General features: G+C 40.0%; 1 protein-coding gene and 1 pseudogene across 2 annotated transcripts; both read left to right on the forward strand.

The window, feature by feature from the left end:
- The first annotated feature begins 18,283 nt into the window (after positions 1–18,283).
- Positions 18,284–22,202, forward strand: LOC311601864 (claudin-34-like). Its single transcript, XM_084789568.1, has 2 exons — positions 18,284–18,386; positions 21,355–22,202. The coding sequence occupies exon 2, from the start codon at positions 21,366–21,368 to the stop codon at positions 22,002–22,004; it is 639 nt and encodes a 212-aa protein (XP_084645694.1). The 5' UTR covers positions 18,284–18,386; positions 21,355–21,365; the 3' UTR covers positions 22,005–22,202.
- A 31,707-nt stretch (positions 22,203–53,909) lies between these two features.
- Positions 53,910–55,277, forward strand: LOC311601284 (microfibrillar-associated protein 1-like; annotated as a pseudogene). The gene has a single exon. The product of its transcript is annotated as a microfibrillar-associated protein 1-like (transcript).
- The last annotated feature ends 16,812 nt before the right edge of the window (positions 55,278–72,089 follow it).

The raw sequence follows: 72,089 nt of genomic DNA on the forward strand, positions 1-72,089 counted from the left end.
GCATGGGAGTATGGGGAAGAAGGATCTGAAATGTCTTGGAAACCTACAAGAAGAACATTATGATGGACGGATCTGGGTCATGGAGTCCTGTTCAAAGTAAGGCACCAGCCAAGGAAAATATAGGCAATAAAATTCGAACCACTACCCAGACCTAACCGTTGGACAAGAAATTCTCCACTGTTGAGTGGAGAGGGCTGTCTGACTTTCCTACAAACTCTGGTGCCCCATTTTTTACCATATCCCCTTGATGGGGAGGCCTTGTGGCACTCAGAGAAATGATAACAGGTCACCAAGAAGAGACTCAACACCCTAGGAGCATATACATGGGGAGGAGGTCACCCTCAGTCACAGACATAGGGAGAGGAGGGAAATAGAGGGAAGCAGGAGGGAGAGAGGAAAGGGAGGATACAAGGGATGGGCTAACAACTGAGATGTAATATGAATAAATTAATAAAATATTAAAAAAATAATTATCATAACATTGGGCATTGTGGTCCACACTTTTGGTAGCAGTACTTAGTAGACAGGGGCAGAAGTAAGTACATCAAGGCCTTCCTTGTTTGCACCTTGACTTCCATTACTGCCAAGGCAATCTCAACGATAACCCCCCAACGAAAATCTCAGTAGTTAGGTATATGTCCACCCTCTATCATTTTCTATGTTTTGGTGTCTCTGTTTGTCTCTGTATATGTCTCTGTCTCAGTCTTTCTCTCTCTCTCTCTCTCTCTCTCTCTCTCTCTCTCTCTCTCTCTCTCTCTCTCTCACTCTCTCTCTGTGTGTGTGTGTGTGTTTATGTGTGTTTGTGTGTGTGTAAAAGAACAATAAAGAAGAGAGCATGACTTGGCAGGGAGAGTTAGAGGGAGAAGTGCAAGTTCCCTAAGTGATGTATCCTGTATTAAATTGTCAAGAAAAAATGAAATTATATTTTTAAAAAAACAAAGTGTATCAGGGTGTGGTGGAGCACACTATTTACCGCAGCATGTGAGAGGAAGAAGCAGGTGGATGTCTTCAAATTTGAGGCCAGCCTGTATTCCATAATGAGTTCCAGACCAGCGAGGACTTCGGAGAGACCTTTTCTCAAAAGTAATAGAGTTTATGAGACTGTAGAGATGGCTCAGCTATTAAAAACTTTCATCATTGCCAGGAGCTCTGGCAAATGCCTGTATTTCTAGCATTCAGGGAGGCAGAGGCAGATGGATTTTTGTGAGTTTGAGGCCAGTGTGTTCTATAAATTGAGTCCAGGACAGCAGGACAGCTAAGGATACACAGCAAGACTCTGTCTCGAAAAAAACAAAACCAAAAGAAGGTGGTGGAGGAGGAGGGGGAGAAAAAGAAGAAGAAGGAGGAGGAAGAGGAGGAGGAGGAGGAGGAGGAGAAGGTCATTGTTCTTGCCAAAGACACAGGTTCTATTCCCAGCACACACATATTTGCTTCCAACTGTTCCTAATTCCAATTCCAGGTGGTCCAATGCCTTAGTCTGACATCCCTGGTGTTAGAACACACAAACTTGTCTATTTTAAGTTGCTCCATGTTGTTGCCTTCAGGTGCAGGCTTCTCCTTTTTGTTCCTGTAAGTGTGTCTTTCCTGAACACTTAAATTCCTCACACCTGTAATGAGACTAGTCCTCTCCTCCTAGTTAGAGTAAAGTCATCTTGTATTTTAGGGGAGAAGGGAGCTGTGTTTTATATTTTGGAGACAGGGCTTCTCTGTGTAACCGTGGCTATACTGGAACAAAATCTGTAGACCAGTCCGGATTCCCATGAACATATTCCTCTGCCAACAGAGTGCTGAGATTAAAGACTTGTGCAAGTACCACCTAGCAGGTAACTCCATGCTGCAGCAAGTCACCAGGCAGCCATCATATGTGCCAGACAGTGTGAGTACAACTGCTCACAGTCAGACAGTGTTTGCTGAATCTAGAGATGTGCCCCATCAGGACAAAAAATAGAGGGTGGGGATGGACAGAGAACGTAACTGTTGTAGTGCGTTTCAAGCATCGCAAGGCCCTAGGTTAGCCCCAAAGCAGAAGAGTTTATTAGAAAGTCTTAGAGATGGAAGTACAAATAAACTGAATGTGTTGGAGGGGCCCTTTAATCCTAGCACTTGGGAGGCAGACACAGGCAGATCTCTATGAGTTTATCCAGGAATCCAAAGATATAAAGAAAAACCCTGTCTTGAAACAACAAAACAAAACAAAAAGACAATTACAAACCATTCATAGAACAGAAGTAGGTTATAAAAAACCCAAAACTTTCACTACATTTACCCCTTTTAGTTAAAAACACCACCACCAAAAACTGGCTTTTTCTCTAATATTAATAAACTGTATACCCTCTGTCATTGCAGCTCTTGTAGCTTGTGTGGGCTGGAGTCCACAGCCTAGCATGTGAGCCCCAAGGGCCATGAGTCCTCCTTACAGGCCTCTGCCTTCTGTGCAGAGGGTGCACAGGCCTCAGAAGGCAATGGAGATGTGGGAGGGACAGAGACTATCACTCCGGTGATGACAGGGAGTGAGCATAGTGGATATATGAGAAAGTGTGGAGAATAGTGCCCAGTATAGGCATAAAATAGCAGGGTTTAATTTCATTTAATCAAAGGAAGATCCAGTTTATATTCATGTAGTTAGTATGAAAAGTATGGAGCAGTAGAGGAATATGCCCTTTGAAGCGATGGCACTTCAGATTGAGGTGGAATGGGCAGGATTCGCTCTTGACTCTAAACCTTTATGTTTAACTTTTAAGGGTGTGTGTGTGTGTGTGTGTGTGTGTGTGTGTGTGTGTGTAAACTGGTGTGGAGGCTAGAGGATAACATCAGATGTCTTTACTTAATAAGGCTCCACCATATGTTTTTTGAGGAAAGGTGCCTCAATGAACTGGAGGCTCACTGATTTGGCTAGAGAAGCTGTCAAGAAACTTCAGAGATCTTCCTGTTTCTACCCAAGTCTCCACCATGACCCCAGTTAAAGGTACACACCACAATGCCTGGATATTCACATGGGTTCTGGGGCCAGCCAGATGGTCAGAGGGTAAAAGTGCTTGCTGCTAAGCCTGAAGACATAAATTCAATCTCTGAAACCCACATGGTAGGAGAAAAAGACTCCCTGAAGTTGTCTCTGACCTCCACATGCATTGTGACACACATGGTAATTCACACATCAGCAAGAACAAACACCAGTGAGATAAACATGGGTTATAGCCATCCACACTCAGGTCCTCATGATTAGAATGTAGATAAGTAACTGCCAGAGCTATCTCCCCTGCACTGTTCTGTCTGTTTTATAAGATAAATTTTACTGGCTAACTTAGGCTGCGTCAAACTTGCCTTGTAGTCCAGATTAGTCTGTTTTTGTTTTGTGTGGCCCTTTGCTGGCCTGAGGTCCAGAGGCACTTCCTTGAAAAGCCAGTATCCTGAGCTCAGAAAAATGAAAAAATGTCTCCCTCCTTCTGGCTTCATATTACAAACACCATTGTTTGAAAAGGTGTCATCAACCTGGCTCCATTCAGAAAAAAAACACTTCTAAGCTGACCTGAATTAACAAAAGGATCCATTCCGGAAGCAGGCCCTGAGATATATCCTGGGTATGTCTCTTGCAATTTACACCTCAAGACTTTAAACACCTTGGGTCCTCAAGTGTTACGCACCATCTAGCCTTTTCCTTTGGTTCTTGGCTCCTTGTCCATGTCCCCTTTTGTTCCCTTTTATCTTTAGTTTAAGTCAGATTCTTGTTTTTAGATGGCACACACGGAACTTAGTATGTGAATTAAAACCTAGTTCTTTGTTTCTCCTCTTTCTCATTTTTGACCAAAGGTGCTTGCTACCTAGTACTGTGTTAAGTCTGATGCTCTCTTCCCCTGCTGTTAGGTGGGGAGAGAAGCAGACCCTACTTGGAGTGATTCAGATACTCACTGCCACAGAGGAGCATGGCAACATGGCTCCCCTCTTCTCCAGGACTGAATGCTCATGGGCTCATATTCACCCCCATGAACTCTCAAATATTATTGACGAGATTTCAGAACAAGTCTTTGTCCATTCAGTTTAGCCTGAGGTTGGAGCAGAGGCTGAGGGAAAGCACCACTAGGGAGTTAGGGGGTGTGATATAAAAGTTTTGTTCTTGTTTTGTAGTTGTTGGCTTGTGTGTGTGTGTGTGTGTGTGTGTGTGTGTGTGTGTGTGTGTCTGTGTCTGTGTCTGTGTCTGTGTCTATGTCTCTGTGTTTTGGAGAGTGTTTCTCTGTATAGCTCTGGAACTTAAAAATCCTGGAACTTGTTCTGTAGACAAAAGTAGTTTTGAACTCATATCTACCTGTCTCTGGCATGCTGCGATAAAGTACCTTTTCTCCACACTTGGACTGTGTGTGTGTGTTTGTGTGTGTGTGTGTGTGTGTGTGTGTGTGTGTGTGTGTGATGTTTCTATGTATGAGCACAAGCATACAATACCTGTGTGAAGATCAGAAGACAACTTTGTGAAGGTAGTTGTGTCTCTGCTACCTTGATGTGGGTTCTGGAGAAGAACTCAGTTTGTCTGGCATGCTAATTAACCCTTTTAGGACTTGAGACATCTTTCCATCTTACTGGTTTTCTTGTTGCTATTTTCCTAATGGTTCCCAAGGATGAGCAGGAGGGAGAGTTGGCTAGAGCTCCATCAAAGAGGTACGTGCATTAACTTTACAAGAGAAGTACAGTTTCATTTTAGTGTCTTTGGGTTTGAGAAGAGATACGAACTGTGTTTATGGTCCTTGGCTACCCTGGAATACACTAAGTATCAAAGGCTGGCCTAATACCCTCAATGACCCTCCTGCCCCCACATTCCTAAGTGCTAGAATTACAGATGTTTGCCATCAGGGTCATATCAGTGTTCATTTAAAATCGTACTAATTTATTTGTGTATTTTTTCTCTACAGAGATTCTTAGCGATACAGTTGTTGTTATCATATAGAAGGAGAAAATACATTTTGTGACAGGCTAAGTGGCATTCTTGAGCTTAGGACCCAAAAGCCCCAGGGCCTGAGGGCAGGGTATTCAAAGCCCAGCCAAAGATAGGAAAATTGGATCTACATACGCTACCTAAAACCAATACTGGAGATGCAGAGGATCAGAAGCTACCTTGGCTGACCTAGTGGGGAGTCCAGGGTGTGCAGCAAAGTCTTCAGGAGTGAAAACCAGGGTGTCTACCCATCTTAAGGAAGAGTTCCCTGACCACCACGTGCAAAGAACCTTGACCTACAATCACTCACCAACAAACTGTTCTCAATGGCAAGTGAAGGACTCCAGAAGATACCTCCCAACATCAGAAAAAGCAAGATGACTAAAATCCAGCTTAAAAACATGAGTAACAAAAATCAAAACAATATGGCATCTCCAGTACCCAACTATCACAAAGAAAGCAACCCGGCAACTCAAGTACAATGGAAATACAAGAAAATGACATCAAATCCCTAGTAAAGAAGATGATAATGGAGGAAACAAATAAAGTACATAAACATATGTAGGAAGACATAGCCAAACAGGTAGAAGACATAATAGAGGCCTATAGAGAGGCAATTGAAGGAAACCAGGAAAATTCACCCAGTCACTTGAATGAAATCTATAAAATAGTTTGAGATCTGAAGAAGAACATGGAAACAATGATATATACCTGAACAGATGAAAAACAGGAAGAAGAAAGTTTAAAGAGGAAGCAAACAACAGAGAGGTGAGTTTTTCTAACAGATTCCAAGAGATGTAGGAACGAAACTCGGCAGTAGAAGATATTATGGTAGTATTTGAAACAACCATTAAAGATAGTGCTAAAACTGAAAAAGTCCTGACACAAAACACCCAGGAAATCAAGGACACTATGAATAGACGAAACCTAAGGATAATAAGCATTAAGGAAAGAAAAGCTGCCTGAAAATATTTTCAACAAAATCCTAGAAGAAAATTTCCCCAATTTAAAGGAGATGTTTATAAACATACAAGGAGCCGACAGAATGCCAAATAGAGTAGATCAGAAAAGGAAAACCTCCCACCACATAATACTCAAAACACAAAATGCACAGAACACAGAAAAAATATTGAAAGCAGCAAAAGAAAAGAGCCAACTAACGTTTAATGGCAAACCTATCAGTATTACACCCAACTTCTCACCAGAGACCATAAAGTCCAGGAGGGCCTGGACAGAGATCCTTAAGACCCTAAGAGACCACAGATGCCAGGCCAGACCACTATACCCAGTAAAACTTTCAATACCATTGATGGAGAAAACAAGATATTCCATGAAAAAATCAAATTCAAACAGTACATATCCACATATCTGGCTTGATGGAAAAAAACTGGAAGGAAAATTCTACCACACAGAACAAGCTACAACCAAAATACACAAGAAATAAATAACTACACCACTACAAAAGCACAACCACACGTACGCTACTGTAACCAACATCAAAATTAAGGGACTTAACAGTCACTGATCATAAATATCTCTCAACATCAACATCCTCCACTCCTAATTAAAAAAAGAAATAGTAACTGAATGGATCCATAAACAAGATCCATCTTTCTACTGCATTCAAGAAACACATCTCAGATACAAGGACAAACATTGCCTGAGGGTGAAAGGTTGGAAAAACTATTCCAAACAAAAGGTCACAAGAAGCAAGCTTGTGTCAACATTTTAATATCCAATAAAATAGACTTTCAACCAAAATTATTCAAAAGGGACGAGGAAAGACACTTCATACTCATCAAAGGTAAAGTCAACCAAGATGACATCACAATTCTGAACATCTATGCTCCCAATACAAGGGCACCCACATTTGTAAAAGAACCTTTATGAAAGCTTAAAACATGCACTGATCCTCATACATTAATAGGGGGAATCTTCAACATTTCACTTGCACTGAATGATAGGTAATTGAAACAGAAACTTAGGCAAGAAATAACTCCAAACAACCTCATGAATCAAATGGATCGAACAGATATCTACAGAACATTTCACCCAAACAAAAAGGATTATACCTTCTTCACACCACCCCACTGAACCTTCTCTAAAATTGAACACATAGTAGGACACAAAGCAAGTCTCAATAAATATAAGAAGATTGAAATAATACCTTGTATCCTATCAGGTGAACATGGTCTAATGCTGGACTTCAACAACAGAAATTTGAAAAAGACTACACACACATGGAAACTAAACCACTCTCTACTTAACGATACCTGGGCCAGGGATGAAATAAAGAAAGTAATTAAGGACGTCCTGAAATTCAATAAAAATGAAAGATCAACATACCCAAATTGGTGGGACACATTGAAAGCAGTGTTAGAGGAAAATTTATAGCACTAAGTGCCTTTATAAAGAAATTGGTAGGGGGAGGAGGTCTCCTTCAATCACAGACATAGGGGAGGGGAGAAGGGGGGAAGTGAGAGGGAGGGAAGAATGGGAGGAAACAGGGGATGGGCTAACAATCGAGATGGAATACAAATAAATTAATAAAAAAAGAAATTGGAAACATCCCACATAAGCAAGGTAATGACACATCTGTAAGCCCTGGGGAAAAAAGATGCAGAAACACCCAAGAGGAGTAGACATCAGGAAATGATCAAGCTCAGGAATGAAATCAATGAATTAGATATAAGTAGAAAAATTCAAAAAATCAACAAATTCAGGAGCTGGTTTCTTTTTAAAAATTAACCAGATAGAAAAACCATTAACCAAACTGTCTAAAAGACAGAGAGACACTATACAAATAGCAAAATCAGTAATGAAATGGTAGACATAAAACAGACACTAAACAAATACAAAGATCATAAGATCCTATTTTAAAGGCATATATGCCTCAAATTTGAAAATCTAAGGGAAATGGACAATTTTCTTGATCGATTCTACATCAAACCGTTGAATCCAGATCAGATCAACAAATTAAATAGTTCCATTCCAACTACAGAAATAGAAGCTCTTATTGATAGCATCCCAATCAAAAAAGGCCCAGGGCCAGATGGTTTCAGGGCAGAATTGTACAAGACCATCAATGAAGAGGTAATACCAATATTCTACAAGCTACTGTAAAAGATAGAAAAGAATGGAACATTACTAAATCCATCTATGAAGCGACAGGCACTTTGATACCTAAGCCTCACAAAGTCTCAACAAAGAAAGAGAATTTCAGAGCAATTTCTGTTATGAACATTGAACCAAAAATACTCCATAAAATACTACTAAAAGGAATACAAGAACAAATCACAGATATCATTCACCATGACCAGGTAGGCTTCAATCCAGGCATGCAGCCATGGTTTAATGTATGCAAATCCATTCTTGTAATCCGCCATATAAAAAAGCTGAAAGAAAAAAAAAAGACACATGATCATTTTCTTAGATGTAGAAAAAGCATTTGATAAAATCTAACACCCATTTGTGTTTAAAGTATTGGAGAGATCAAGGATATGAGGCACATACTTCAATGTAATAAAGGCTATATACCGTAAGCCAAGACCAAATATTAAATTAAATGGAGAGATATTCAAGGAATGTTTTCTAAAATCGGGGACCAGGCAAGGATGCTCACTTTCTTCATATCTTTTCAATATAGTACTTGAAGCCCTAACCAGAAAAATAAGACAACAAAAGGAGGATCAAGGGAATCCACATGGGAAAGGAAGAAGTCAAATTATTCCTATTTGCAGATGATATGATAGTGTACATAAGTGACCCCCCAAAATTATACCAGTGAACTTCTACAGGTGATAAACACATTCAGCAAATTTTCAGGATACAAAATTAATTTTAAAAAGTCAATAGCCTTCCTTTATACAAATGACAATAATAGAATCTATGTCAAAAGCCCTACAAAATATCTTAAAGACATTGAAAGATCACTTTTCAACTTCATATGGAGAAACAAAAAACCCAAAATAGCAAAAACAATCCTATACAATAAAAGATCCTCTGGGGGAATTTCCATACCGGATTTCAAGTTTTACTATAGAGCAACAATAAAACAGCATATGCTGTCACAGAAACAGGCTAGTTAAACAATGGAATCAAATGGAAGACCTAGAAATGATTCCACACATATATGGTCACTTGATTTTTGACAAAGAAGCCATATCTATCCAATGGAAAGGGGATAGCATCTTCACCAAATGGTATTGGTTTAACTGGATGTCTACATGCAGAAAAATGTGATTAGACCCATATTTGTCACAGGCACAAATCAAGTCCAAGTGGAGTAAATATTTCGACATAACACCAGAGACAATGGATTGGTAGATGACACTGCAAACAGAACAAAACGACAGCATGCAGACTGGGAAAAGATCTTCACCAACCCTACATTTGACAATGGTGTAATATCCAAAATATATAAAGAAATCAAGAAATTAAGCAACACCAAACTCATTAACCCTATTAACAAATGGGACTGAGAGCTAAATAGAGAATTATCAACAGAGGAGTACTGAATGCCTAAGAAGCACTTAAATAAATGCTCAATGTCCTTAGTCATTAGAGAAATGTAAATCAAAATGACTCTGAGATTCCATGTTAAACACATCAGAATGGCTAAGATCAAAACTCAAGTGACATCACATGCTGGTGAGCATGTGGAGAAAGGGGAACCCTCCTTCATTGATGATGGGAATGCAAACTTGTACAACCACTTTTGAAATCTATCTGATGCTATCTCAGAAAACTGGGAATAGGGCTCCCTCACGACCTAGCTATTCCACTCCATGGAATATATACAGAAGACCATCCACAACACAACAAGGACATATCCTCAAGCATGTTCATAGTGACTTTATTTATACCAGTCAGAACCTGGAAACAACCTAAATGTCCCTCAGTTGAAGAATGGATAAAGAAACTGTGGTACATTTACACTCTGGAATACTACTCATCCATTAAAAATAAGGAGATCCTGAAATTTGTGGACAAATAGATGGAAGTAGAAATGATCATATTGAGTGAGTTAACCCAGAAACAGACAGAGTCACATGGTATATACTCACTTATAATTGGACAGTCAGGAGATTGGGATAGATGTGAGGACATCTTATTGGGACTCTAGGTAAGAGAAATATAAGAAAATGAGGAAATAGAAGGACCCAGAGGGTCCCAGGAACCTATATGAAGAACATCATGATACGTGGATGGGTGCTCAGGAGAGTCTGCTCAAACTACTGCATGAACAAAGGACAATAAATGCAATAAACATCAAATCGCTACTCTGATCTAGCCAATAGACAAGACATTCTACACAGTTATGAGGAGAGCAGGAACTGATTCTCACATGAACTCTATTGACTCAATTTTTACAACCCTCCCTTGGTCGGCAGGCCCTGTGGCACTCAAAGAAAAAATAAGCAGGCTACCAAGATGAGACTTGATAGCTTATGACCCTATAGTGGGGATGGAGTTTCCCCTCGGTCACTGACATAGGGAAGGGAAATTGGGTGAAAGTAGGAGGGAGGGAGGAATGGGTGGATGCAAGGAATGGGACAACAATTGAGATGTAATGTGAATAAATTGAATAAATAAGAAAATCAGGGCAATATGGTTTCATTGGAACTCCCCACAAACCCTGGATATCCTAATGCAGCTACAACACAGGAAAATGACTTTAAATCTATGCTTATGAGGTTGCTGGGGCACGTAAACTGGAAATGAATAAATCCTTCAAAGAAATTCAGAGAAATACAACCAAACAGGAGAAAGAAGGGATGAACAGATAAAGACCTGAAAATAAAAATAGAATCAATAAAGGAAACACAAATTAAGGAAATCCTGGAAATAGAAAACTCAGAGAAGAGAATAAGAACCAAAGGGGTAAGTATCACCAATAGAAGACAAGAGGCAGAGGAGGTAGTCATAGGCATAGAAAATTCTGAAGGAAAGGATACATATTTCAAAGAAAATATTAAATAAAAAACTCCCAAGACTAAGCATCCCAGAAACCAAGGATACCATGAATAGATAAAATCTAAGACTAATAGGATTAGAAGAAAGAGAGGTTCCAGGCTCTAAGGTCCAGAAAATATTTTCAAGAAAATCATAGAGGAAAATTTACCCAACCTAAAGTAAGAGATGCCTTCAAAATCAACAGACCAACAGAACACCAAATAGAATAAAGCAGAAAAGAAATTTCTCCTGCCACATAATAATCAAAACACAAAATCCACAAAACAAAGATATAATATTAAAAATGGAAAGGAAAAAATGCCAAGTAACCTATAAAGGCAGACCTATCAGAATCTCACCTGACTTCTCAATAGAGTTTATAGAAGCCTGTAGGGCTTGGACATGTGTTATGCAGACACTAAAAGACTGAAGATGTCAGACAAGACTATTACACCCAGCAAAGTTTAATCACCATAGAGGGAGAAAACAAGATATTCCATGACAAAACCAAACTCTAAAATATATAAATGTATACACCAAAGCAGCCTTACAGAAGATACTAAAATGAAAACTCCAACCCACTGAGGGCAAATACACTGATGAAAACATAGGATATAGATAATTTCACAACAGCAAAACCAAAAGAAGACAAGCACACTAAAAACACTATTACCAACAACACAACAATAAAAGGAACTAACACTCATTGGTCACTAACATCTACCAGCATTAATGGACTCAACTCTCCAATAAAAAGACACAGGGTAATAGAATGGGTGTGTAAACAGGATCAAACATTCTGCTTAAAAACGAAGCACACATTAGCAAAAAGATAGACATAATTTCAGAGTAAATGCCTGGAAAAAGTTTTCCAAGTAAATGGACCCATGAAATAAGCTGGAGTAGCAATACTAATATCTAATAAGATGAAATTTCAACCAAAATTGATCAAAAGAGATGAGGAAGGACACTTAATTTTCATCAAAGGAAAAATCCTAAGCATATATGCCCCAAATATAAGGGCATCAGCATTCATAAATGAAACATTACTAAAGGTTAAATCACATATCCATCCCTACATATTAATAATGAGAGACTTCAAAACCCCACTCTCATCAATGGACAGATCATTGAGACAGAAACTAAATAAAGAAATAATGAAACATGGATCAAAAAGACAAAGTTGAATTCTACAGAACTGTTAATCCAAACACAAAAGAATATATTTTCTTCTCAGCACCTCAGGGAACCTTCTCCAAAATTGACCATGTAGTTGGTCACAAAGCAAACCATAATCAATGTAAGGAAATTGATTCTTTATTCATTGTTCTTTATCAGATCACCACTTATTAAAGCTGAACCTTAACAACAAGAGAAATAATAAAAATCCCACATACTCATGGAAACTTAAAAATTCCCTGCACAAAGACCACTTGGTTAGGGAAGAAATAAAGAAATGAAAGACTTCCTAAAATTTAATGAAAATGAGGTAATTACATACTGAAAATTATGGGACGCCATGAAGCAAGTGCTAATAGGACAGTTCATAGAATTAGTGCCCTCATAATGAGATTGGAGAGATTGAATACATGCAACTTAATAGCTCACCTGGAATCTTTAGAGAAAAGAAGCAAAAACACCTAAGAGGTATAGACAGCAGGAAACCATCAAACTCAGGACTGAAATTGATATTTTAGAAACAAAGTGATATATACAAAGAGTTATTGAAAACAACATCTGATTCTTTGAGAAACCTCAACAAGATAGACAAGCTCTCAGTCAAACTAAGTAAAAGGTAGAAAGAGAGTATTCAAATCAACAAAATCAGAAATTAAACGGCAGAAATAACAACAGACACTGAGTAAATAGAAACAATCTTTGTCTTACTTCAAAAGCCTGTATTCCACAAAATTGGGAAATCTCAAGGTATTAAACTATTTTCTTGTAAGATTTTCCTTCCCAAAGTTAAATCAAGATAAGGTAAACAGTTTATACAATCCTATAACCCTTAGGAAATAGAATCAGTCATCAAAAGACTTGCAAACAAAAATTTCCAAGGTCATATGGTTTTACTGCAGAATTCTACAAGACTTGGCTAAAGATAGAGCAAATAGAGCAGAGAGTGATGGCAGTTCCAACTAATGCCTGTTCCAACCCAAGTCCCACCTCATGGAAGAGAGACAACCCCTGACTCTATTAACAATACACTGCTATGGTTGCTATGCTGAATTGTCCTCTGAGAGGCTCCACCCAGCAGCACTTTGAAACAGATTCTGAGACTCACAAGCAAACATCGGCAAAGCATAGGGAATCTAGTGGAAAGGTGTGGGAAAACAAGAAAAGGACCTAGAGGTGACATGATCTACACAAGAAGATCAACAGAACCAACAGACCAGGACCCAGAGGGGCTGGTGGAGTCTGTGCACCAACTGAGGACCACTCATTGACTGGAGCTAGGTCCACCACATAAATGTACCTGATGACAGTTAGGCTTCATGTGGGTCCTCTAGTAAGGGAAGCTAGGGTTCTCTCTGCCATGGACTCTGTCACCTACTTTTTGATCACTTACCCCAGGTGGGATTGCCTTGCCAGGTCACAGGGGAAGAGGAGGAGTTAAGCCCTTCTGAAACTTGAAGAGTTTAAGTAGGTGAGTAAGAGCGCTCTCCTATTTTTCTGAGGAGAAGTGTAGGGAATATGGGACAGTGTGAGACTGGGAGGAGAGGAGGGAGTGGACTACAACTGGGATTCAAATTGAATAAATATATTAATTAACAAGAAAGCTTTAAAAGCAACATGCATAAATTGGTGCCATGGAGCATGGCAGAGACGTGATCATTCATCCACTAAGTTCTTTGCACATAGATACATATGGTTCTGTATTATCACAGGACAAAGGTTCTCATCAGAGACTGTTCTGCCATCATGAAACACTCGGTAGTATTATGTGACAGTTTTACTTGCTAAATTGGATAGTGATGGCATTGCTGACATCTAAAATTATTCACTATGCTCTTGTCTCAGCGTCTTGAGAAGTTACAGATATATCCCTCTTTATCTGGTTGTCTTTTTATCTTACAATATTTATTGCTAATATTGAAGATTAAACTTAGACGCTCATGTACACTAAGTAAGTGTTTTGCCCCTCAGCTATATCTCCAGGCCACATTAATTTTCAGGGAACGTTTTATTGAGTTACCCAGGTTGGCCTTAACGCTGGACTTAATTGCTGTAACAGTCTCCTAACTGCTGGGCTTGCACATGTGCATCAAGTAAAAGCAGTTCAAGTTCTGACTCCTGATTTATCTAGTAAGGGAGGGATTATCCTGAATTACAAAGCAAACCTGTCAAACTGGAAAGAAACTAAGTTATTCAATTCATGTTTCTGAAGGCTGTAAAGTGAAATATCTCAGTACTTTCATCTGGTAAGATCCTTCTTGCTATATGGCAGTGTCAGTACCGAGAGAACAGATATAGAGCTCTATGTTATCCAGTTCAGTACCTGGAGGGCCATCTATGTTCTTTTAGGGACTTTGACTCAGGCGAAACATGATTCATAGCTTCAAAGCAGAAAAGGACTTCAGGAATAACAAATATGATACACAGTGTGGGAATTTCATTAAAGATAATTCTAACATTGGTTTGTGTATGAGGATTAAGTGAAAGAGAGGCACTGAGAAAAGTGACACACTGAAATGTGGAAATAGGCTCCTTCAGGTAGAGTCCAAACTAATCACATTGACATTAGGTGTAGACACCACATACCGGCTGTCTAGTTATTTGTTGAATGTTAATTTATAACAATATTCTAACCTGTGAGTCTTCTCCAAATTCAGTGATGATTTTTATAATTATATAATGATAATGTAATTTTTCCTGTACTTGGCCTGGTTTTTTTCCCCTCAGGAGAACACTATATGGTACTCTAGCAGGCTTTTAATGAAACAAATGTAATAATGATTTCTCTGTGTGTTCCGTGCTCTCCTGCTTCATGTCCAGTTAGCAGGGAACCAAGAATTCCAGAGATTGTAAATATATCTACATTTAGTGACAGAATTGAATGAGAAAAAATTCATCAAATGATTGTTTCTTTAGTATGCATAGGAGTGGGCACAGCTTTGGAAGTCTGTATACACACTGGGACTTGCTTAAGGTCAGCTAATCTGGATTTGCTCTGCAATCAACCACAGAGCAATGTGCCAAATTCATAATCCCAGCTTGTCAACAACATCCTACGGCTTGGTCTCAACAGCAACAACAACAGCAACAACGTAAGGAGACAATCTTTTTTCCCCTACACTATAGCTTCATTAAAAGAATCAAAGTACCAGTGGTAAACATGTAGTTCGGGAGAAGAGGATATGAACATAAGACCCTGGTTTCAAATACCAGTAACACCAAACAATATCTTTAAATTTTTATAAAATGAATTATTCAGATCCCATCTCAGTTTTTTTTTACTTTATTAATTTATTCTTGTTACATCTCAATGGTTATCCCATCCCTTGTATCCTCCCATTCTTCCCTCCCTCCCATTTTCCCCTTATTCCCCTCCCCTATGACTGTTCCTGAGGGGGATTACCTCCCCCTGTATATGTTCATAGGGTATCAAGTCTCTTCTTGGTAACCTGCTGTCCTTCCTCTGAGTGCCACCAGGTCTCCCCCTCCAGGGGACATGGTCAAAGGTGAAGCACCAGATTATGTGAGAAAGTAATATCCCACTTTCCACTCTACTGTGGAGAGTGTTCTGTCCATTGTCTAGATGTGGGTAGGGGTTTAAGGTTTGCCGCCTGTATTGTCCTTGGCTGGTGCCTTAGTTTGAGCGGGATCCCTGGGCCCAAATCTGCCTATAATAATATTCTACTTGTAGGGTTCTAGGACCCTCTGGATTTTTCTACTTTGCCATTCTCCCATGATTCTCTCATCTAGAGTCCCACTAGAATGTCCTCCCCTCTGTCTCACTTTCCCAGTTGTTTTCACTTAATTTTATCTTTCCTACCCACCCTCACTCCCTCTTTCATCTATTTTCCTCCACTAGACCTGTGACAGAAGGGGACCTCCTTCTCCAACATATGATCACAGCCTATCAGGTCTCATCTGGATATCCTAAACATGGCACTGAAGCACAATTCTTCTATAAAACCTTTAAGAAACAGGTAAATAATTACTGCTGAAGCTTCAAGCACAGCTTGGGACACATTGTTCCATGTTTCCAATGGTCAGAACATTCTCCACAGTAGAGTAGAGAGTGGGATATGGCTTTCTCACATACTCTGTTGCCTCACCTTTGACCATGTCCCCTAGAGGGGGATACCTGGTGGCACTCAGAGGAAGGACAGCAGGTTACCAAGAAGAGACTTGATACCCTATGAGCATATACAGGGGGAGGAAGTCCCCCTCAGGAACAGTCATAGGGGAGGAGAATAAGGGGAAAATGGGAGGGAGGGAAGAATGGGAGGATACAAGGGATGGGATAACCATTGAGATGTAACAAGTCTAAATTATTAAAAAAGAAATAGGATGCATGTAAGCATTGAGTACAGTTGTCCTTCTTACAGGGAATATGATCCAGGAGATTCAGTGAGTATCTGAAAGTGCACATTGTGTTTTAGATAATGGAAGGTAATTAATAGGTGTGGGTCTTTTCAATTGTGACAGGTATCCGGTAGACAGCCCTAGTAGTCAGGATCAAAAGATAAGTCACCATATTGCAAAACATTTAAAAATTACAGATAGATGGAGCCACTATATTGTTTTTCTTTAGGGTCTATTGTAGTTTACTGTGAAGGATCCCACATAGGCTGACATGTTTTAACACTTGGACCATGAAAGGTGGTGCTCTTTGGGGAGGTATTGGAACCTTTAGGAGATAAAGCCTTGGAGGGGCAAGTACCTCCCCCATTCATGACCTAAAGGGGACATAGAGAGTTCATTGTCTTGTCCAGGCCTAGTTTGGTCTCCCTGGGATATGGACGTGAGCTCTCAGTTTTCTGACCTGGTTACTTTGGTTCCTGTGTCATCATGGTTCTACTGCCATCAGGGTCCCTGGCATCATATTCCACTGGCATCATGGTTCCCCTGCCATCTCCGTTCCCTGAATCATGACTCCTCTCCCATCCTGGTTCTCTGTCATCATAGTTCCCTGACATCATGGTTCCCTGCCATTATGGTTCCACTGGCATAATCATTCCCCTGTCATCCTAGTTCCCCAGCCATGACAGTTTCTTGTCATCATGGTTTCCCTGTTTTCCTTGTTCCCTTGTCATCCTGGTTGCCTTGCCATTATGATTCCTCTGCCATAATAGTTACCTGCCATTATGGTTCCCCTGCCATCATAGTTACTTGCCATCATGATTGCCTTCCAATTATGGTTCCCATGCCATCATGATTGCCTTGCCAGTATTGTTCTCCTATATTCATGGTTCCCTACCATCATGATTCCCTGATGTCATCTGTCTGGAAATATGAGCCCAAATTATATCTTCCTTTTATAAAATAGTCAGGGGATTTTATCACAATGATGGAAAAGTAGCTAATAAGAGAACTTACCAATATCATGGTAGAACATGCCTGAAACAGCAGTTCCCTGGTGTCAGAGACAGTTCACTACACATTCAAGTTGCCTATGTGTTAGATGTAGAAATTGTCTCAAAATCAAAACAAAATAACAAAAATGCCATATAGCAACTACTTTCATCATCCCCTTAAATTCTGTTCTCCCTCCATTTATCCACTTTCCTTCTCTATTTTTATAGAACCAGAATTGAACTAATGATATATTATTCACTAAACAGCATTGAGAAACATCCTTCAGTACATTTCCACATAATGTGGATTAGCTGTTATCATAATCAACAATGGTATACAGAATAAGTTTACTACATTTGATTTAGGGTATTTCCCATTTAATCTCAGCTCTAAACTCATTGGCTGTTTTGAACCACAGGATCTGTGTGAGAATCTTTAATGAATCGACCAGAATATTTTCTGGGTTGTTGATGCCACTTCTGTTGGCACCTGGATCTATATATGTCTATGACTCTTCTAAAATGTCACTGCCCCCAATGAAAGGGTTAGAAATCATCCTCAAAGAGAACAAAATATGTACTGGACAGCAAACAGGGCAGAATCACTCTTGATTCAGTTAGGTCTTGACTATGAGCAGGGAAACATGAGTAAACACATCAAAACCTTCAAATGTTGCATAAGAAAACATATGGCACTAGAAATTGAAAACCTTGTGTGTTTAGCACCCAAAGTGTCGTTTCACTCACATACTAAAGGCTGAAATGCTGAAGATGAGCTCAGTGCTAGAATTTGATGACACAATAAAGGTCTCAGAACTGTGAAGCAAGCCAGTTACCTCATAGCTGACTGTGAAGTCAGATACTAGCCTTGAAGGGCACACGAGGAATGCTCTGTCCTCCTTAGCACTGCTGATCCAGGTAGTTCCGCAGTGTGCCATATAACTGGCCACTTGGCTACTTGTCTTCACTTGGAGACAGCATCACATGTAAGTAGAAGCTTCATCCATCTTTGTTGTAGATGTATTTAACGTTACTAAGCATGTACATCAGAAGACTTTGAAGAAGTAGGTTTGTGGTTATGTGTATATTCATACGGATGTGGAAATGTCAGCAGTGTTCAAATTCTCCACTGAAATGCTGTCCTCATTGAATCTCATCTATCATTTTTCACTGCTCTGGCTGCTAAAAACACCCACTGTGTTGTCTTCATCTGGATGTGACTGTATCAGGGTTCATTTTAGTGGAATCACATATTGCTTGATCTTTTGGGGCTGACATTTCAGTGTAATGGGCACAAGGATGTTCCATTTGCCACTCCTATAAAAATTTCTCTCCTCAACTCTATAAGGAATCATTCAATCACGTACACCTGCATGGCTTTTCCCTAATCGATCGTGGTGTTATCATTTCAGTGTAGCCAGTGTCTGAAAAAGGCTCTTGTGTTAATGCTGTGTTGAGAGGACCTGAAAACTGAAGGAAATGGGATGTTCAGCACAAACTAGCTTATATAGAGTGTGTCTTTGAAAAGGTATGCTTCTTTTCATGCCTGCTTGTTTGTCTGTATCTGAAAATGAAGTCAGTTTTTAGTAGGTAGGCCCCTAATGCTTACCGTCTTAACTCTGAGATGGGGTTGATTACCCAATGATAGTTTATTATATATAATTTATTCTCAATTTCCTAAGATGTACTAATTGCAAATAATTGATTGGTAAAGTGTTGGGCCCCATGTCCACCACAGTTTCTTTGTATTTATTTTTTATGGTTTTAACTTGTATAGGTCTTGTAGATGCTGGCAAATTCAGAGTTCATGTGTGCATCAGCCTGGTTGTGTGTGGAAGATGTTGTTTCTTTTTATTAATCCATCACCTCTAGTTCTAAGAATTGTTCTTCTTCCTCTTCCACATCAATTCCTGTCCTGCAAAGGGAGGGGATTTTATAAAGAGATCCAATTTAGCATGGATGCTCCAAAATCATTTATTCTCTATATTGTTCTGCTGATGTGTCTCTGTATTATTACTGTTGACCATAAGATGTTTTCTGATGAGTGATGAATTAGATATCGATTTTGACATAGCATTGTATACTTTTATGAGTCATATTATTGCTATATTCCTTTAGCAGAATGATAGAATGAGGGTTTCTTTTATGCCTGTGACCTTACCCCAGAGGCTTGTCTACATTAGTGTCAAATAGGGTTCCTATTTCATGGAGTGAATATTAAGTCCAATGAAGAGTGTGGTTATCAACACAACATTTGTAGAAGTATTATACCAGTATATCTTAAAAGCAAGTCATTCCTGTATGTCTCAGGATTTGAATCCGAATATTATTGATGGTTACCTTTATTTTCTTGTAGCATACAAAGTACTTTCTAGCTACTCAGTCCAGATGAAGCTTCATTGTTCGAAGATATAAGTAACTGATATATTCACAATAGGGTATTATTTTCAAGGTAGAGAGAAAAATCAACAGTCTTGGTAGTAAAGTCTGATGTTTGGGGTCTATGAAAATCTTTTGCACTGAGATGCTTTAAAATTTAACCCACTTACAGCACTCCATATTTTACTATGTGGCATGAGATATATAGTTGAGGCATTGTTTCTTCCCATTATAAATGACTCCATTTAAGTTTCTGTCATGTGTGCATATAGTTTAGAAATCTTCTCTAGCAGTAGGTTTTCATGTGGCTTTTCAAACATCCATTGATGTTAGTTGTCCCTCCTTTTATACCATACCAAGAAAGGCCTTGTTTCTTTATCCAGAAGGAGACATTTTATTGAGAATTAGAAACAAAGTTATTATTTAAAGAATTTGTTACTTCCAGTCATTTTGTAGTTTTGACATGTGTAGATTCTATTTCAGTTATTACACATTCATTTGCTTTCTTTTGACAGTATATTTTCTATATTATTCATATCTTTGATTTAATAAATTATAAAACACACGGTAGACACCATATTACACAAACCCAGTTCTGCTCCTTAAGATAAAGCCTAGAGAAATGAAAATATATATTATCATGAGTTTTATATATACATATAAAAACAAACCATTTTCTGTGCCCTAAGGTTTTGTTTGTTTGGTCATACAATCTGAATTGAGCTATAGAAAACATTACCAAGTCACGCTGAATGAGTGTGCCACTGGATTGAGGTTTGCCCCCAAATCAAATACCATATGTATTTTTTATTTGTGAATGAATCATATGCTGACATGCAATACACATGACTATATTCATGATAGGTAAAGATTTGTGTAAACCCAGATGTCAAAACTCGATGGTGGAGCTGAGAAAGCATAGGTTATCGATACCTTGAGAAACTAGTCATTGTGTGAAGGAGAACAAATTACTCACACTGACTGTAGCATTGATCAACATTGAAAAAAAGATGGTACTAATCTGACGTGGCTGCTGCCTGTAATACAGCATTTGGTAAGAAGAAAGAGGCAGGAGGATTGCCTCCAGCTGAAGGCCAGATGGGGAACATAGTTCTAGGCCAGCCTGGATGGCAGAGCCATATATTGTGAAAAAAGTTACACGTTCTAAATGTATAATTCCTGTTTTATATTTAAGATTGTCATATGACTCTATGGTATGAATATTTCATCAATTATGTTTTGTGCTTGAAGTGGCCTCCTTTTTTCAGTATGAAGTTTCATGCTATAAAAACCATCTGGGTGGCTAGATACTTGGGACGGAATGTTACTGCAATCCAGTAAACAAGAAAAAAAAACCATCTTAGATGTTGTGGTATGCATTACCAAGCTGCTAGAAAATGTTGCCACTGAGCTGGCCCTTCTCTGACTTTGATCAGAACAGATTCTATGAAGGAGATATCCTGGTCAAAGGCTCACTTGCTCAACCTAACCCTTCTCCCCTGGTATTGATCCCACAGGGGACATTCTCCCAGGACTGAAAATCTCAACCTCATGATGTCTTGTGTTTCTTTGCAGTTACCATCACCATGTCAATGGTCAGAAACCATACCAATCGGCAGCTAGGAGGTTTTGCTGTGGCCACCCTAGCATGGTTCCTTTGTAGTGTTTCTATGGGACTCCCCGAGTGGCGAGTGTGGTACTTTCAAGACCCATTGGACTCCAAGCCCAGCATGGCATTAGTGGGGATGTGGAGAACCTGCGTACAACACCAGGAAAGGAATTCCAGCATTGTCAGAGTGTGTTATCAGTACAGCTACCAGGACACCTTCATTCCTTTGGATATTCGAGTGCTCCAACACCTGCTACTCATCTCCAGCCTTCTTAGCATGCTTGCGGCAGTTTTTGAAACCATTGCACTGTGGAAATTGTACTCAGGGAGACTCTGGAAGAAAGCCACCTACAATCCATTCTGTCTTCCAGGGATTCTGAACATCATTGCCAGCAGCTTTGTCTTCCTTTCCGTCTTGTACAATTACTTATCCATCATTCGCAAGGATGGGATTGCCTTCCCCCCATATTTCCACACACCCACCTTCCCAGATACCCAGAAAGGTGGCATTGCACTGGCAATGGCAACTATCTCTTCTGTCTTATTTCTAGTAGGTGGCACCATTGCCCTTTCTTTCACTCTTCCCTTAAGGTACAAAATGCACGCTATTATTTAAACTTTAGTTTCCATCTTACATAGACTTGAAAATCCAAAATTACAAGGACTAATCACAAGTATTCTTCAGATACCCATCTCAAACTTCCAGATTCAAGACCATGCCCAAGGAGGACAAGTGGGCCTCCTCTTATATTTCCTCTCTTGGTTGTTTCATTAGTTCATTGATTGTCTTATGGATTTTCATTAAATAAAATCTTTTCTGCTTAGTCATACGAGGTTTGGATTTTTATTAGTGGTGCAGGAAGGTAAATGATCAAGCAATATAGCATATATAGAATGGAGTGTTAGAATATATGAAACTTTAAATCATTATCTAGGCTCATAAAAATTAAAGCACTTTCCCCATATCATAATAATTGCAAATAACCACCTGATGAAAATTCCCAAACTATGTTTCAGATTACTGTAAGGAGTCTCCTCAATGCTTTTGTCAAAGTACCTGTGAAGAGTTTCCCAATATTTTCTTGCTTTTTCATTGATGGTTTAAGTGATGTCTATTTTCCTAAGGTTTAAAAATTTGGGACACTTCATCCCATATTTTATTCCCCATGTGCTCAAATTATGTCATAGTCAAACATTTTCAGACTCTCCTGTATCTTATTAGTGTAACAGGTATACTCTGTTATAATTTGTTACATTTTTCATGCATTTTCCTCTTGGGAGACATTTCTTAGGGAGGTATAGAAGAAAAGAAAACTACTCCCTACAGAAATGGCACCAAACAATAGTACAGTGAATTAATTCTGACTATGTCTAAATTGAATGGAATGGATTAGCTTGAGGGATCCCCCAATAAAAGCCCCAAATAAATTCTGGATATGAGTCTGGGACCCAGTCAATAGTCAGGGTGGCAGGATATTTAGAAAGATCGTTACATTTTATCTATGGTGATAACATAAAAAGGGGCAAATTTGGTGCTTTTTCTGCTTTCTCTTTTCATGTAGTCTAGGATACAAGCCTAGAGAATAATTAGTCCCACTTTTAGGCCAGGGTTTCCCAGTCCAACTCACCTATTTAAAATAGCCCTGTATAGCCATTCCTCATAGACTAATGACTCTAGATAATCTCTCTCATCTGAGGCCAGAAATTTATTGTGTTTGACTCTAGATCTGCAGTTATCAACCTTTGGATGACCACAGCACAGGATCCCTTATCAAATATCTTGCATATCAGATATTTATATTGTGACTGATAACAGCAGAAGATTACAGTTATGAAATAACAATGAGATAATTTTAAGGCTCTGGTCACCGCAACATATTGTACAGTAGCCAAAGGTCACAGGATTAGTACAGTTGACAAGCACTGCTCTAGATCTTGTGAAATTAACTGTGAGTGTAAACCATCATAGCATATTAGTGTCAGCATTACAGTGAGTGATTCAGTTTGACTTATGTGAAAAGCCCCTAGAAATCCAGAGGAGATATGCCTTTATAATGGGAAAAGTTACGTTATAGGTCAAGAAAATAACACCGAATAAATAGGTTACCCAGAAAATGGTACGTAAAAGTTTTGTATTGTCCCCTTTCATTTCAGCCCCAAAGGCCAAAAGTAACCCAAAGAACCTGATTAGTTTGGAGGATGGGAAAGATCATTTTATCAGCATTATTTCAAAGAATGGTCTTAGGGAACTACATCTTCATTGTGTCATTTGAAAAGAGCAATAAATGTTCATAGCCAACAACACAACCAGAAAATATGAAAAAGTTCTTCACCTAATGTAGGGTACCTAAGACCGCAATCAAGTGACATACTCATTCAATATGTACAGTAAGGGTTTATATTAGTGATATAAAAACTCTATGACCAAAAATTATCCCTTAGGGCATGGGAAAGAGCTTTCATTTTATTTTTTTAACAGGTAGTCTATTATACAAGGAAATGAGTGCTGAAACCTGGAGGCAGCAACTGATGCAAAGGGTATGTAGAAATACTGATTATTTGTTTGCTCTCAGTGCCTTTCTTTGCCTGCTTCCCTAATGCACTCTGCACCACCAACACAGGGGTGGCAACACCCACAGTGAACTGGACACTCTCACATTATCCATCAAACAATAAAATGGACAACAGGCTTTTCCACAGGCCACTATGGTGGGGAGATTTTTAAAACTGTGGCTCTGTCTCCTAATAGAAACCTAGCTTATGTCAAATTGACATAAATCTATCCAGCATAATACAAGTGACATAGGAAAGAAAGTTTTGAAGTTGTTTGAGGAGATAGAGCAAAACAAGTCAACAAAAAGGCATCCTTACCAAGTCACTGAAAATAACCACTGTTCCCTCCAGAGATAGATAAGGTATAGATGAAGTATACACTACAAGAGGAAGGATTGCTGTCAGCTTGAGTTGTAGCCTTTGACTCTTAGACTTCTAGATTCTGAGTGCTGACCACTACTCTATTGTCCTAAATGAAACACATACGATGTGATTTCAGTGAGACTCTTATTAACCTCATCTTATCCTTCTGCCTCATCTGAATAGTGTCTCACTGTGCTAGTGAAATACAGTTTTATCCAGTGATATTAATCTCTTGTTAAACATAACTGATTTGTCAAAGCAGGAAAATTGGGAAAATTATTTTTATTGAATTTTTATATTGTTTATTTTTGAAATTGTATTTAAATACATTATTTCTCCCATGCCTTTCCTCTAAAGAACTAAGCTTAATTGTAAAACTAAACTATCTGGTCTTCAACCTTATCAGAGACTTGTGAAGTAATAAACTTGATTACCTGAGTAAACAGGGGGTGCAGGTTAGTAGCTTTCCAAAATGAAAAAAAAGGCAGAGGCAGTCCTTGCCTGAAGATTCACTCAAAACTTTCTATAAAATTAAAGCATCATCTGCAGCCTTCTTACTAGTATATCTGACAGACACATTTGTGTGGCAGGAAATACTGAGCACTTGCTTACCCTATCTTGGCATAGTTTAGCCATCCACACTGCCTGTATCCAAACTTACCCATCTTTAGGCAGAATTCTGTCTGTATCCAAAATGAGAACATTTTTTCCCAGTGACTGGTTTGTCACATTTGAATCCATCTCCATAAGGAGAATCTTTATTGCTCATTATCATCTTTGAGATAGGCTGTGTAATTTCTTTCCTCTTTCTCTGTGGCCTGGTGAGGCTGCTCTGACAGGGGGAAGGGATAAACATCAGGGGGCATGGTCCATGTCAGAAGAAGTCTCTACTTCTCACATTGTGGGCTCACAAGGAGACTGTTCTGCCTATCTACTACATCTTAACACAGGGTGTAGGTCCACATCTTACATGGTCCTTGGTTGGTGCATCAGTCTCTTAATTATACCATGGTTATCCTGTATTATGTGCCTAATATTCACTTATGAGTGAGTATAAATCATGTGTATCATTCTGGGTCTGGGATACCCCACTCAGGATGATCATTTCTAGTTCTATCCATTTGCCTGCAAATTTCAAGATTTCCTTGTTTTTCATAGACAAATAATTTTCCATTGTGTAAATGTACCCGGTTTTTTTTATCAATTCTTTGATTGAAGGACATCTGTGTTGTTTCCATATTGTGGAATTTCCAGATTTATTACAAATATAGCTACTATGAACATAGTTGGACAAATGTCCTTATTTGGTGGAACACTTTTTGAGTATATGCCCAAGAGTGCTATGGTTTGGTGTTGAGGTAAAATTGTCCCCAGTTTCCTGAGAAAGTGCCAGACTTATTTCCAAAGTAATTGTACAAGTTTGTACTCTCACCATCAATGAAGGACTATTCTCCTTGCTCCACATCCTCACCAGCATGTGCTGTCACTTGAGTTTTTGTTCTCAGCCAGTCTACTAAGTGTAAGATGGAATCTCAAAGTCATTTTGATTTGCACGTCCCTAATGAGTAATGACATTGAACATTTCTTTATGTGCTTCTTCACCAGTTAAGATTCTTCTTTTGAGAATTCTCTGTTTAGCACTCTACTATATTTTAATGTTTTTTTTTTTGGTATGGCAGTGTTAAATTTTTTGTGTTTTTTATATACTTTGGATATTAACCCTTTTTAGGATGTAGCATTGGTGAAGATGTTTCTCTAGTATGAAAGCTGTAAGTTTTGTTCTCTTGGCAGTGTCCTTTGCCTGATGGAAGCTTTCCAGTTTTATAAGGTCCCATTTATTATTTGCTGATCTTAGGGCTTGAGCTGGTGGTGTTCTGTTCAGGATGTTGTCTCCTGTGCCAATGTCTTCAAGGCAATTCCTCACTTTTTCTTCTAGCAGATTTAATATGTCTGATTTTATGTTGATGTATTTAATCTACTTGGACTTTAGTTTTATGCAGAGTACTAAATATGGATCTATTTGCATTTCTTTTGGTTCAGTATTGGTTTGGCTGCTTGAGGATTTTTTGTGGTTCTGTATATATTACAGAATATTCTTATTCTTTTTCAGCAGAGAATGAAGTTAGGATTTTGTTTCATTGAACTGAATATGTACATAACTTTTGATCAAATGAACATTTTTGCTATTTTAATTCTATTAAACTTTGAGCATGAGATATCTTTATGTTTCCTAGTGCCTTTTTCTGACTCTGTCATCAGAGGTTTACAATACTCAGTGTGGAGTACTTTCACTGTCTCGGTAAGGTTTATTCCTAGATATTTCATTTACTCTGATGCTCATGAGAATAGGTGTGCCATTATCTCTACCACTGAAGATTTGTTGTTGTTGTATATAAAATTAAGTGATTTGTATAAATTCATTTTGTGTCCTGCCACAGTGCTTGATTTGTGTATTGTTTATAGAAATTTTGTGGTAGAATTTTTGGGGATCACTTATATAACATCATATTATCTCCAAATATGGATAGTATGTATTCTTCCACCTCTATTTTTATCCTTTTTATTTTTGGTTCTTGCCTTATTGCTCCAGCGTGCACTTAGAGATCAGTGCTTTGATGCAAAACTTACCCTACCTAAAAGATGAGCAGGGATACAGATAAAGCAGAGTTTCAGTAAATGTCCAAACAATGCCTGGACCAACCAATGGCTTACCCCATGGAAGAGACCTAATTCCTGACACTATTAAAAATACTCTGCTATGCTTGCAGAGAGAAGCCTATCAAAGTTGTCTCTGACATGCTCCTCCCAGCAGCAGTTCCAAACAGATGAGGAGACTCAGAGATAAACATTGGGCTAGGCACAGGAAGTCTAGAGGAAAAATGGGTAGAAGAATAAAAAGGGTCAGAAGTAACGAGAGCTCCATAATAATACAAATAGATCAAATTAACCAGGGCCCAGAGTGACCTGTGGAGTCAACAGCAACAACCAAGGACCAAGCAAGGACGGGCCTTATTTCCTCTACATAGTTGTAGCCAATGCGCAGATCAGGCTCCATGTGGGTCTACTAGTAAAGGGTGGGCGGCTTTTTCTGTCGTGGACTCTGTTGCCTGCATTTTCATCACTTTCCCTTCATGAGACTGCCTTGCCAGGCCACAGGGAAAGAGTACGTACTCATTCCTGATGGAACTTGATGAGCTGCAAGGGTGTTTGGGGAGGGGAGATTGACAACCACTGCTCCAGATCTTGTGAAATTAAGTGTGAGTATAAACCACCACAGCATAGTAAAGTCAGCGGTATAGTGAGTGATTCAGTTTGACTTAAGTAAAATGCCCCTAAAATCCAGAGAAGATGTGCCTTTATATGGGAACAGATACATTATAAGTCAAGAAAATAAGACCAAATATACAGATTATCCAGAAAATGGTAAGAGAAAATTTTCTTTCATTTAAGCCCCAAAGACCAAAAATATCCCAAAGAACCAGATTGGTTTGGAGAAAGGGAAAGATGATTTTATCAGAGTTATTTGAAAGCATGTACTTATGGACCTACATGTTCATTATGCCATCTGAAAAGAGCAATAAGTGTTCACAGCCAACAACACATCCAGAAAATATGGAAAAGTTCTTCACCTAATGTAGGGTACCTAACCCCTCAATCAAGTGGCATACTCATTCAACATGTATCAGTAAGGGGTTCTCTTACCAAAATGAAAATTCTATGACCAAAGGTTATCCCTAGGGCATGGGGAAGAGATTTTATTTTATTTTTTACAGGTACCCTATCATACAATGAAATCAGTGCTGAAACATGGAGGCAGCAACTGAAGCAAAGTACATGTAGAAATACTGATTATTTGTTTACTCTCAATGCTTTTCTTTGCCTGCTTTCCTATAACATTCAGTACCCCCAACACAGGGGTGGCAACACCCACAGTGAACTGGACACTCAAATTATTCATCAACCTGTGAAATGGACCACAAGCTTTTCCACAGGCCACTATACTGGGGAAATTTTTTAAATTGTAGCTCCCTCTCCTAATAGAAACCTAGCTTATGTCAAAATTGACATATATTTATCCAGCATACTACAAATGACATAAGAAAGACAGTGTTGAAATTGTTTGAGGAGATAAAGCAAAACAGGTCAACAAAAAGGCATTCTTACCAAGTCTCTTAGAATAACCACTGTTCCCTCCAGAGATAGATAAGGTACACCTGAAGTATACACTACAAGAGGAAGGATAGCTGTCAGCTTGAGTTGTAGCCTTTGCCTCTTAGACACCTAGATTCTGAGTGCTTACCACTATTCTATTGTCCTAATGAAACACATATGATGTGATCTCAATGAGACTCTTATTAACCTCAGCTTATCCTTCTGCCTCATCTGACCAGTGTTCACTGTGCTAGTGAAATACAGTTTTAGCCAGTGATGTTAATCGTTTGTTAATCATAGCTGATTTGTCAAAGCAGGAAAATAAGGAAAATTATTTTTATTGAATTTTTATATTTTTGTTTATTTTTGAAATTGTATTTTAATTACAATATTTCTCCCATCCTTTTCCTCCTCACATACTCCTTTTTTCCATATATTTTTTCTCACTCTCCTTCAAAATCTGGCCCCTTTTCATCTATTATTATTGTTTACATATATGTCTTTGTCTATACACACATATTCCTAAATATAATCTGTTGAGACTGTGTCCTAGCTATTTTTATGTCAACTTGACACAAGCTAGAGTCATTAGAGAGGAAGGAGCCTCAGGTGATAAAAAGGCCTCTATAAGGTCCAGTAATAAGGCATTTTTAAAAAATTGCTGATTAATTGGGGAGGGGTTAGGCCATTATGGATCATACCATCCCTGGGCTGGTGATCCTGCTTTCTCTAAAGATGTAGGCTGGGTGAGCTATGAGAAGTAAGCCAGTAAGCATCACTCCTCTGTGGCCTCTGCATCAGCTCTTTCCTCAAGTTTTCTCTCCTGTTTGAGTTCCTGTCCTGACTTCTGTGATGAAGGGTAAGACAAAGAAACCCTTTCGTCCTCAACTTGCATTTGGCATAGTGTTTTCCCACGGCAATAGTAACCCTAAGACAGTCTATATAATGTTATTTGTTTTTATGTTTTCGGGGCTGACCATTTGGCACTGGGCAACCAAATGTTGGGCACTTTTCTGGATGAAGGGGCCTCTTCCCTACTCCTAGCTACTCAATTGCCTGTATTTCTTTGGGTAGGGATGAAGCCTCAAGGGCTTTTCACATCCAGTTTGCTGGTATCTTTCTTGGTTAGCTAATTTTAGTGTGGTCATGTTGGTGAGATTATATTCACTTATCCTCTTGCTTTTACAAAATATATTTCAATTTCTTCCATGTAATTTCTTAATGAGACTTGAATTATTAGTTTTCTATTTTTTCCTTTTTAAATTATACATTTATATTGTTATGCATATATAGAATATATAAAGTACCTATAGCAAGAAGAACCACGGAAAAACCAGGAATTCTATAAATGTTATATTCATAGTGTTTTGCCTATTTGTAGTTGGCAACCTTGTAGAAAACATATTCCCTTTCTTAGTGAGTCTAAAATGTTGAAAGTAAATAAATATCTATCATATCACATCTCTATCAACCTATAAACATGTATCTGGACCTAAAAATATCTTAACCTCTAAAGAACTAAGATTAATTGTAAAACTAAACTATCTTGTCTACAACCTCATCAGAGACTTGAGAAGCAATAAACTTAACTGATTAATAGGAGGTGCAGGTTAGCAGCTTTCCAAAATGAAAAAAAAAAAAAAGACAGAGACAGTTCTTGCCTGAACAGTCACCCAAAACTCTCTATAAAATTAGAGCATCATCTTCAGCCTTCTTGCTTATCCTGTCTTGGAAGAGTTCAGCCATTGACTCTGTCCACATCCAAGCTTGCCCATTTTTAGGCAAAATTTTGTCTGTGTCCAAAATGAGAACATTTTCCCCAGTGGCTGGTTTGTCACATTTAAAGCCATCTCCATAAGCAGAAACTTTGATGCTCATTATCACCTTTGAGGTAGGCTGTGTTATTTCTTTCCTCTTCCCCTGTGGCCTGGTGAGGCTGTCCTGCCAGGGGGAAGTGATTATCATCAGGGGGCAAAGTCTACATCAGAAGTAGTCTCTACTTCTCATATTGTCTGACCCACAAGGAGACAGTTCTGTTTGTCTACTACATCTGAACAGAGGGTCTAAGCCTACATCATACATGGTCCTTGGTTGGTGCATCTGTCTCTGTCTTGTAGCATTGTTATCCTGTGTTATGTGGCTAATATTCACTTATGAGTGAGTATAAACCATGTGTGTCTTTCTGGGTCTGGGCTACCTCACTTAGGATGATCATTTCTAGCTCTATCTATTTGCCTGCAATTTCCAAGATTTCCTTGTTTTTGATAGACAAATAGTTTTCCAATGTGTAAATGTACCACGGTTTTTTGTCAATTCTTTGATTGAAGGACATCTTTGTAGTTTCCAGATTCTGGTTATTACAATAATGCTGCGTTGAACATAGTTGAGCAAACGTCCTTATACAGTGGAACACCTTTTGGGTATAGGACGAGGAATGGTATGGTTTGTTATTGATGTAGAATTATTCCCAATTTCCTGTGAAAGTGCCAGATTTATTTCCAAAGTGTTTGTACAAGTTTGTACTCTCACCAACAATGAAGGAGTGTTGTCCTTGCTCCACATCCTCTCCAGCATGTGCTGTCCCTTGAGTTTTTGATCTTAGCCATTCTGACAGGTGTAAGATAGACTCTCAGAGTCATTTTGATCTGCACTTCCCTGATGACTAATTATTTTGAACATTTCTTTAGGTGCTTCTTGATCAATTGAGATTCCTGTTTTGAGAATTATCTATATAGCCTCGTACCACACTTTTTGATTGGGTTATTTGTTTTGGCAATGTTAGGGTTGGTGAAGATCTTTTTCTTGTATATAGGCTGTAAGTTTTATTCTGTTGGCAGTGTCCTTTGCCTTATAGAAGTTTTCCAGTTTAATAAGGTCACATTTATTAATTGTTGATCGTAGAGCCTGAGCTGGTGGTGTTCTCTTCAGGATGTTGTCTCCTGTGCCAATGTGTTCAAGGCTCTTCCTCAACTTTTAGTCTAACAGTTTTAATAGGTCTGGTTTAATATAGATGTATTTAATCCACTAGGGTTTAGTTTTATGCAGAGTGATAAATATGGATGTATTTGCATTTCTTTTTGTTCAGGATTGGTTTGGGTGCTTGAGGAATTTTTTGGTTCCATATATGTTTTAGGATATTCTTTTTCTTTCTCATCAGAGAATGAATTTTGGATTTTGTTTCATTGCACTCAATATGTGCATAGCTATTGATCAAATGGAAATTTTTGCGATTTTTATTCTACCAAACTTTGAGCATGAGATGTCTCTATGTTTCCTAGTGTCTTTCTCTATTTCTCCATATTTGGCCATGTCCCCTTGTTGGGGAGGCCCAATGGCACTCGGAGGAAGGATAGCAGACTACCAAGAAGAGACTTGATACCTTAGCATCATATTCAGGGGGAGGAGGTCCCTCTCAGTCACAGTCATATGGAAGGAGAATGGGGTGAAAGTGGGAGGGAGGGAAGGAGGAATGAAAGGATTCATCAGATGGGATAGCAAATGAGATATAATATGAATTATTTTATTTTTAAATAAAAATGTGTTAAAAACAAAATGATATTGTCTGTGGGTTTCATATATATAGTTTATTATCTTGCTTTACATTTCCTCTAGTTCTACATTCTCTAAGACTTCTATGTTGGATGCATATTGTGTTTTGTCAAAGGCCTTTGCCACATCTATTTATATGACCATGTAATTTTTGTCTTAATGTCATTTTTGTGGTTTTCTAGATTAAAAGACTTGCATAGGTCGAACTATCTCTGCATGTCGGGGATAAAGGCAACTTGGTCATGGCATTGATGTATGTATGTATGTATGTATGTATGTATGTATGTGTGTGTGTATTCTGTTAGTCAGTACTTTACTCAGTATTTATTTAGTATTTCCCAACTACTCTCTTGAGTGTGGTTGACTTATTAGGGGTCATATTATTAATGAAAAATGATTATGTTTTCCCCAACAGCTAAAACATTCCAGTGTTTTCTTAAGTACAAGAAGGATTTTTGTAAAGTTCACTTTTATTTCCTCAGATGAATTGATGTAATGAGAGCCATATCTATGCTTTACTAATAAGATGGCTTGGAATGGGCACAGAGCATTTCTATCTAAATACTCCTACGCGTAAACCTGGAAGATTTTCACCTCCACACAATCTAATCTTCTGTGATCCTGGACCTTGATGGCTTCTGCTTTGAGTCTCTGTCTACTAACCTAGGCCTAGACTGTTTTCAGCTTCTGAGATTTAATGATAAATAAGGTCACTCTTTCTAGTTCTTTTTGAACTCTGGCTGGCTGGTTCAACTCAGATGTTCTGGGTAAAAACTCTTCTCCAAGCTGAGTCATTCTAACTGGATTCTCTAGGCTTTTCACTGAGTTGCTCTGCTTGGAAAAACAGGCTCTTCACTCCATGAACTGCATTGCACTGGCTGCATGAACTCAGCTGCACTCAACCAGAGTTCACTGAACTCAAATCTCCTATTGCTCCCTGAACTGCACTTAAGTACCCTCTCTTTCTTGTCTTTTCTTATGAGAGTTAGGCATATCCTATCTCTGACTCATTCTACCAAATCTTCCTCTGTTTTATTGTCAAAGACCGGCTCAGTTGGGGATATGTCTTTGGGACCAGTAGTTCTCCAAAAGTCAGTGGGAAGAGATAAGGGGGTTGACAAACAGGGACAAAACTCAGGATTCAGTTTGCATCCAAGTGTATTTTGCAGCCAAGCAGTCTAAATTTTATATATATATACATTTCAAAAGCAGGCGGTTTGTGGTTACATTTTCCCACAGAGTAGATTCAAGGGAGTCAGTGCACAATTAAGCATACACAATACAGGTACAGAATGCAAAGCTATTGTATTGTCTAATTTAGAATTACATCTTTAAATGAAACAATATAGGGTATAGAACACACAGCAAAGACATCATCACTTCTAAGTTACTGGATTGATATCAATATGCATGTGCTCCCTTTATCCAGGGTCAATGTTCTCTCCCTATTGAGACTTATGACCAGCACCTGTGCACCAAGACAGTCTTTTCTTTAGTTCCCTTTTCTAATATCTGAGAGCCCCTATCTGGAGTTTTCTTTTGAAACACCTTATTTCCTGGTAAGCCATAATATAACTTATTAACTAATGATTAATTCCTAGTCATTTTGTTTTAATAAGTGGAAGTGAAGTAGAAATACTCTGGACCTGGATAGTCCCTGGCTATAGTTACAAGTTAGGGTCTTCTTATAGTAACGTGGTCACACTTGAAAGGTCCTGACTTGGGAGTTAAGTTAAGAAGAAATAAGAGATTTCAGCACAATGAGGCAAAAGAAGAACTGCAATCATATCTTCTTGCAGAAACTTCAGTCCTAGTCCAGGAGGCTATTTTTTGTAGGGGGTCATAGCCTCACGCTGTGTGGTATTTGTCACACAGACACTACTGGAGGAAATGGAGGAGTCGTGAAAATTCATCACTTTATCTGCCTCTCGATTGGACTTCATTGCGTGGGATTAAACGTGTGTACTAAGGGCATGACTGTATTTCAGCCAGAGAGATTACAGGTGTTTCACCAGATGTGATCTTTCATCAGAGCAGCCATATTGCTAGGATAAAATTTGTCTACAGGACTTCCTGACCACTTCTTCCCCTCTATGCTGAGATTGTGTGTTGGTTTCAGTTTAAGCAAGCCCCTTGTATCCTGTCACAGTCACTGTTAGTTTAAATGTGCAGGTGTTCTGTTGTATCTGAAAAACATTGCTTTATTGACTTTATCCAAAACCTCTGGCTGTTAATGATTTTCCACCTCCTATTCTGTGATGATCTCTGGACCTTGACATGTGCAAACATGGATGTACACATGTTTGTGTCTTGTACCTGTTTTATTATGAACATGCCATAGTCTTTTATTTTCTGCACATTAACCATTTGAAACTCTATTTTTTCCAGCTAATGTAGGAAACAAACCCAACCAAAAGGAAGAGATACCTATAAACATCTAAGAAGCTTACAGACCTCCAAATAGATTGGACCAGAAAGTAAAATCCTGATATCATGTAAAGAAGTAAAATGCTAAGGGTCCAGAACAAAGAAAAGTGTTAAAAGCAGCAAGAGGAAATGGCCAAGTCACATAGAACGGCAATCCTATCAGAATTACGCCTGAATTCTGAACAAAGCCTATAAAAGCCAAAAGGGTCTTGAAGGGGGTTATGCAGACATTAACAGAAAACAGATGTCAACCCAGACTACTATATCCAGTAAAACTTTCAATCTCCATAGATGGGGGAAACAAGATATTACATGACAAAACCAATTTTAAACAGCACCTATCTACAAATCCAGCCCTACAGAAGATACTCAAATACTCCAACCTAAGGAGAAATACACAGAAAATAAATAGGCCTACATCCACAAATCTAAAGGAAAGAAAACACACACACACACACACACACACACACACACACACACACACACACACACACACACTCCCACCAACATCATCAAAATAACAGAAACTAAACCAGTGGTCATTAATATCTCTCAACATCAAAGGACTCAACTCCACTATCAAAAGACCCAAGGTAATAGAATGAATGTGAAAACAAGACCCATCATTCTGCTGCATACAAGAAACATATCTCAGCAATAAAGATATACAGTACCTCAGATGAAAGGGTTAGAAAAAGCTACTCCAAGCAAATGTACTCAAGAAGCAAGCTGGAAAATCCATCCTAATATCTTCAAAATAGACTTTCGACCAAAACTAAACAAAAGATATCGGGAAGGACACTTTATACTCATGAAAGGAAAAATACACCAAGATGACATCTTCATTCTGAACATCTATGCTCCAAATGCAGAAGCACCAGCATTCATATAAGAAACATTACTGAAGCTTAAATCACTCATTGAACTACAGACACAAATTGTGCAAGAATTCAATACCCCACTCTCACCAATGGACAAATCACTGAAACAGAATCGAAATAGAGAAATAATGAAACTAAGAGCTGTCATGAATCAATTGGACTTAACATATATCCACAGAACATTTCACACAAACAAAAAATAATATATCCTCTACTCAGCACACCACAACATCTTCTCCAATATTTATCATATACATGGTCAGAATGCCAACCTCAACATATATATGAAGATTGAAATAACCCATTACATCTTATCAGACCACCATGGATTAAAGCTAGAACTCAGCAACATAAGAAACATACAAACTCATGGAAACTGTACAGCTCCCTACTCAATAACAACTGGGTCAGGGAAAAATAAGAAAGAAATTATCAACTTTCTAGAATTCAATGCAAATGAAGGCAAAATATACTCGACCATATGGGGCAAATTGAAAACAGTTCAAATGGTGAAGTTTATATCACTAAGCACCTTAATAATGAAATTAGAAAAATCCCATACTAGCAATGTAAGAGCACTGTTGAAAGTGCTAGAAAAAGGACAATACAGGCCATAAACTTCAAACCCCTACCCAGATCTAGCCAATGGACAGGACATTCTCCACAGTTGAGTGGAGAGTCAGGTATGACTTTCACACATACACTAGTGCCTCATATTTGACCACGTCCCCTGGATGGGGAGACCTGGTGGCACACAGAGGAAGGATAGCAGGCTACCAAGAAGAGACTTGATACCCTATGAGCCTATAAAGGGGGAGGAAGTGCCCCTCAGTCACAGTCATAGGGGAGGGGAGTAAGGGTCACATGGGAGGGAAGGAGGAATGGGGGGATACAAGGGATGGGATAACAATTGAGATGTAATATGAGTAAAATAATAAAATAAATAAATGAATGAATAAAAAAGCAAAAACAACAAAGAGAAGAAGATGAGAGGAAATCCTCAACAAAAAGAACAATGGAAAAAAATCAATGAAACCTAGAGCTGGTTCTTTGAGAAAATCAACAAGATAGACAAACCCTTAGCCAAACTCACCAAAAGGCAGAGGGAGAGCAACCATATATAACAAAATCATAAATGAAAGGGGGACAAAACAAGTAATTAGGTCTTACTTAAAGAGGCTTTGTTCCACAAAATTGGAAAGTCAAAATGAAATGGATAGTTTTCTGGATAGATTTAACTTAGCAAAAAGTTAAATCAAGATCAGGTAAACAGGTTAAACTGTCCTTTAATCCCCAAGGAAATAGAAGCAGTTTTTAAATGCCTCCAAAACAAAAATAAAAAAGCACAGAGCCAGATGGTTTTAGCACACAATTCTACCAGACTTTAAAGAAGAACTAATACCAAAGAATTCCACAATATGGAAACAGAAGGAACATTCCCAAACTAATTCTATGAAGCCACACAAAAACTTGACAATGAAAGGAAATTATCCCAGGTATACACAGATGGTTCAGCATATGAAAGAGAAAAATATATGATCATCACACTAGATGCAGAGAAAACCTTTGAGAAAGTACAACACCACTTCATGATAAAAGTCATGGACAGATCAGGGATACAAGGTCCATGTCTAAATATAAAAAAGACTATTTACAACAAGATGTCAGGTAACATCAAATTAAGGGAAGAGAAACTCAGTGCAATTCCAATAAAATCAAGCACAAGACAAGGCTGCCCACTCTCACCATGTCTCTTCAATATAGCACTTGAAGTTCTAGCTGAACAAATAAGACAATTAAAGTAGATCAAGGGGATACAAATGGGAAAAGATGAAGTTAAATAGAGCGTTTTGCAGATATGATAGTATACATAAGTGATACCCAAAATTCCATCAGGGAACTAAAGCTGATAAACACCTTCAGCATAGTGACTGTAAACAAGACTAATTTTAAAAGATCAGTAGCTTCCTTCTCAAAGATGGAGTAGAAGACCAGGTAGCTTAGTTTTACAACAAAACTTATTTGTTTAGGGTTTAAGATATTTTTAGGTCTACATAGGTGTTTTAAATTGATAATGAGAATATTCGATTGAGATTGATTTGCATTCAAAAATTTAGACTCACCAAGATAAGAAAGATGTGTGTGTGTATGTGCAATAATATATATGTATATGTATAAAAAGATCAGTAGCAGATTCCAAGATGGCATCGACCAGTACGTACCATACCTGATCTACTCCGAGGAGACCAAGGATGTGAATGGAGCCACAGACTGCTGGACCTTGAGAACTGTAGGTGAGTGGGGCCCCAAACTCCGCAGACCACCAGTGGTCCTACCCCCAGGACAAGCAACATCCCGGAGGCGCTAAATGCACTCCCAAACCTCTGGAACGGAATCAACCTGCAAACTGCATCCAGCATATAAAACACAAACTCACTGTTTGGGGAGGGGACTTTCTGGAGCCCCCAGCCAGTGGAGCTTCAGGGAATAGGATGAATCTGCCCTTGGATCCCTCCATCCACACCATCCCAAACTGTGGAGGTCACCCGCCCAGGCCGAGTGGAAACACAGGTGGCGGTACCCACCAAAGACAGCTAAAGTGGACCTGTAGCTCGCTGGCCATCCTGGGCCAAACCTAAGGCCGGACACAACAGATTGAGCCTGCAAACAGGGGCAGTTAGAAACCAGCTTGGACTGCTTCCACAGGCCTATCAGGAGACATGGGTCGTGCCTGCAATGCCTAATTGCTAACCTAGAGGGTTATCGGAGTCTCCCAGACCTGCAGGAAGAGCAGACACCTCTGGCAACTGCCAGAGCTCTGAAACCTTATTGTCTCTGGCCACTCAGCTACAGGGCACTGACCCTGCACTCCCCAAAAGAGAGATCCTAGCTGGGTCCAGTGGCCCAGGCAAGACAGGAACTCTCACGTTACCAGGAGATGAGACGTGGGTCATGGGTCATGCGTGCAGTGTCTAATTGCTGACCTAGAGTATTATCGGAGTCTCCCAGACCGGTGGGAAGAGCAGGCACCTCCGGCGACCGCCAGAGCTCTGAAACCCTATTGTCTCTGGCCACCCAGCTGCAGGGCACTGACCCTGCACTCCCCAAAGGAGAGATCCTAGCTAGGTCCACTGGCACAGGCAAGGCAGGAACTCTCACGTTATCAGGAGGTGAGACATGGGTCATGGGTCGTGCTTGCAGTATCTAATTGCTGACTTAGAGCAGAAGTCTCCCAGACCTGCGTGAAGACCAGGCACCTCTGGAGACTGCCAGTGCTCTGAAACCCTATTGTTTCTGGGCACCCAGCCACAGGGCACTGACCCTGTACTCCCCAAAAGAGAGATCCTAGCTGGGCCCACTGGCCCAGGCAAGGTAGGAACTATCACGTTATCGGGAGACAAGACCTGGGTCAAGATTGCAGTATCTAATTACTGACCTAGAGCGATCTCAGATCCTCTAGGCTTATAGTTCTGGGAGAGGCTGGACACTGCTACAGGGTATAGAGACAGAGCTAAAAGACAGCTACAGCCCAGAAGATCTGATCCACCTGGGGTCCTGGCTATATAGCGACAGGAAGGATAGGCAGCTAGGATCAACCTACACAACCAGAGCATTGTGTGCTGACCTTAATCTAGGTCCCAAAACTGCTGATCTGAATTACAGCAGTAAGGTGAAAGAGTCCAAACAGAAACCTACTTTGGCTGGCTCAGCCTGGAGCCTAAGGTATAGAAAAAAATATCCTGGAGTGGAAACCAGATCACCTGCCTGTTCCAGGGAAATATTCCCTGATCCCCACAGGCAAGAGCACCCCACCTATAATCAGTCATAAACTATCCACCCTCAACCACCGAAGGTCACTACAAACTACCTTCAAACATCAGAGTCACCAAAAGGACAAGAGGACAGCAAAAGAACACTAACAAAACCCAAAACAGTTTGGCATCTCCAGATCCGAGGAATCCCTATGAAAACAACCTGGAGAACCTAAGAGCAACTGACAGTCAAGAAAATGACATCAAGTCCATAGTAAAGAGGATGATAATGGAAGAGACAAATAAAATCTGCAAACAAATACAGGAGGAGGCAAACTAGAGGGATGGAGATTTAAAAGAGTCATATAAAGAGGCACTTGAAAATTTTCAGAAAAATATAAATAACCAGATGAAGGAAATCATTAAAACAATTCAAGACCTGAAGATACAAATGAAAGCTGTGATAAAGGAACACACAGAAGAAAAATGTGATCGAGAGGCATCAGAGAAGTAAGCAAACATTTCAGAGGTGGCCTTATCTAACAGATTGCAAGAAATGGAAGAACGAATATCGAGACTTGAAGATACAATCACAGAACTGGAAGCAGCCATCAAGGGAAATGCTAAATCTGAAAAGTTCCTGACACAGAACATTCAAGAAATCAAAGGCACCATGAAAAGATAAAACTTGAGAATAATAGGGATTGAGGAAAGAGAAGGCAACTGACTCCACAGCCCAGAAAATATCTTTAATAGAATAATAGAAGAAAATTTCCCCAAATTGAAGAAGGAGATGCATATGAGCAAACAAAAGGCCTACAGAACACCAAATAGAATAGACCAGAAGGTAAAATCTTCCGACCACATAATAATAACAACACAAAATATACAGAACAAAGAAAAAATATTAAAAGCTGCAAGAGAAAAAGGCCAAGTAACATATGAAGGCAAACCTATCAGAATTACTCCTGACTTCTCAGCAGAGACCATGAAAGCCAGAAGGGCCTGGACAGAGGTTCTGTAAACCCTAAAAGAACACAGATACTAGGCAAGATTACTTTATCCAGCAAAATTATCAATAAACATTGACGGAGAAAACAAGATATTCCATGACAAAAAAAAAATTCAAACCGTACCTAGCCACAAATCCGGCTTTACAGAAGTAACTAGGAGGAAAACTCCTCCCCAAAAGTTCAAACTACAACCAAAACTACATAGGAAATAGATAACTATACCATCGCAAAATAACAAACTCACAAACTCTTGACTGTAACAAACAGCAAAAATAAAGGGACTTAGCAATCACTGGTCATTAATATCTCTCAACATCAATAGTCTCAATTCTCCAATAAAAAGACACAGACTAACTGAATGGATGCATAAACATGACCCAACATTCTTCTGCATTCAAGAAACACATCTCAACCACAAGGACAGACATTTTCTCAGAGTAAAAGGTTGGGGGAAAATATTCCAAGCAAATGGTCACAAGAGACAAGCTGGTGTAGCCATTCTAATATCTAATAAAATAGACTTTCAACCAAAATTAATCAAAAGAGATGAGGATGGACACTTTGTACTCGTCAAAGGTAAAGTCAACCAAGAAGACATCATGATTTTGAACATCTATGCTCTGAATACAAGGGCTCCCACATTTGTAAAAGAGTTATTAACAAAGCTTGCCCCACTCATTGATACCCACACATTAATAGTGGGAGACTTCAACACCCCACTTTCACTCAAGGATACATCTTTGAATCAAAAACTAAGCCGGGAAATAACTTCATTAACCAATGACATGAATCAAATGGATCTAACAGATATCTACAGAACATTCCACAGAAAAGCAAAGGATTATACTTTTTCTCAGCACCCCATGGAACGTTCTCTAAAATTGATCACATAGTTGGTCATGAAGCAAACATCAACAGATACAAGAAGATTGAAATAATACTTTGTATCTTATCAGATCACCATGGTCTTAGACTGAACTTCAACTACAACAGAAATAACAAAAAGCATACTAACATGTGGAAACTAAACAACTTTCTACTTAATGACACATGGGTCATGGAAGAAATAAGGGAAGAAATAAAAGACTTCCTGAAATTCAATGGGAAACATTGAAAGCAGTGCTAAGAGGAAAATTCATAGCACTATATGCCTTTAAAAAGAAAATGGAAACATCTCACGTAAACAACTTAACAACACATCTGGAAGCTCTAAAAAAAAAAAAAGAAGCAGAAACACCCAAGAGGAGTAGACACCTAGAAATAATCAAACTCAGGGCTGAAATCAATAAATTAGAAACAAAGAGAACAATTCAAAGAATCAACAAAATCAAGAGCTGGTGCTTTGAAAAAAATAACAAGATAGACATATCGTTAGCCAATCTAACTAAAAGACAGAGAAACACTATCCAAATAAACAAAATCAGAGATGAAAAGGGAGACATAACAACAGACACTGAAGAAATACAAAGAATCATAAGAACCTACTTTAAAGGCATTTATGTCACAAAATTTGAAAATCTAAGGGAAATGGAAAAATTTCTCGACTGATTCAATTTGCCAAAATTGAATCAAGACCAGATAAACAAGTTAAATAGCCCTATTTCACATATAGAAATAGATGCAACCATTGATAGTCTACCAACTTTAAAAAGCCCAGGGACAGATGACTTCAGTGCATGATTCTACCAGTCCTTCAAAGAGGAGCTAATACTGGTACTATTCAAGCTTTTCCAAAAGATAGAAATGGATGGAACATTATCAAATTCCTTCTACAAGGCCATAGTCACGTTGATACCTAAACCCCACAAAGACCCAACAAAAAAGGAGAATCTCAGAGCAATTTCTCTTATGAACATCGATGCAAAAATACTCAATAAAATACTCGCAAAACAAATACAACAGCATATAAAAGACATCATTCACCATGACCAGGTAGGCTTCATTCCAGGCATGCAGGGATGATTTAACATATGGAAATCCATCAATGTTATCCACCGTATAAACAAGCTGAAAGAGAAAAACCACATGATCATCTCTTTAGATGCAGAAAAAGCATTTGACAAAATCCAATACCCATTCGTGTTTAAAGTTCTGGAGAGATCGGGAATACAAGGCACTTTTCTAAACATAAAAAAGGCTATATAGAGCAAACCAATAGCCAACATTAAATTTAATGGAGAGATACTCAAGGAAATCCCTCTAAAATCGGGGACCAGACAAGGCTGCCCTCTGTCCCCATATCTCTTCAATATAGTTCTTGAAGTACTAGCCAGAGCAATAAGACATCAAAAGGAAAATAAGGGGATCCAAATGCGAAAGGAAGAAGTCAAATTATCCCTATTTGCAGATGATATGATAGTGTATATAAGTGACCCCCAAAATTCCACCAGAGAACTCCTACAGCTAAGAAACACCTTCAGCAAATTGGCAGGATACAAAATTAACTCAAAAAAGTCAGTAACTTTCCTATATACAAATGACAAACAAGCAGAGGAAGAAATTAGGAAAACTACTCCCTTCACGATAGTCACAAGCAATATAAAATATCTAAGAATAACCCTAACCAAGCAAGTGAAGGACTTATTTGAAAAAAAAACTTTAAATCTCTGAAGAAAGAGATTGAAGATGACATCGGAAGATGGAGGGATTTACTTTGTTCATGGTAAAATGGCCATCTTACCAAAAGCAATCTACAGATTCAATCTAATCCCTATGAAAATACCTACAAAATATTTTGACGATATTGAAAGATCAATTCTCAAATTCATATGGAGAAATAAAAAGCCCAGAATAGCAAAAACAATCCTATACAATAAAAGATCCTGCGGAGGAATTTCCATACCTGATCTCAAGCTGTACTACAGAGCAACAGTAATTAAAACAGCATGGTATTGGAAAAGCAAGAGGTTGCTGGATCGATGGAACCGAATAGAAGACCCAGAGATGGATCCACGCACATTTGCTCACTTGATTTTTGACAAAGAAGCCAAATCTATTCAATGGATAAAAGATAGCATCTTCAACAAATGGTGCTAGTTTAACTAGATGTCTACATGTAGAAAAAGGCAATTAGACCCCTATTTGTCACCATGCACAAAACTCAAGTCCAAATGGAATAAAGACCTCAACTTAAAACCAGAGACATTAATTCAGTCAAAGGAAAAAGTGGGGAAGAGTCTGGGACACATAGGCACAGGAGACAACTTCCTGAACAGTACACCAACAGCCCAGCCCTTAATGTCAACAATGAATAAATGGAACCTCATGAGGCTGAGAAGTTTCTGTAAGGCAGGAGACACTGTCAGTAGAATAAAGTGACAGCCTACAGTTTGGGAAAAGAGCTTCACTAAACCTTCATCTGACAAAGGTCTAATATCCAAAATATATAAAGAACTCAAGAAATTAAACACCACAAAACCAAACAACCCAATTTCAAAATGGGGCTTGGAATTTAATAGAATTCTCAACAGAAGAATATCAAATGGCTGAGAAACACTTAAAGAAATGCTCATCCTCATTAGTCATCAGAGAAATGCAAATCAAAACGACACTGAGATTCCACCTTACACCCATCTGAATGGCTAAGATCAAAAACTCAAATGACACCACATGTTGGTGAGGATGTAGAGAGAGGAACACTCCCTCATTGCTGGTGGGAATGCAAACTAGTACAACCACTTTGGAAAGCTATCTGGTGCTTTCTCAGAAAAATGGGAATAGGCCTTCCTCAAGACCCAGCTATCCCACTCCTTGGAATATGCCCAGAAAATGCCCTAACACACAACAGGGACATATGCTCAACCATGTTCCTAGCTGCTTTATACATAATAGCCAGAACATGGAAACAGCCTAAGTGTCCCTCAGTAGAAGAATGGACTAAGAAACTGTGGTACATTTACACTATGGAATACTACTCAGCTATTAAAAACAAGGAATTCCCGAAATTTGTGGACAAATGGATTGATCTAGAAATTATCATGAGTGAGTTCACCCAGAAGCAAAAAGAGACAAATGGTATATACTCACTTATATCAAGACACTAGTCCATGGGATATGTCCCATGAAAAACTTTACTTACCAGGAAAGTGGGTCAGATAAGAGGACATCCTATTGAGACTTTAGGTGAGAGTAGCATGAAAGAATGGGGAAATAATAGGATCCACAGGGTCCTAGAAACCTACACAAAGAAATTTATGACAGGTAGATCTGTGTCCTGGGGTCCTCCTCAAACCAAGGCACTAGCCAAGGACAATATAGGCAGTAAACTTCGAACCCCTTCCAAGACCTAGCCAACGAACAAGATATTCTCCAGCAGTGAGTGGAGAGTGAGATCTGACTCTCACATGAACTCAGGTGCCCCTTTTCTGACCATGTCCCCTGGATGGGGAGGCCTGGTGGCACTCAGAGGAAGGATAGAAAGTTCCCAAGAAGAGACTAGATACTCTAAGAGCATATATGGGGGAGGAGGTCTCCCTCAATCACAGACATAGGGGAGGGCAGAAGGGGGTAAGTGGGAGGGAGGGGAGAATAGGAGGATACAAGGGAAGGGCTAACAATCGAGATGTAATATGACTAAATTAATAAAAATAAATTTATAAAAAGATCACTAGCCCTTTTGTAACCTAATGACAAATGGTCTGAGAAAGAAATTACGGAAACTACATCTTCCACAAGTTAAAATAATATAAAGTATGTGGTCATAACTATAACCAAGTAAGTCAAGGACATGTACGGCAAGAGCTACAAGTCTCTGAAGAAAGAAACTGAAGAAAGTATTAGAAGATGGAAAGATCTTTCATGCTCGTGGATTGTTAATGTTATCAGTAAAATGACCATCTTACCAAAATCAATCTACAGATTCAAGTCAATTCCCTGGTTATGGTGAATGATATCTTCGATGTGTTCTTGTATTCATTTTGTGAGTATTTTATTGAGTATTTTTGCCTCAATATTCATAAGAGAAATGAGTCTGAAATTTTCATTCTTTGTTGGGTCTTTGTGAGATTTAGGTATCAATATGACTATGGTCTCATAGAATGAATTTGGTAATGTTCCATCCATTTCTATCTTTTTGAAAAGCTTGAAGAGTATCGGTATTAGCACATCCTTGAAAGTCTGCTAGAATTCTGCACTAAAACTATCTGGCCCAGGCTATTTGTTTGTTTGTTTGTTTGTTTGTTTGGAAGGATATCACTGATTGCTTCTATTTCTATAGGGTAAATGGGACTATTCAGCTTGTTTATCTGTTCTTTGCTCAATTTTGGCAAGGGGCTTGTTCAAGAAAATCATCCATTTCCTTTAGATTTTCAAATTTTGTGGCATATGTGCTTTCGAAGTAGGACCTTATGATTCTTTGCTTTTTTCAGTGGCTGTTGTTATGTCTCCCTTTTCATTTCTGATTGTGCTAATTAGAGTGCTGTCTCTTTGCCTTTTAGTTTGTTTGGCTAACGGTTTGTCTATCTTTTTGATTTTCTCAAAGAACCAGCTGGTGGTTTTGTTGATACTTTGGACTGTTCTTTTTGTTTCCAGCTTATTAATTTCCATCAAATTTCCAGTTAAACTCTTTGCAGACCTTGAAAGATCAATTCTTCACTTTATATGGAAAAACAAGAAACCCAGAATAGGTAAAAATAGTCTTGTACAATAAAAGATCTTCCAGAGGAATCTCCATCCCAGATCTCAAGTGGTACTATAGAGCAACATTAATAAAAACTTCATGGAACTGGCATAGAAACAGACAGGTCGATCAATGAAATTGAATTAAGACACAGAAATAAGCCCACATACCTATGGACACTTTGTTTTTGACCATGAAGTCCAAATCATAATAGGAAAAAGAAAAGACTGCATCTTCAGCAAATGTTGATGGTCCAACTGGACGTCTACATAAGAAAAGTGAAAGTAGATACCTATTTATCACCCCACACAAAACTCAAGTCCAAGTGGATCAAAGACTCAACAAAAAACAGAAACACTAAGTGGGGAACCAGCCTTGTACTCATTGGCACAGAAGACAATTTCCTCAACAGAACACCAACAGTTCAGTCTGTAAGATTAAAAATTAGTAAATGAGACTTCATGAACCAGAACAGCTTCAGTAAGGAAAAAGGACACTGTCAATAGAAAAAAACCGCACCCTACTTTGGAAAATATCTTCAGCAAAGCTACATCTGACAAAGGACTAATGTTCAAAACATATAAAGAACTCCAGAAATCAAACAGCAACAAACCAAATAAACCAATTTTAAAAATGAGGTACACAGCTAAACAGAGAATTCAACTATACTACAAATCCTGGGACTAAAGAAGCTAGGTAATAAGGAGGGCCCAAGGGAAGCCCTCCTTGTATCTCACTAAGATGAGGAAATAGATAGATGGTAGAAGAAGAAGTAGAAAGGGAACTGTACAAGAGTGGGTGTACAGAGGGAAATGAGGGCTGAAAGCAGATATGTGGAGACTTTGGAGGGGAAGTTTGGGGGTATGGAGGGAAAACGGAAACTGAAGGCCTGGGCATTACCGAGACAAGCTGGAGACATGCAACAGGATACTCTACAGGAAAGATATGCGGATGTCTCCAACTGAGCCTTCTAGCAGCAGGGGACTTGAGACAGAGGAGGCCACCTTCTAGCCAGGCAGGACATATAGTAGTGGGAAGGGAAAACCAGTCCACCTACAAAACCTTCTAACCAAATTTTACCCTGCCCACAAGATGTGCAGAGATAAAAACAGTGACTGAGCTACTGAACAATCAATGCCTGGCCCAACCAGAATCCCACCATATGGGAGAGAGCCATCCACTGACACCACTAATGATACTCTGCTACATTTACATAAAGGTGCTTAACTTAAAGGTTCTTTGAGAGGCCCCATGCAGCAACTGTTTGAATCCAATGCTGAGACTCACAGCCAAGCATTAGGAGAGCTCTGGGAAGTACTGTGGAAAAAAAGTGAGAGGAAAGGATAAAAGGACCCATAGGGGAGAAGAATGGTGCAAGAAGACCAGTAGAGTCAACTAACAAAGACCCATGGGGGCTTACAGAGACAGAAACACCAAACAAAGAGAATGCATAGACTAGATGGAGGTCACCTACACATATGTTGTAACCTGTGGGCAGTTTGATGTTCATGTGGGTTCCCTAGTAAGTTGAGTGATTGCTGTCTATAACATACATTTTGTTGTCTTCTTTCAATCACTTTGCCCTAACCGGGCTGCCTTATTGGCATCAGTGGATAAAAATGAGCTCAGTACTGATGCATCTTGATGTGCTGGGATGAGTTGTTGGGGGCTCCCCTTTTTGGAGGATGAGGTGAGAAAAGGGGAAGAGGTTTGGAGGGAAGGATTAGGAAGAGAGGAGGGAAGAAGCTAAGATCAGGATTTAAAATGAATATATATATATATTACAAATACATTTAGAAACAAAAAATGATTAATTTATCTTTATTGTATGTACACTGGAGTTTTGCCTGCATGTATGACAGTATGGGGGCATTAGATCCCCTGTAACTGGAGTTATAGAGAGTTGTGAGCTGCCATGTGGCTGCTGAGAATTGAACCTGGGTCCTCTGGAAGAGCAGCCAGTGCTTTTAACTGCATAGCTCTCTCTCCAGCCCTAGCCTTTTTTCTTAAAATTGTATTTTTCTTTTTAAATTATGTATATGTGTGGGTACAATGGTGTGAGGGGTGGGCAGTTATATTCAAGAAGGTGTGTGCCTATGGAGCCAGAATTACAAGGAGCTATAAGCTACCCTGGTGTGTAATCAAACTCTAGTCTTCTCCAAGAGCAAAATATTCTTTCTGTTCTCTGTATTCAAGGTTTTATCTAAACACAACACATGCATGCAAACCATCTATTAATTTTCTTTGCTGTGCAGTCTGATGTCAGATTTGGCCACTCTGAAGACCAGCTGAGCTGTTCTTTTTATCATGGCCTTTTTGTTTTGGAGGAAATATTGTGAGCAATCTCAACAAAGAAAAATTTCTTGCACCTCAGCATCATTTCCAGCTTCTTGATATTGTGGACCAGAAATTTCCAGAAGCTGCTGGGAAGCATGTGCTTGATCATGTAACCAATGTTGAGCATCATAATCTGCCCCTTGAATCTTCTCTGCACCCTGTTACTCATATCTCTGGGTGTCCCTCCCTGTTTCACTTGATATTGTCATATCAGTCTGATTGGAGCCTGAACAACATCTTGGTCCTGTTTTGATGATTTCTGGCTTCACCAGAGGCCGGGGGAAGCCATGATGCTACAAAAAAGATGGCAGGCACCTTGGAGCACCTCACATCTCAGGAAGAAACACAGAATATTCTTTTAACCCAAGCCCAACCTAGTCACTTCCAACTGAATGGCCAACACAAATTAAGGGTAACTTTACAGGCTCTATGTCACTCATACTGGCTTATCCTTACTTTTAGGATAAAGACAAGTCTAACTAGTATTCACAATGCCCAGCGACCAAGGTTTGTTTCTTTCCTAGTATCTACAATGTATGAATCTCTCTCTGTCTGTCTCTCTCTGTCTCTTTCTCTCTCAATAAATAAATAAACACTTTTAAAAATTAAGTAATCTTTCAACTAATGGCTAATCATTTCTCCTTGTTTGAACATAAACACATTTCCTGATTTGTAAAACTGAAATAGTCGGTTTCCTAAAAAGTTCCAGATGTTGAATTAGATGAAGGAAAGATCATACCCAAACCAGTTCTTGAGAATGATGCTGAGGTTTCCAACCTTTCCTTCAGCTTTCTACAATCAGCATTCCAAAGAATGTATTTTTCCCAAACTCCTCAATTTCCACAATCAAATCAGAACATTCCTGTCTTATGTGACTGGCCATTCATAAGTGTTGGAAAATGAGGAACATTCTGTCCTTTGAAAGACTATTCAGGGAGTAGTTTTCTCCTATGTGCATGTCAGAGATTGAATTTAGGTCTTCAGGTTTGGCACCAAGCACTTTTACCTTCTGACTGACTGGTCCCAGAACCCATGTAAAAACCCAGCCACTGTGGTGTGCACCTTTAACTGAGGTGATGGTGGAAACTTGGGTAGAGACTAACTACATAAGCATAAAGTGAATCTCCCTTTGCTCAAATGAAATCAAACCCTGCCTATTTTATACCTGTACTGGGCACTATTCTCAAAACTTTCTCAAGTATCCACCGTGCTTGCTCCTTCTCCAATGCTGGTGTTCATCACAGGAGCATAGGCTATGCCCCTCCCATACCTCCCTTGCCTGGTGATTCCTGTGTAGCCACTGCATAGAGGGCAGAGGCTTGTGGGCTGGACTCTTGGCCCTTGGGCCTTGGATGCTAGACCGTGGAACCAACCCCCACAAGCTCTAAAGGCAGCAATGACAGAGGGTATACAGTTTATTAATGTTAGAGAAAAAGCCGGTTTTTATTGTTGTTGTTTTTAACTAAAAGGGGTAAATGTAGTGAAAGGTTTGGATTCTTTTAAAACCTAGATATGTTATATGAATTTTTTTGTCTTTTTTGTTTTGTTTTGTTGTTTCAAGACGGGATTTCTCTTCATAGCTCTGGATTGCAGGACAAATTCACAGAGAACTGCGTTTCTCTACCTCCCAAGTGCTGGGATCAAAGGGCTGCTCCACTACATCCAGGTTATTTTACCGTCCATCTCTCAGAATTTCTAATAAACTCTTCTTCTGCTTTGGGGCTGAACCATGACCTTGCAATGCTTGGTAAACACTCCACTAGTTATGGTATTTGTCCAGCCACACACTACATTTTTTCCTGATTGGGCACATCTCTAGATTCAGCCTACACTGTCCGACTATGAGCAGTTGCAATGAAGTCAGGCACATATGATGGCTACCTGGTTACTTGTTGCAGCATGGAGTTACCTGCTGGGTGGTGCTGGCACATGACTTTAATCTCAGCATTCTGTCCGCAGAGGGTAAGTTCAAGGGAGTCCAGACTGGTCTAAAGGGTGACTTCTAGGATAGCCAGGGATACACAGAGAAACCCTGTCTCCAAAAAACAACTCCTATATCCCCCAAAATACAGGATGACTTTACTCTAACTAGGAGGAGAGGACGAATCTCATTACAGGTGTGAGCAATTTAAGTGTTCAGGAAAGACACACTTACAGGAAACAAAAAGAGAAACCTGCACATGGAGGCAACAACATGTAGCAATTTAAAATAGAAAAGTTTGGATGTTCTAACACCAGGGATGTCAGAAGAAGGCAGTGGATCCCCTGGAATTGGAATTAGGAACAGGTGAAATCAGCCATGTGTGTGCTGGGAATAGAACCTGTATTTTCTGAAAGAACGATGATCTTCCTTTTCTTCTTCTTCTTCTTCTTCTTCTTCTTCTTCTTCTTCTTCTTCTTCTTCTTCTTCTTCTTCTACTTCTTCTTCTTCTTCTTCTTCTTCTTCTTCTTCTTCTACTTCTTCTTCTTCTTCTTCTTTTTCTTCTACTTCTTCTTCTTCTTCTACTTCTTCTTCTTCTTCTTCTTTTTCTTCTTCTTCTTCTTTTCTTCTTCTTCTTCTTCTTCTTCTTCTTCTTCTTCTTCTTCTTCTTCTTCTTCTTCTTCTTCTTCTTCTTCCTCTTCTTCTTCTGGTTTTGTTTTTTTCCAGACAGAGTCTCGCTGTGTATCCTTGGCTGTCCGGCTGTCCTGGACTCAATTATGTTTTTAATGGCTAAGCCATCTCTGTAGCCTCATAAACTCAATTACTCTTGAGAAAAAGTGGTCTCTATGTAGCCCTGGCTGGTCAGGAACTCATTATAGAATCTAGGCTGGCTTCAAACTTGATGAGATCCACCTGCTTCTTCCTCTCACATGCTGCTTTAGGCAGTGTGCTCCACCAAACCCAGATGCACTTTGTTTTTTTAATATAATTTCATTCTTTCTAGATAATTTCATACACTAGACATCACTTAGGCATCTCCACTTCTCCCTCTAACTCTCCCTGCAAATTCATTCTCTTTTCTTTTTTGATTTTTTTACACAGAGAGAAAGAGAGAGAGAGAGACAGAGAGAGACAGAGTCAGAGAGAGAGAGAGACAGAGACACATAAACACAGAAACAGAGAAAGGGGGCACATATAACTAACTACTGAGATTTTCATTGGGGAATATGGTTTAGATTGCCTTGGCTACATGGGAAATCATGGTGCAAACAAGGAAGGACTTGATGTAATTACTTTTGCCTCTGCCTCCCAATTATTGCTACTAAAAGTGTGGACCACAATGTCCAATTGTATGATAATTCTTAAAGTACATGGATTACCCTAAGAATGCTTAATCAGTCAGTAAAATAACAAAGAACTGAACATGGCATTAGGAGTGGAGCTCAGTGGGGGTGCTTCCCTAGCACATATGAGGCCCTGGGTTCCTTTCCCAGTAACACAAACAGGGGTGTTCCAGGGTCCAAGTGTTGTGGTGGCCTTTAATCCTACTACCCAGGAGGCAGGGGCGTGCAGTCTCTATCAGTTCTGGTACAGACTTCATAACAGACTAGCTACATAATGAGACCCTGTTACAAAGTAAATACAAATCTACAACAAAAAGATAAACCCACACTCAGAACCATAGATTATTTTTGAGACAGGGGTTTTTCTACATCAAAACTGGCCTGGAACTCTTAGCAATCCTCCTACCTGTTTCCTGAGTGCAATCCATAAATTTTAATGCTTCCTATCAATAGTGGATGGGACAGAGAGGCATAAAATAGTAAGAATATTATAGAAATGGAAAACACCATAGATCACAGTAATCTTGATGTGGCTGACTTTTACAGAAGATCCTCTCCAGTGTAACAAGTCCCCAGATTGAAATATGTCAACCCAGGACATGGATTTTTTTCCTTGAAAGCTCACCCTTAGAAAGGCTCAGTGCTACACTCGGGTCTTTTACACTCAGTGTAGTTACCTGGTGGCTAATGAGGACTTTCAGTTTGTTTCAAGCTATGTCTGAGCAGTCTTCCACAACCCCAGTGAATGGGCAAACACTTTCTTCTCATGTGTACAGGGACTGCTTACCATGATTGAACATATTGTTAGTCACAGGGCAAGTATTTATTTGGTATTTCTTTTTGTTTTTCTTTTTTCAAAGTAGGGTTTCTCTGTGTAGCCTTGGTTATCCTGGACTCGCTTTGTAGACCATGCTGGCCTGGAACTCACAGAGATCCACCTGCCTCTGCGTCCCACTGCTTGGATTAAAGGCCTGTGCCGCCACATCCAGCTTATTTGTTTTTTCAAGACAGGATTTTTCTATATATCACCAGATGTCCTACAATGTACTCTGTAGATCAGATCTATGGGCATCGCCATACCTGGGCTGTATTTTTTTCTATTTTTCTCTACATGCCTTTGTGGCGAGTATTTATCAGTCTGATCTTCCTTGTCAGAATCTCCCGCAGTTCAGCTACCCAGTAAACCAGGAAGCCAGCAACAGAAACCTCAACAGCAAGACCAACAATCAGTAGCCTTTTCCACCCCCATGCCCTCTTTGGGATCTCCCATTTGTATGCTTTCCAAATTCACCAGAACTAAAATCTCTGTAGCTGGCAATGATCAGGACCCTGCTAGTGCAGTAGGCAAATCATTCACCTGCTAGGAAGCAGCCTCTTATCCCAATCATGGTGTAAAATCAAATATACCGAGGCTGAGGTAGGCAGAATTCTGTGAATTTGAGGCCAGGATGATCTACAAATTGAGTCCTGGATTGCCAGGTATACACAACGTAATACTTTCTGGAAAAAAAAAACACAACAAACACCATTCACGTAACATAACTAAATTTAAAATAAATTAGAACTCCCACCCCTTTACTCCAAAAACTGACTTTATTTGGCAACCTCTGAGAAAGCGCTCCATTATCTGTCCTATCCTTGTAAGTCCAAAGTTTATATTTGTAGTCTGAATGCAACAAATGACATGACAGCATTGGATCAAAGTGGCATGTCAGCACCTGCCCTTCAGAGATGTGAGTCCAGTTCTTGCACAGCATGCCACAAAATGTTTAAGGAGTTCACTGCCAAGACTGTCAGAATAATCTTTCTCCCACTGATGGCAGCCTAGACAGGAGCAGGCAAAAGTATGATTCCTGTCAGAGTAGAGACCACATCCTTCTTATTGGGAGATGTTCAGAACCATGACAAATTTTATTCCCTTGGCCTCCTGCCATCACAGGATCTTTCCATGATAGCAGCACCTCCTCTCCAGTCTCGGTCAGCCATTCATGCTGAAGGAAAAGGCTTCCCACATAAACTTGGTAAACTCAGTAAACTCTTAAGGCAGGAAAATGGCCAGAACTCTCCTGATGAAGGAAAAGCAACCAGGCCCCTTCCCCAGACCACTGTAACTATCACAAAGTTGATCTCCAGCCCTTCAGTAAAACCCTTCCTAGATTATGCAAGTTTGAGGTAAAAAGTCTGAGCAGGAGTACCAAGCAATCTCTGACCAGGAAATCTCACCAACCCCTGAGCTTCCTGCGAAACCCAAACAACCCACAAGAAGGGGGAACTCACCAAACCCTGAACAGGAAATCCCACCAATCCCTGAGCTCCCCAAGGTCAGGACTTGAAATCCCATTAATCCTTACCCTGGAAATTCCTTCCCTAGAAATCTCTGCCCCTTATGAAGACATAGAAAAGGGCTGTGTCTGCCCAGGTCCATCTTCTCTTCTTCTGGAGCAGGACTCCTGGATTTGTCCCTCTTCTCCTGTATTCATCCCTCCAATAAATCTCTTACTACCTGTAAATGTGCAGTCATGTTGAATGGAGCTAGGTGAGAAGCAGACTTCTATTCCTCCCTATTAGCCATTGGGATTCAACCAAATTTTGGGAGCCTCCACAACCATAACCATGTCCTTCGCAGGAGCATGCATGAAGCAGCCACCCATTCAGTCTACAAATGGGGCCATCCCAGTTCACAATGACTAAGGTGAGATTTCAATGGAAAAAGTGAAGGTAAAATGTTATGTGTCTGGAAAGAGGCCAGATTATACCCCCACAGAGTCCTTAGATGAAGAGGATGAAGGCTTTCAATTCATTAGGAATGCAGAGGAACAAGAAGCAAAGCCTGAGCAAAATGGGGAGGATTCACCCAATGATCCTGGATTCATGCAGTTACAGAGCCACAATAGTGAAGTTGTGGAAGGGAGAATGGCTCAACAAAACAAAATAGCAGACACTGAAGTAGTAGGAGAAAGTGACCCTGAAGTAGAAGGAGATGCTTAACACATGGAATGAGAAAATAGCAGTAAAGAAGAAGAAGAAATTGAGGATGAGGAAAGAGACTGGTGCCATGGCATGAGGCATCAGTGAGTGACAGAGAGTTAAAAAGAAGAGATGGAATTTATGGAAATGATAGATGAAGGACACTCTGGGGAGGAGTCAGAGTCACAGTCAGAGTATGAGGAGTACATGCACAGTGAAGATGAAATTGAGCTTCGAATGACGCCTGTCTTCATTCACAAGGATGACCCAGTGACAGTTCAAGAACTAGAAGCTGAAGCACTGAAACAAAAGAACTGGAACAGTAAGCAAAAAGCATGGCTAGGGAGATGCGCTACTACACACTAAAGATTGTAGAGGACGAGACCAAGAAAGAGATAAAGGAGAACAAGAGGCCCCTTGCTGCCCTGGACTCACTCAATACTGACAAGGACAACAACAACAAGGACATGGAGGCATGGTCAGTCCGAGACCTCAAAAGAATTAAGAGGGACAGAGAAGACAGAGAAGCTCTCATGAAGGCGAAAGCTTGTATAAAATGCATATGAAAGGTGAGTTAGGTAGAAAGGCAGGCTGAAGTTTGGATAAAAGCAAAGTCATTAACAACTCCGCAGTTAGAGGTAAATACATTTTTTTAAAACAGTATTATCACTGAGGTGCCTTCTTCATGGATGAAGAAGAGATTTTAGAGCACCTACTCTGGAGGACGATTTCAACAAAAGCATTCTTCCAAAGGTCATGTAGGTCAAGAATTTGGAAATTCTGGCAGCACAAAGTACACTCAACTTGTGGATCAAGATAACACTTCCTTTGACTTTGCATACCGTCCAAGAATGTGCCCAGAACACAAAGTTCTTTAAATAGAAGGCAGCTGGAGTATGTGATGGATTGATCCACCACCTGCCAAGAAGAGGAAAACTAGCTAGGCTTCAACTACTTATTCCAACTGTGGGTCACAAGGGGATCTGGTCCTCAATTTTCTTTACACATTATTAACAAGGTTCTTATAGAGAGCCTTCTGGACTTGATGCCATAAATTGTATTTGAAAGAGGAATTCAGTCCATTGCCCTAACTGGTCAGCTCTTCTAACCAATGTCAGTCTCAATTGCAGTCTGTGGCCCTGATCTGTCAGTTCTTCAGCATTCAAATAACATTCCATCAATCTGAATCTGGTGTTCGAAAGGTCAGTATGTGGCTTTTCCTGAACCATACCTGCTATTCCTTCAAAAGTCCTGAGTTCATTTCCCAGCAACCACATAGTGGCTCAGAACCATCTATAATGAGTTCTGGTTCACCTCTTCTGGCCTGCTGGCTTACATGTAGCACAGAGTATTGTACAAATAATAAATGTGATCAAGATCCACTGTTTTGAGTGAAGCCAAAGATCTTTCAAAGGACAGAATGGTCCCCAGTTTCCAATACTTATGAGTGGCTAGTCACAGAGGACCTGAATATTGTGATGTGATTGTAGAAATTGAGAAGCCTGGGAAAAGCAGAGTCTTTACAATGCTGAGCACAGAAAGCAAATGGAAAATAGGTTGGAGATGACAGCATCATTTCCAGGAGCTGGTTTGGGTTTGTTCTTTCCTTGATCTAATCCAATCCTGAACATTTTAGGAAATTAGGTATTTCAATTTTACAAATGAGCAAACTTGTTTATGTTGACACAAGGAGAAATTATAAACCTTGGTTTGGAAATTTACCTATTTTAAAAATATTTATTTATTCATTCTTATAGAGAGAAGGGGGTGACAGAAGGAGATTCTTACATTGTAAGCACTAGCAAAGACTCAAATCATGCTCCCTGGGCATTGTGAATCATAGTAACAATCATCTTTATGCTAAAAGGAAAGGTAAACCAATATGAGTGGCAGAGAGCCTAGAAAAGTTAGCATTTGTTTGATTTGGCAATTCAGTGTGAAATGAATTCTTGAGGCTTCCTCCCTTTTGGTAGCTGAACTATAGAGAGTTTTATTTCTGGCTCACCAGCCAAGTCATCTCAGCTCATTATTGATATAAAATAAATCTTTATACAAGTTGCCCATAAATTATGTTTAACTTCACTTGAGAGACTCTATGGCATCATTGTTCTCAGAAATTGCCAACCATAGGCCCAGCTGCCCTCAACTGCCAGGCACACTTTCAAGGTCCACTAGAACTTCTTTTTAGAAAAATAACTTGAGTCAGAGCTGACCACTCTGTTATACCACCTGCCCCCCCATATGAAATAATTGCAGTTTTCAGCTTCAAATATGCAATGCAACTTCCCCTTAGAGATACGATTCAGACCCAGAGCTGGACACTTGCCCTATCTCAGAAAATAAAGTGTTCATTTTAAGCATCTGAAGTGAGCTTCCATGGCTTCTTCTCTGAACCTAACAGTTTGTCTCCATTTAATTTGATGTTGGGTATTGGCTTGCTGTACATTTTGTTTAGATAAGGGCCTTGAATCCTTGATATCTCCAAGACTTTTTACCATGAAGGAGTGTTAGCATGTTGTTGTTTTAAAATAAAATCCCAAATGATTTGTCTTTTCCTATAATGAATCAGGAGCCAGATGCTGGGGTGAAAACATGCTAGCTCAGAGAGGCAGAGAAAACACCCAACTGACCTTTCTACTCAGCTCATATTACAATAGAAAAGGGCCCAAATCCTCACTAGCTCAACTGACAGCCTAGGAGGAAAAGGCCAAAACACCGAAGGCCAATGTCTTGCTGGCTAAAAGTTCAAAAATCCAAAAGCCAAGGAGCTCAAGAGCTCAAAAGCTATCACCAGCTGTTCACTCAGGCTAGTGAATTCAACAAGCTAACTCCCATCTCCTTTATGAACTATAAGGGTTAGACTAGACATCTTTATTTCCACTCTGCGTCTAATTAGCTTCATAGAAAAGTGAAAGCAGTTGTTACTATTTTTGTTTCTTTTTTCATTACAGACCTACTGAAAGATTATAATTAGTAATATCTAAGGGTTCTGTTGTTCTTGTTGCTTTGTAAGACCAGATGTCTTATCTTTCACACTGCCTTCAAAATGGCTGTGTAGGAAAGGATGACTTGCATCCTCCTGCCTCTACCTCCTGAGTGCTGGGATAAATGATTTTGTATTTGTATGTGCATGCCATGTGTGAAGATGTCAGCAGAGGTCAGAAGAAGGTGTTAGGTCATATGGTGCTAGACTGCTTGCAGTTATGATCTGCATGATGTGGGTGCTGAGAAGAGAACCCAAGTTCCTCTGTAGTGCCTGTGCTGTGTGCTCTGTGCAAACTCTTACATGTTCTCATGCTCTCCCTCCTTATATCCTTTAGCCCCACACAAAATAAATTAATAAAAATGTTGTTTGGCTTTTAGAAACTGTCTTCAAAATAATGTCTTGTTTCACAGGGAGAACAATCCTCTCCATTCGTAGGTCAGTGTGGTATGTTGAGTTGACTAGCTTGAGAATACAGCTGGTGAATAGCCAAAGCAAGACTAAAATTCCACTCACCTCCCCATTTGTGCTCTTTCCACACCCACCACACCTCTTTTCTTCCTTAATCATTATCAGAAAACATGTTTTTGTGGAGCAGTGTTATTTATATTCAGTTTCACAACCCTGTTATCCTGCCATCCTTAGGAAGATGGCTAGAAAAGGAGAGTGGTCTTGTCCACCAGGGTAGTTAAAGACAGCCCCAGATGGTATTTCATCTTGAGGGATGGAAGAAATCCTCAGATGGTGACAAAGATCCACCCAGGAGTCTCACAAAAGGTAAAACGAGACAATCAAAAGTAAGAAAACCACCTGAGAGCTCTTGGTGATGGAGAGTCCGAAAACCTTATGTTCTTAGAAGGAGGCTCAGAGTGCTAGGTGTAAAGCTCTATTTCCCCCATATTAATTCTTCATAACCTAAGAAAATAGGAAAATCCCTTTCATTTTTCACCAGGCAGGCCTCTCAAGTTATTTGATGTCCCATGAAACAACCAGGAAGAGGTGAGAGGAGAGTAAGAGGACTGCAGCCTTAGACCATTTTCCAGTCCTGGCGAGGCAAGACACCACTAAAAACATGACACCTCACCCCAAGCCACACTCTGAAGTGCCAGAGTCCTCAGCCCTGGAGCAGCATTCTGGTCCTCCACACTCAGACCTAAGAGCCACTGGCAGTGACTTTTGCTGACTTCCCATAGAACAAGTCAGTCCAGTTCCTGACAGTGGGAAAAGAAGGCATGGCAGACGGAATGTGCCAGAGGCAGCTGTGCCTAAATAGGGTAAACTCCCACTGGCCTGCACTGCTGAGGGAAAGTTTGGAGTCAGGAAGTTAGAGGGCCCCTAGTCTGGGCTCAATTCAGGTTTCAGGTTTGAATGTTAATATCCTTAGAAGCCACTCAAGCTTTGCATCTGTTGTTATTGTGTCATGAGAATCTATTTCTAGTTATTTTGTTGATTTAATATCTTATTCAACTCTTTAAGTTCTTTTTAAACTCTAAAAATAAAGACTAAGAACAAAAGCATATTTCCTTTCCTTTCAGTGTAGCTCGAGGGTTACTGGAATGAATATTCCTCTCTTTAAGGAAGAATTTATATACAGTTTGGAATACATGATATAGTGACCTGTGTTGCAGAGATTATGAGGCCCCAAAGGGCTGGCCAAGCATACTACTCCTGTGTTTCCATGTGATTGTGATCTGAGAAATTCAGACAATTGATTTAGCAGGATTCCCAAATGAGCACTTTCTGTAGAGAAGCTGCTCTTGCTCTAGTGACATCACAACAAGCCTAGGTTGATCTTTGTACATTTCAGTTCCTGGGCTTGGAGTATGGTTGGTAATATGCACATCTGTTATTCTGATGCATAGACAACAAACAAGATCATAATTCTTATTTACTTTTTGGTTTACTTTTAATTATTTGTATGTATCTGTGTTTGGACAGGGGTGTTACATGGTCCTGGAATTGGACATGTGGTTATAAGCTGCCTCATATGGGTGTAGGAAATTCAACTGAGATCCTCAAAAAACAGTGTGTGCACTAAACCACTATACCACAAAACTGTAACTTCTAAATTGTACGATGCATTTTATTACAGATTGAGCCATTGTGTCTTAGTTCATAATAGGCAAGATTTTTAAATAGATTTAATATCTTTAGCTGTGTGTCTGTATGAATATGTGCTGTGTGTGATCAGCCAAAGAGACAATAATGCTTTGCCTAAAACTACAACAACATAGCCCAATTTGACTCATGTGCTATTACTTACAGTAATCATGTAACATGTGTCAGAAGTGGTCATGTAGCAGAGTAAGTGGAACTAACTTACATGTTAGTAGATAGAGGGGTTGTCTGGCAGATGATGGCAAAATTACCTGCTCTTTCATTATCATCTTATGAAATTCATACTACCTACAAGAAGGAAATGCTGTGTTGTAAAAGTAGAAGCAAACACATGGTCAAATGTAAGAAAATGGAACAGGGTGGGTGGCACATGCCTTTAATCCCAGTACATGGGAGGCAGAGGCAGGCAGATGATTGTGAGTTTTAGGCCAGCCTGGTCTACAAATATAGTTCAGGACAGCCAAGGATACATAGGGAAACCCTGTCTCAAAAAGCAAAACCAAAAAAAAAAAGTAGGAAAATAAGCTGGGACTGGTAGCACATGCCTTAAATATCAGCACCCAAGGAGGCAGAAACAAGTGGGGCTCAGTGAGTTTGAGACCAGCAGGGCCCATAGAACTTTGCCTCATAAGAATGCCAGGAAACATGATTTCTCATTAATAGTTGTAATTTAAAGTTGTTTTATACAAATGTTGAGGACCCTCCTTTCTTTCTATTGCATTTTAAACATTATCTGAACTTTAGAAGGCTCCCCATGAAACCAAAAAGCCATTAGCAAGATAGTGACAAACACAGCCACACAAAATGACTTTTTAAATTAATAATATGTTAACTAATTAATATGTTGTTATCCAATAGTTTTTATTATTCAGGTTTGGTGGAGTGGCTCCACACCCCAGTGGGTGGTGCCCCTCGAATCCTAACAGAAGTGGATGCACTGGCCACTATGATTAAGGCTGACAGATACAGAGCCCTACAATCCCAAGGGAAAGAACCCGATGTGCTTGTCATCTCCTTTTCCCTCTCTGATATCCAATGGCTGTTTACAAATTATTCCCGCTTTGCCATCAGCTTAATAGGATTCCCCCTGACAAACTCATTACCATTACCCTAAAAAATGGTGGACTTCTGCCCTTCCCCTCTTAACATGGCAACCTTCCCAGCTCTTTGTCAAAGAACCTATCACTGGGCCCCCTTCAGTATTCATGGATGGGGGAAAAAGAAGTGTAGCTGCAATAATATTCTACTTCTTAGGAGAAAATTCTCCCATCATCTGATTCACAGAATTACCCCACTACTTCCCTCAATATATAGAACTCTATGCTGTCTACTTAGCCCTAAAAAAAGTTAATAAACCCCCTTAATCTTTTTCAGATAGTGTCGATGTTGTTAACCTACTTCGCTGGCTATCTTTTATTAAGTTAGATGCCAACCCACTCTCTCCACTGCCCATACAGGTCTCCACCCTCTTACAAGAAAAAGCCTGCCCTCTCTTCATCCAATATGTAAGATCCCATTGTCCCCTGCCAGGACCAATATCTGAGGGAAATGCCCTTGCTGACCAAACTGCCACTACAGGGACATTTGCAGCTTCCATTGAGCAGGGAGATCAATTTCACACACACACACACACACACACACACACACACACACACACACACAAAAGGGTTTCATGCCTGCTTCCCCCATATTCCTTTCAGTCAACTCCAGAGGATAATAAAGACATGCTCTTGCTTTGAGTCCCTAATTTGGGCACCAGCATTTCAAACTATTGGCACCAATCCTAGTGGCCTCAAATCCAATGCCTTATGGCAAATTGATGTCACTCATATCCCTGAGTTTGGCAGAAAGAAATATATCTTTGTCAACTTTGACACCTATTCATATTTCATCTGGGCTACAGCCCAGACAGGTAAGAGCTCAAAAAAATTAATTTACCATATGCTCTCCACCTTTGCCATCATGGGCATTCCTCAACAGATAAAAATTGATAATGGTCCTGCCTTTGTTAGTTGCGAATTCAAAACCTTTTGCTCACAATGAGAAAATGCCCATTACACTGGGATCCCCTATAATACTCAGGGTCAGGGAATAATAGAGAGAACACATCGAACCCTAAAAGCCCAACTTCTAAAAAAAACCAAACACCTACCCCCCTAACATACAACTACTGATGGCCTCAACCACCCTACATATATTTAATATTTATAAAATCTCAAAACACCCTCCTATCCCCCTCCATTGGCACACACCAGACATGGGTCCTCCTATATTAGTATGATGGGGGGATCCCTTAGTTGGGATCTGGAAGGGACCAGACCCCCTCCTTACAACTGGAAGTGGTTTTGCTTGTGTCTTTCCACAGGACCAGCCCAGACCTATTTTTGGTACCTGCCAGAAATGTCCAACACCACCTTGCCACACAAGAAGATGGTCAGGCTCTCTCTGACAAAAAGGAAAATGGAGAGAGACACCACTATCCTCAAAACAATAAAATCTCCTGTTCATGACTTGGTGACAGCTGCTCAGGAGATGTGCACCCCTAAGGCATCTCCCTCTGTTATTCTGATGGCCCAGTTTGTCATTCCTCACTCTAACTCCACTAGTGCCCTGCCTCCCCCAGCCCCCCTATCACTCACCACTGGAAATTCTTCATAAGGGAGACATACAACGGATACAACGAAGCTGTAGTAACCCAGGATGGCCCACTGGAAAGATGCCAAACTTGGGTTAAAATTCCTCTACATCTCAGGTCCATCCCCTCAACCTCTAATGGCCCTTTCCTCTGCTTTCCTTACCAAAACACAGGTGATTGCCTCCAGGAGATCTCCACATATGGGCGTTGCAGATATTGGAGTTATAGAATTGAATACTATAATCGCAGTGACACCATGTTTGCAAGTCTTAACACTCATTTTCAGCTTACTCTAGGCAACCCCTGGGTTGAACGATGGAGAATAGGTGTTGTGGGAAGGTGCTATACTAATGGCTAAGCCAATTACCCTATTGCAGACCTTCAATGTATCTCGACATCTTGTACCTGCCTCCCAATCAATCCTGACCTATGTTAACATTCTTAAACAGGAAGACCAAACCCAGAAGACCTTCAAACCACCATTTCCTGGCTACAGTATATTCCATATGCTGCTAACCTTCCTACCCTTAACCATCCACCCTAACTCCTCTCAATTCTTTCTCTGCGCTTCTCTTTCCCGAACATTATTAGCTGCCTTTCTGATTAATGCCTCCCTTTATAAACCCCAAGGATCTCTGTCCATTCAAAAGTCACAGGACACCCCTCTCTTCGACCTGTCCCCTCCCCTCTGCCTTGTATGACCCTCCTCAGAAGCCCATTCTGCTTGCTCACACAATATCACAGTCACAAGGCCAATGTGTGTTAGCCCCGCTGCCATTCTTTGGTGTAGGGAGACCACTGGTTTCTGCCTTACTCCTCTTTTCAAGGCTTCTGCACTCCTGTAATGATTGTTCCCCAGGTTTATCTCTATGAGCCTGAAGAACTCGTCTTACAGCCAGGAGGAAGCAGAAAGAAGAGAGATTTTCATTCCCCTTCTTCGTTGGACTGGTCTTGGCAGCTTCACTGGGTACCGTTGGAACTGCAGGAGCAGCTCTCACTCAAACCCATCGTCTGGCCGGTGATTTCCAGGACAAGCTCGATCAGGGGATGGCTTCCACCACCGACAGCCTTGAATCATTTCAACTCCAGATTACCTCCCTATCTGGAGTTGTCCTCCAGAACCAGAGAGCCCTGGACTTATTGACTGCTGAATTGGGGGAAACCTGCATACTATTGCAGGAAATATTGTTTTTATGTCAACAAATCTGGGGTGGTAGAACAAGATGTACAAGTGCTTAAGGATCTGCATAGGGACCTCCAGGCAGAATACTCTCCCTACTTCCCAAAGCCCTGGTATTCAAACCCCTTGTAAACTGGTTTCTCCCCTTCCTTAGCCCTGTAATAGGCATTGGAACCCTGGTTCTCCTTACATCCTGCATTATCTGGTTTTTAAAACAACAGATAAATAATATTGCTAAAGTTACTGCCAGCTGTGTTCTAGTTTAATCCCAGAAAATTCCCAACCTAAAAACACAATGGTAACAACTATTTTCCCTTTGTTCTTTAAAAAAAAGAAAAAAAGAGAGGGAGATGTGGACTCTGGTCTGCTGGCAGGGGAGACACTCCCTCTCAGTAAGCTTCCTGCACAGACTTGGGTGAGGGAGGGCCCCTGGTGACAACAAGCAACCAGAACCTAATGTGTTAAAGAGATAGTTCCTTGCAGAACCAAACCTGCACAAAAAAGTGTCAAAAGCTGGCTCTTTGAAGAAAACCATATCAAATGTACCCTGGAGACAAGCCCCTTAGAAGTGTCCTGGGAGTGTATCCTGCTATTCAAATGTTAGTTTAAAAACCCAGGTACTGTAAGGTTTAGAAGCTCACCACCCATGTCTCATATGTAGCTCATCCTTGTCCATTTTTTAAAGCTCAAGGAATTAAAATCAAGTTAGTTGACTCTTTCATCTTTACTTTATTTTTTTCACACACAAGAGTGTTTTATTTTCATAACTGTAGTGAGCATTTAGTAAAATAAAGTTTGTCACAAACATTTACCAAGGTGACATCTCCTGATTTGTAGGTGGCACAGGGCGGTATCCGTGCTGATAGCAGTGGAGCACAGGTGAGCCCTAACTGGGCTGCTTGAAACTTTCAACACACAACAACTGGGGACCTTCATTATCTTCTTGCTCCAAGTCTGGATGATAAACACTGTCCACAGAGGAATGTTCCTTGGTCACACAGCCCATTACGTGCTGTGTGAAAACCTGCCATGAGTCTGCTCTGCGTTTGGACGTGTGACTGAGGGTTGCTGGGATTTTATTTTTTCACAGGTTCCAGATGTTTTCTCTCGAAATATCCCTTTATTATGTCATGACAATATACTATTTTGCCCATGGACTCTTACCTGGTGAAGAGATGCAGAAAACACAATAAGTGTTCTGTAGGTTTCTATAGGTTTGTGGGCAAGAGAACACTAACTGCTCACTCCTTTCTACAGATGTGAAGATGAAGACTGCGAATATTTTGAGCTGACTCAAGCTCATTTCTTTATCAATAGTATAAAGAGCATACAATTGGTTTTTTTGTTTTGTTTTTTGTTTGTTTGTTTTTTATTAATTTATTCTTGTTACATCTCAATGGTTATCCCATCCCTTGTCTCCTCCCATTCTTCCCTCCCTCCAATTTTCCCCTTATTCTTCTCCCCTATGACTGTTACTGAGGGGGATTACCTCCCCTTGTATATGCTCATAGGGTATCAAGTCTCTTCTCAGTAACCTGCTGTCCTTCCTCTGAGTGCCACCAGATCTCTCCCTACAGGGATCATGTTCAAATGTGGGACACCATAGTACGTGAGAAAGTCATCTCCCACTCTCCACTCAATTGTGGAGACTATTCTGATCATTGGCAAGATCTGGGTAGGGGTTTAAAGTTTACCGCCTGTATTGCCTTTGGCTGGTGCCTTAGTTTGAGCAGGACCCCTGGGCCCATATCTGCCTACCATAGTGTTCTACTTGTAGGTTTCTAGGACACTCTGGATCTCTCTACTTTGCTATTCTCCCACGTTTCTCTCATCGAGAGTCTCAATGGGATGTCCTCCCTTCTGTCCTAGTTTCCTGGGAAGTGAAGGCTTTCATGGGACATGCCCCTTGGGCTAGGATACAGATATAAGTGAGTATATACCATTTGAGTCTTTCTGCTTCTGGCTTAACTCACTCATTATGATCATTTCTAGCTCAATCCATTTGTCCACAAATTTTGAGAATTTCTTGTTTTTAATAGCTGAGTAGTATTCCATAGTGTATATGTACCACAGTTTCTGTATCCATTCTTCTACTGAGGGACACTTAGGCAGTTTCCATAATCTGGCCATTATGAATAATGCTGCTATGAACATGGTTGAGCTAATTTTCTTGTTGTGTGCTGGAGCATCTTCTGGATATGTTCCAAGGAGTGGAATAGCTGGGTCTTGAGGAAGCCCTATTCCCATTTTTCTGAGATAGCACCAGATAGATTTCCAAAGTGGCTGTACTAGTTTGCATCCCCACCAGGAATGAAGGAGTGTTCCTCGCTTCCCACATCATCGCCAGCATGTGGTGTCACTTGAACATTTTATCTTAGCCATTCTGATGGGTATAAGATGGAATCTCAGAGTTGTTTTGATTTGCATTTCCATGATGACTAAAGAGGTTCAGCATTTCTTTAAGTGTTTCTCAGCCATTTGATATTCCTGTGTTGAGAATTCTGTTTAGTTCCAAGCCCCATTTCTCAATTGGGTTATTTGGTTTGGTGGTGTTTAATTTCTTGAGTTCTTTATATACTTTGGATATTAGACCTTTGTCAGATGTAGGGTTGGTGAAGATCTTTTCCCAATCTGTAGGCTGTCGCTTTTTTCTCTTGACAGGGTCTCCTGCCTTACAGAAGCTTCTCAGCCTCATGAGGTACCATTTATTAATTGTTGACCTTAAGGCCGGGGCTGTTGGTGTTCTCTTCAGGAAGTTGTCTCCTGTGCCAATATGTTCAGGGTCTTCCCCACTTTTTCTTCTAAGTGATTTAGTGTCTCTGGTTTTATGTTGAGGTATTTAATCCACTTGGATTTGAGTTTTGTTCAATGTGACAAATATAGGTCCAGTTGCATTTTTTTTACACATAGACATCCAGTAAGATGAGCACCATTTGTTGAAGATGCTATCCTTTTTCCACTGAATGGATTGGGCTTCTTTGTCAAAAATCAAGTGACCATATGTGTGTGGGTTCATATCTGGGTCTTCAATTCAATTCCACTGATCAACCAGGCTGTTGCTGTGCCAGTACCATGCTGTTTTAATTACTATTGCTTTATAGTACAGTTTGAGATCAGGTATGGAGATTCCTCCAGAGCACCTTTTACTGTACAAGATTGTTTTCTTTATTCTGGGTTTTATGTTTTTCCATACCAAGTTCATAATTGAACTTTCAATGTCTTTTAAAAAAATTGTGTAAGTATTTTGATAGGGATTGCATTGAATCTATAGATTGCTTTTGGTAGGATGGCCATTTTACTATGTTATTTCTCCCAATCCATGAGCAAGGAAGATCATCCCATCCTCTCATGTCATCTTCAATCTCTTTCTTCAGAGTTTTGAAATTTTTTTCAAACAAGTCCTTCACTTGCTTAGTTAGAGTAACTCCTAAATATTTTATATTGCTGATGGCTAATGTGAAGTGTGTGGTTTTCTGAATTTCTTCCTCTGCAAGCTTTCAATTGTGTATAGGAAGGCTACAGACTTTTTTGAGTTAATTTTGTATCCAGCCAATTTGCTGAAGGTGTTTATCAGCTGTAGGAGTTCTCTGGTGGAATTTGGAGGGTCTCTTATGTAGACTATCATATCATCTGCAAATAGGGATAATTTGACTTCCTCCTTTCTCATTTGGATACCCTTGATCTCCTTTTGTTGTCTTATTGCTCTGGCTAGAACTTCGAGTACTATATTGAAGAGATATGGAGAGAGTGGGTAGCCCTGTCTTGTTCCCGATTTTAGAGGAATTTCCTTGAATATCTCACTATTTACTTTGATTTTGGCTATTGGCTTGCTGTATATAGCGTTTATTATGTTGAGGAAAGTGCCTTGTATCCCCAATCTCTCTAAAACTTTAAACATGAATGGGTGTTGGATTTTATCAAATGTTTTCTCTGCATCTAAGGAGAAGATCATGTGATTTTTTATTTCCAGTTTGTTTATATGGTGGATTACATTGATGGATTTCCGTATATTAAACCATTCATGCATGCCTGGAATGAAGCCTACTTGGTCATGATGAATGATATCTTTGGTGTGTTTTTGTATTCGTTTTGCAAGTATTTTATTTAGTATTTTTGCATCGATGTTCATAAGAGAAATTGGTCTGAAATTCTCTTTCTTTGTTGAATCTTTGTGAGGTTTAGGTATCAATGTGACTATGGCCTCATAGAATGAATTTGGTAATATTCCATCCATTTCTATCTTTTGGTTTAGCTTGAAGAGCATCGGTATTAGCTCGCCCTTGAAGGTCTGGTAGAATTCTGCACTGAGACCATCTGGCCCTGGGATTTTTTTTTTGGTTGGGAGACTATCAATGATTGCTTCTATTTCTGTAGGGGAAATGGGACTATTTAGCTTGTTTATCTGTTCTTCACTCAACTTTGGCAAGTAAAATTGATCAAGAAAATTGTCCATTTCCCTTGGATTTTCAAATTTTGTGGCATATATGCCTTCAAAGTAGGATCTTATGCTTCTTTGTATTTCTTCAGTGTCTGTTGTTATGTCTCCCTTTTCATTTCTGATTTTGTTGATTTCAATACTCTCCCTCTGCCTTTTAGTTAGTTTGGCTAATGGTCTATCTTGGTGATTTTCTCAAAGAACCATCTCTTGGTTTTTTTGATTCTTTGGACTGTTTTCTTAGTTTCTAATTTGTTAATTTTAGCCCTGAGTTTGATTATTTCCAGACGTCTACTCCTTTTGGGTGTTTCTGCTTCTTTTTTTTTCTAGGTCATCCAGTTGTGTTGTTTAGATGCTTATGTGCGATGTTTCCAATTTCTTTTTAAAGGCACTTAGTGCTATGAATTTTCCTCTTAGCACTGCCTTCAATGTATCCCAGAAATTTGGGTATGTTGTTATTTCATTTTCATTGAATTTCAGAAACTCCTTGATTTCTTTCTTTATTTCTTCCCTGACCCAGGTGTCATTTAGCAGAGAGTTGTTTGGTTTCCACTGATGTGTAGGCTTTTTATTATTTCCATTGTTGTTGAATTGCAGCCTAAGAGCATGGTGATCTGATAGGACACAAGGTATTATTTCAATCCTCTTGTATCTGTTGAGCCTTGCTTTGTGACCTACGATGTGATCAATTTTGGAGAAGGTTCCATGGGGTGCAGAGAAGAAGGTATATTCTTTTTTGTTTGGGTGCAAGGTTCTATAGATATCTGTTAGATATATTTGACCCATGGAATTGGTTAATGATGTTATTTCTCGGCTTAGTTTCTGTTTCAATGACTTGTCCTTCAGTGAGAGTGGGGTGTTGAAGTCTCCTACTATTATTGTGTGGGGATAGATGTGTGGTTTAAGCCTTTTTAGCAGATCTTTGACAAATGTGGGTGCCCTTGTATTGGGAGCATAGATGTTCAGAATTGTGATGTCATCTTGGTTGACTTTACCTTTGGTGAGTATGAAGTGTCCTTCCGCATCCCATTTGATTAATTTTGGTTGAAAGTCTATTTTGTTCAATATTAAAATGGCTACGCCTGCTTGCTTCTTGTGACCATTTGCTTGGAATATTTTTTTCCAACCTTTTACCCTGAGGTAATGCCTATCCTTATGTGTGAGATGTGTTTCTTGAATGCAGAAGAATGTTGGATCTTGTTTATGCACCCATTCAGTTAGTCTGGGTCTTTTTATTGGAGAATTGAGACCATTGATGTTGAGAGATATTAATGACCAGTTACTGTTAAGAGTCTTAATTTTGATTGTTTCCAGTGGAGCGTTTGTGTAGTTGTGTTTTTGCCAAGGTATAGTTATCTATTTCCTGAGTAGTTCTGGTTGTAGCTTGACCCTTTGGGATGGAGTTTTCCTTCTAGTATCTTCTGTAAAGCTGGATTTGTCGATAGGTACTGTTTGAATTTGGGTTTGTCATGGAATATTTTGTTTTCTCCATCAATGGTTATTGATAGTTTTGCTGGGTAAAGTAGTCTGGCCTGGCATCTGTGGTCTCTTAGGGTTTGCAGGATCTCTGTCCAGGCCCTTCTGGCTTTTATGGTCTCTGTTGAGAAGTCGGGTGTAATTCTGATAGGTTTGCCATTAAATGCTATTTGGCCCATTTCCCTTGCAGCTTTTAATATTTATTCTTTGTTCTGTATGCTTTGTGTTTTAATTATTATGTGACAGGCAGTTTTTCTTTTCTGGTCAATTCTATTTGGTGTTCTGTAGGCCTCTTGTATGTTTATAGGCATCTCTTTCTTTAGATTGGGGAAATTTTCCTTTATGATTTTGTTGAGAATAGTTTCTGGGCCTTGGAGACTGATATTTTCTCTTTCTTCAATGCCTATATCCTCAGATTTCTTCTTTTCATGGTGTCCTTAATTTCTTGGATGTTTTGTGTCAGGATTTTTCCAGATTTGGCATTTTCTTTAATGTTTGCTTCAAGATCTGTGAGTGTATCTTCTAGACCTGAGATTCGTTCTTCCATCTCTTGGATTCTGTTAGAAAAACTCACCTCTGTGTTGCTCGCCTTCTTCTCTGAGGTCTCACATTCTCTTTTTTTTTCTGTCTGTGTGTTTATCATAGAATCCATTTTCATCTTCAGTTCTTGAACTGATTTTTTATTTCTTTCATCTGAATGTTTGTATATTCCTGAGTTTCTACCATTGCCTCTTTATAGGTCTTCAGAGCTTGCACCATTTTATATCTTTCTTTCATCTAGTTGTTTGCATTTTCCTGAAATTTTTCCAGTTCCACTCTATGTGCTTCTTTTATGTCTCTCACCTGTTTGTCTGCGTCCTCCTGTATTTGATTACGAATTTTATTGTTTCCTCCATTAATATCCTCATTACTAAGGATTTGAGGTCATTTTCTTGTGTTTCCGTTGTATTTGAGTTCTCTGGGTTGTTTTCTTTGGGATAGCTGGAAACTGGAGACGCCATGTTGTTTTGGGGTTTTTTGCGTATGCTTTTACGCTGTCCTTTAGACATCTTGCTGTGTTTGTTTTTGTTGGGTAGCTTCCAGAGTTGGATGGAGGGAGTCTGATGATAGATTCAATTGTTTTCTCATGATTTCCCTAGGCTGGAAGCTCTGATACTTCACTGGTGTGGATGGCAGGAGGCTAGCCCTGTCGTTTTGGACTTTCACAGCCAGTGATCCTCAGCTCCCCTGTGCTGTGGGTCCTGTAATCTATCTGGGTCTCTGAATGAACATTGGGTCAGGCCAAGGTATCCATAGCCTTCTGGGTTCCCTGTCAAGTCCATCCAGGGACACTGGGTCGGGACCACGCACGGAGCTTAGCTCGATTCTCAGGGCCTGATCCATCTGCTGAGCTCAGCTAGGGATTATGGGCCCAAAATGCACACAGGGTCCAGCCAGAATTTTTGGGCTGGGACTGTGCACCATGCTCCTCTATGGGGTTTTTGGTTCAAAGTACATGCTATGGTCAGCTATTGACTCAGGGACCGAACCATCTGCCCAGTTCTGCCAGGAATTCTGGATTCAAACTCCACACTGTGTCCAACCAGAGTCTTAGAGCCGGGACTGTTCCAAAGGCTTCCCTAGAGTCTTTGGGCCCAATCTGTCTGCCAAGCACAGTAAGGGACTCTGGCCCCAAACTGCACGCCGAGCTCCACCCAAGTCTCTGGGGCAGAATTGTGCACTGAGCTCAGCCAGGGACTCTGGACTCACACTGCATGCTGAATTCAGCCCAGGAATTCTGGCCTATACTGCGTGGTTAGTCCAGCCAGAGTCTTGGAGCCGCTGAGCCTGTGCACACAGCTCAACTAGAAATCACTGGGCCCAATCTGCCCAGCAAGTCCAGCTAGGGCCTCTGGGCTGAGAACCGTGGCTGCCCTGAGCTGGTGCTTAGGGTGAAACTTAGTGATCCGTTCAGCCTGCGTCACAGCTGGAGAATTACAGCTGCACTGAGCTGGTGCCTAGGGTGAAACTGAGTGCTCTGCCCAGCCTGCGTCACAGCCATCGAACTGCGGGTTCACTGAGCTGGTGCCTAGGGTGAAACTGAGTGCTCTGCCCAGCCTGCGTCACAGCCAGCGAACTGCGGGTTCACTGAGCTGGTGCCTAGGGTGAAACTGAGTGATCTGCCCAGCCTGCATCACAGCCAGAGAACTGCGGCTGTGCTGAGCTGGTGACTTGGATGAAACTGAGTGCTCTGCCCAGCCTGCGTCACATCAGGAGAACTGCGGCTGTGCTGAGCTGATGCCTAGGGTGAAACTGAGTGATCTGTCCAGCCTGTGTCACAGCCAGAGAACCGCGGCTACGCTGAGCTGGTGCCTAGGGTGAAACTGAGCAATCCACCCAGCCTGTGTCACAGCCGGAGAGCTGCAGCTGCGCTGAGCTGGTGCCTAGGGTGAAACTGAGCACTCCGCCCAGCCTATGTCACAGCAGGGGATCTGTGGCTACGTTGACCTAATGCCTGGGGCAGAATTGCTTGCTGTGCTGAGTCAGCGTCTCCACGGCACTACACACTGAGCTGAACCCAGGACTCTGGGGCTGAACTGTCCGCCGAGTCCAGTTTGGGTCACAAGGCACCACTTGACCCAAATCCTGTCCAGAGTCCCCTCTCCCGCAGCAACTCCCCCTGTCCACCACACTAATCATCTCCACTGGAAGGCTCAGAGCTACAAACCTCAGCCAAAACCACTGCTGCCGCTGGTGCCACTGGTGCCTCTGCTGCTGCTGCTGCTGCTGCTGCTGGTGGTGCCTCTGCCGCTGCTGCTCCAATCCAAGAAAATCCGCGCTCCTCCCATGTGCAGGGGCACGCAGGTCCTCCACACCCTGGTCCCTCCGAACTGTGGAGCACTCCTGCTGCCATGGTGTGGGGACCTTGGTGTTCCTGGCTCAGAGATCTATGCAATTCCCTTAATTGTTCATTGGAGCTTCCAAACACGGTCCACACTGCTTGCCGCCATCTTGGATTC

This window comes from Acomys minous (genome assembly GCF_964271855.1).
Source record: "Acomys minous genome assembly, chromosome: 7".
NCBI lineage: Eukaryota > Metazoa > Chordata > Mammalia > Rodentia > Muridae > Acomys > Acomys minous.

What these genes read in the sequence shown, in the direction of transcription:
- LOC311601864 (XM_084789568.1), top strand. Translation starts at nt 21,366, where the DNA reads ATGTCAATGGTCAGAAACCATACCAATCGGCAGCTAGGAGGTTTTGCT.